Source organism: Xenia sp. Carnegie-2017, unplaced genomic scaffold (assembly GCF_021976095.1).
Source record: "Xenia sp. Carnegie-2017 unplaced genomic scaffold, XeniaSp_v1 HiC_scaffold_56, whole genome shotgun sequence".
NCBI lineage: Eukaryota > Metazoa > Cnidaria > Anthozoa > Malacalcyonacea > Xeniidae > Xenia > Xenia sp. Carnegie-2017.
The window spans coordinates 162,767-233,740 of record NW_025813522.1 but is presented as its reverse complement, the minus strand read 5'-3'; the positions used below and the strand labels follow the sequence as shown (position 1 = coordinate 233,740).

The 70,974-nt window shown below is 34.1% G+C and overlaps 2 protein-coding genes and 1 pseudogene across 2 annotated transcripts; 2 read left to right on the top strand and 1 right to left on the bottom strand.

The window, feature by feature from the left end:
* Positions 1–11,008: 11,008 nt before the first annotated feature.
* LOC124456568 lies at positions 11,009–11,710 on the top strand. Its single transcript, XM_047006985.1, has one exon. The coding sequence runs from the start codon at positions 11,009–11,011 to the stop codon at positions 11,708–11,710; it is 702 nt and encodes a 233-aa protein (XP_046862941.1).
* Positions 11,711–17,620: 5,910 nt separating this feature from the next.
* Positions 17,621–26,649, top strand: LOC124456566. The gene is made up of 5 exons (XM_047006984.1): positions 17,621–17,767; positions 17,870–17,970; positions 21,593–21,629; positions 26,204–26,367; positions 26,621–26,649. The coding sequence occupies exons 1-5, from the start codon at positions 17,724–17,726 to the stop codon at positions 26,647–26,649; spliced, it is 375 nt and encodes a 124-aa protein (XP_046862940.1). The 5' UTR covers positions 17,621–17,723.
* Positions 26,650–36,980: 10,331 nt separating this feature from the next.
* On the bottom strand, positions 36,981–40,546 carry LOC124456565 (annotated as a pseudogene).
* Between the last annotated feature and the right edge of the window lie 30,428 nt (positions 40,547–70,974).

Sequence of the window (70,974 nt, the reverse complement as noted above, 5' to 3'; positions counted from 1 at the left end):
TTTCAAGGCTCTGAAATTCAAACTTTCTCAGGGGAGAATGCCTCAGACCCCCCCAGGTGCGGAGCGCCTTCGACGTTTTATGACTGATGTTTGAAAAATCCTAGATCCGCCCCTGGATTGGCGTAAAATATTTGTTTCGGATAAAAAGAGCAAACTTGAAACACGAGTCAATAAGTTTTTGTAAATATATATTTATTGCAATCTGATATTGAAAATTAAACTATCACACATAATTCAACAAGAAATATAAAAACATATATGAATTTACTGCTTACATGTTAGCACTTGTATACATATATCTAAGCCAAGTAATATTACATAGAATGAAATTTTTTACGACAACTACGTTTGAATTAAATCCGTAATACTATAAGAATTAAAAAAGGTTAAATAACGTTAACTGTAATGAATTAATTTTGCCTTAAAAAAATATCTTTATAGATGTACATACCCACAAATGAGACATTAAAACTGAATGTCCGTCTAACTGAACATCTTCTTGATCGCATCAGTGAGATTTGTACATGGCCACATAATGTTTTTACCAGATAATCATCACAGTTATCACATTTTTCTTTAGGGTGTACGTATTAACTTTAGCAGAGACGCCAATAAAACCGACGTCTCTGTTAAATTCATACATTCACCCCAAGTGACAGAAAAAAGACAAACGGTACTTACTGAAGGTATTAAATGACGTTTGTTGCGAGACTATCCTTCTTCATTTGCAAGTTTGGATTTTTGCACAGTTATTATGATGTAAGCATCTCCACAAAGGCTCTCTGTTTCGTAAGTGGTTGAGATGCACTACACATGGGCTTGAGATGTGACCTTCCTTGCCATCTCGCAAATGTTAACTAAAAATTACGATTGAATAGTACGACCTTGAATAATGTGACGTGGGTAGTATTTGTGCAATATCCTACTGAGGGAAATGATGCAGTAAATGATAAGAACGCTCAGGAAAGATATCTAACAATGCAAATAAAGGAGCGGGATGAACATAAGTCAATATTAAATGGAAATGAAAAGAGCCTTTAGCATACCGACCCACATGATGCTGTAAATGATAAGAACCCCATGAAAGATGCCGGACAATGTGAATAAGTATCAGTTTGATGATGAGTCAATATTGAAGGGAAATTAAAAAGAAAAATCATGTTGTGAAGATAAGATCATGCGGTGCGGGCGGTATCATACAGTGGAAAGTGATGCAGTTAATGAATGATGATGCTCTCTGGAAAGATATAAAACAATGTACTCAAAGGGTTTACTGATCTCATCAAGCATGAGTCTTACACTTGAATGTGATTCTGTTTAATTCTTTACTCGCAGTATGAATGAGACCTATTCTTCTACAAAGAAAATCATGCGTTTGTAAATGATTATTCATGCGAAGGTCCACACTTTAAAAAAAGGGGGGAAATGTTCTTTTTCCACTTCAGCTGGAACAGTGCTTCATAAACGAGTTAAATCTGCGTTAAGAGAGCAAAAAATCTGAACATCGTGGTTTCTATTGAGAAATATCCGTGTTTCTGCTGTGCAGGTCTCGAGAGAATCGTATCTAAGAAGGATGAAGGTGCATGTGTTAAATGCAGAGTAACTTTACACGATAACCTGAAACTTTATTATGTAGAAATACAGACAGAGATGCATTACTAGGTAATGTCAAATAAAAGTGTGTTCCGCTCATCATTTTTCAAATTTTAAAATGAAAGAGATCAAGCACACAGTTGCGTTTCATACATTTATTCTGAAGCAGGTTCACAAGAATCAAATTTATTTGGGTAATCTGACCACTTTACAAGATATTGTACATTATCGCCTCTGCCCCGTTCTTAAGTATTTTTCAATATCATAAACATCATCTTTCTAAATGACTTTTTGAAGTTATTTTTCATTAAATGTTCCTTGAAGTTCTTCTCCATCATAATCCTTCAGCCTGTATACAGGAGGATTACGTGGTATTTTTTGAATTTCAGTGAAAATTTCCTTTCAAAAATTTGGTAAATACTACTTCTCAAACTTTCGTTTTATTTTACTTATTCGTACTTGATCGCCAATATCAAACTTACATTTTACATGTGTATGTTGATTTAGTTTGCTATTCCCGTATAGATTTTGCCATATTCTATTTTCATTTACACTTGTAACGTTGATCTGTTTTTCCTTGATGCTACGATGCATACTATGATTGTAAGAGTATATCAAATCGGGTAACATCTTAATGTATCTCATCGTTTTATTTGCGGTAAAATAACGCCACATTTTTGCTTTCAGTGTACGTATCAAACGTTCAACAATCGATGACTTTGTCTAGTTAAATGTGTTGAACAATGTAATGTTTCCTTTAGACAAAAGTTTCTTGAAGTCGCGATTGAAAAACTACAAGCCTTGATCTGTTTGAATGTGGGTCGGTTTACGTCCTGACGACCAAATCCTTTTAAAAGCTTCCACCAACTTGTTTGGGTTCACCAAACTTCATAAACTTGAAAGCCTCACAAATTGAATGCTGTACATGTTCTCTGTTAAAATCATTGAGTGTGCATTGTGCAAAACAAAACCATTTTTCTTCTTCTGTCATTACGGCGCCTGAATTACTCCATGGACTTTCTTTAGCTGCATCAAGTTCTTTTTGTTGCATTTTCATGTGAAGAAACTCGACCAAAATATAATTGATAAGATCACTGTGACTAACTTCTTCAAATTCCAAAACGTCTGCATACATCTGATTAGACAGTTGTGCTATAATGCCTTTTTCTTTTCCACCACAGCCAACAAATGTCCAAAAGATACACAGCAACGGTCAATAGGAATAACGTTTCCAAAATGACAGTTCGACTATATAGTTTGAAGAATGAATACACAATGATATAGATCTGGTTTATTAACCAATAAGACATGAGTCTGATCTAATGTTACTTTGTCAATAGCATGCAACTTCCAGCTTTGTCGTATTTCCGATTTTCAGGACATCCAATGGCATGCCTTGTTTATTTACTCCCTTTTTCGGATGACATGCGCTCACACTAGTTCACTTTCGAAGCCTGGAAACTAACTGGCACGGGTAAGAGCTCTGGGACAAAACTTTAACAAAGCTGCACGTTATCTGCTATTGTGCACTTATATTGCAAATATAGGAAAAACAAAACGAAGTGAAAAGAAGGGTAGAAGTATTAAAACTACAATTGAATTGTAAGCACCATTGGAAGCATTAGTATTTTGATGATTATTTGCATTTTGCCCAATTCATATATCAATACAACAAAATCAAAATGTGCTACCATTTTACAAGTATTTGATGCAGTTGCACTTCAGAACATCACAAAAAGGTTACATAAAGTAATTTCTATACAATATTGTTGTTTTCATTTACCAAACCTATGCAGACTTGAGTCTTTTAATTTTAATATGAAACTCAATAACAGAAAATCCATAAATATCCAAAGATATAATCTTTATTTCTTTAAAGAAACGAGTAAAAATCCTACATTTGTGGAGAAAAAACCCATTGTCCATTGCAAAAAAAGAAGCAAAATAGCAATGATAACAAATATTCTAACTTGTCTTTCGTGAAACGTGGAGATGAACTATGTTATACCTTTTTGTATAGAGTAAAGAGTTTAATCGATCAAACAAGTTTCACGCTAGTAAGAAAACGACGCTCATCTGCATTCATAGACATGTAGCCGACATATAGCTCAATTGCCGACAGTTATAAATTCATAATTGTAGGAGCAAATAACTGATAACCACAGTTGACTCGCTGTTATGAATTTAAAGTTTTAAATTTGATTTTCATCAAAAAATTGCTTGCCGAATCCAAATACACACATACATTTTCCTCACTATTTCTTCGGAGTGAGCGGAAAATCGTAAAATTTTTGGAAAAGCGGTCACTTTCGCTAAGTCTCTGCGTCTAAGGACGAAATCCGCCATTTTTTGGCGTCATCAGAGATCTAAGGCCGCGCTTGAGATAGCCGCGACAGTTATTATAGAACTCAAAGGCCTGAACCACTGAGTTCTAAAATGGCGGCCAATGGACCTATTTCCACTGAAATGATCGCTTTGCAGAAAAATTATATTCTCGACCTCCTCATAATGTCTTTAGCTAATTATACAGCATTTTTCAAAAACAAACACGATATCCCTTTTAGGCATTTCTTTAAAATGCCAAAACTTCAATCATTCAATTGTTGGATATCGTAGTGTCCACAAAAGGAAGATGTTGCTTTCACAAGTGAGATATTTATTTTGTTTTTCATCAAAACTTGAAAAGTAATTGAACTTGAAACATGAGCGATAAAATTCAACTGATTTTTTCCTGTTTTTCTTTTTGAATGTCAACCTACTTTTCCATTTATTTGTTAATAGGTGAACCTCAAATCTGCAAAATCTGCAATATAGTTTCCCTGACGCGAAAAAAATTCAACTTTTTTTTACTCAGTGGGCACATACTGTGAAGAAACGATCAGCCCCAAAGAGAACCCATGAAGTAGAGCAGAGTTTGTTCTGATGAATTTGCAGACAACATGAAGTGATGATCGAATATCAAAATGTTTCTGGAATGTGGCAGTACCAATATTTCATAGATCACTATAATAAGGAAATTGAAAGATGCCATTGACCAGACAGAGTCTAACTGCAAAATGCTAAGGCTGAGTACAAATAAAGGTAAATGATTTACAGACATCCCTGTCCAGCAGTTATTTGAACTTGGACTAATTCTATGGATGGAGAGAATGGATTTGATAAAGATGCCTTGAATGCTTTGAAAGTAAAGGTCAAGTAACAAATAAAGATGACAAGGTTTTGTGTATCTTCATGCTTCATGAAAGGTCATGTAAAAGGTCATAACGTTTGTGCTTATGTCAATATTGTTACTGAGATTGATGATGACTTACTGCAACTGTGCAGTTTGTTTTGTATAGCTAAATTGTAAAATCATGTCACATCTTTATTAAATTATCTTAGTAGAATGTTGTTTGAATGTTAATCATCTGTAATGCATGCCATAGTGAAGCATTAAAGATTCAGTAATAAAAACCTCAGTGCTATATATTTCTTCTTAATTTCAGTTTTAGCTGAAAAAACATTTTGACCTTATTTACCTAACTAAGTACAGAACGGACATTTGCCATTTGCTTTATTTTCTCCTTTCATGATGTATGGAAATGTTTTGACTTTTCCAAGTTTTTCTTTAATTTTTTGCTTCCTAATTCATTTCATAGTATGAATAAAATACAGGTAGTACAGTTTAATAATTGTATGATTACTGAAAAGCTGTTATACTTCTAGCATTAAAGAAGACAAAATGTGTTTAATTCATCTGGTTTTATTGCCTTATTTTTACATGTGTACATGCACTTCATCATTCTTGTATAAACCTCACCAGATGTTGTATACTTAGAGGGAAAAATCCCATAGCAACTGGTATTAAATATGGGTATAAAATTTATTATTGAGGTGAGAGCTGTATTAGTGAATCGAATTTAGAACTCACATAGCTAATAGGAAACACATTAAAAGAGAAAAAGAAGATAAGTATTAAATACACAATTGTGTATTCATGTATTCAAGTATTATAGACACTATTGTAATATAACTGTTTCAATGATATGCTTTTTGCCATTTCACAGTCATTACAACGAAATCAAATATGCTACAACTTGGCAAGTATTTGATGCAGTTCTTGTTCAGAAGACCACAAAAATCTCAAAGATTCTCGACTTCTTGTGATTTGTATACAATATTTTTTTCATTATTTATTTCACAAAGACTAATCCTACAATTCGAAAAAGGCCGTCACATGAAAGACAGCAATAAACTAATGAGAATAAATGAGCTAACATTTCTCTCATGATCCGTTATGAGAAAATATGATATATTTTGTATAATGCAGACAACAAACTTTGATCGAGCAAATCATTAAACGACAGTCACGACGCGCACATCTGCATTCATATGTGGCCAATAAATAGCTCGTTCGTCAATAGTTAAAAAAGGCATCCGTCGTACAGGCTGACAACAGGCAACCACACTAGACTCACTTTTATGAAATTTATGTTTTTACAGCAACTTTCATCATAAAATTGCTTGCCAAATATTTGAAAACACATATACTTTTCCTCACTCTTTTTAAAGGGGAGAGAGAAATTATGAGATTTTGGATAAGCAGTCAATTTCGGTAAATCTCAGCGATAATGGAACAATTCCTCCATTTTTGGCGTCAACCACTAATTAAAACCATGTTAGAGATAGCCGCTCCAGTTATTATAGAACTCAATGGCCTGGACCCACTTGTTCAATAACATGGCGGTAATGGCGGATTTTCGTTGTCAAAACTTACACTTTAAAATTTTTGTAAATATTCACTCCCTCCTGATTTATATGTTTTCTTTAAATTGGCAGTTGTTAGAAACATTTGTTACTCTTTTGGGGTAGACAAAACTTTCATACTTAAAATAAGGCACATTTGTTTAACATTCCCTTTTTTCTTGCACTAACGACACATCATTCCTGAAAAATATTAATATTTCCGATTTTTATATTAAAAACAAGAGTCTATACTACAAAAATGTGAACCTACTTGCTCAGCAATCGGTAAAACCTAAAAATAAACTGTAAAACCTAACATTAACTGTAAAAACATAACATTTCAAAATATAATAAGTATTTTACAGTTTGCAGTACAGAATAGGGTTGTCATGCTTATTTTTTTGTTGTTTATTTATATGTCATTTCCAATTTCGATATGATTGTAATGGTACTATTCGAAGTCTTTTTAGTGGTATGAGAATAGGTGGAGATACCATAGGATTACCAAACGAGTTTTTCTTTTTGCGGTCGTTTTGATGGTCTGTAGTAGCATCCTCACTTCTGCAAGTATATTAAGTGTAAGAATAACAAATACTTAAACAGAAAAATCTAACTCACAAAACATACCCATTACACTTTCGGCTTTATTTATTTCTTTCAGGATACCTTCGTTCTTGTTGATCGCCTGATCGTACTGTAATTGTCTTTTTGTCATTTTCTTGATATTTCTCGTCTTCTTCATCGTAATCAGAGTTTTGCTGTAGCTTTCGCTCACTGGTATTTTGTCACTGATTATTTTAAAGTGCGACGAATTTCTCTTTATTTTGTGATCCTGTCTTTTGGCCCTTAGCGTTGCTCCTTTTACCGCTATGACCTTGTACGGTAATGGATCAAATGGTGTCGTTAGGTTGTTTGTTTCCTTCTGCTTGACGAATACTTTACCCCCCACATTAATTTGTCTGGACTTTACCTGGTTTCTTTTGTCTGCATTCTCCTTCATTTGTCTTTTCCACTGTTATCTGTCTGTCTTACTTTGTCGTCAAATTTACCTGGAGTCAACGCACTATTGTAATTAGGTATTTTGATACGAAACTTCTTCCAAACAACACCTAAGGTGAAGAAACCTTTGTGGTTGCACGTTGTGTCGCCCTATAAATTTTAAAAATGTTGGTAATTCCTTTTTCCAATTTTCACCGTTAGCACTAGCTGTTTTAGTCGTTTTTTGTATTGTTTTCATAAAACGTTCAGCCTCTGCATTGGCTCTCGGCCAGTATGGTGTAATATTTTTATGTTTAAAGCCTAATTATTAGAGAGCTTGTAAAACCCTTCGCTATAAAAAAGGCAGCCATTACCTGATTTAAGTTCCTCTGGAATGCCAAACTTGGCAAAGATTTTGTCCAATTTGGGTATGATTTTTTTTGATGTTAGTGTTTTAACGATTTCTACTATTGGAGATACTTATCAATCAATACAAGCAAATATTTACTAGTAGGAATTCGGCCACAAAAGTCGATATTAACTTTTTTCCAAGCATTGTTTGGTAAAACAGACATGCACAATGGTTCTGTTTTGTTTTCATTTGTAGCTGCCAGGCAAGGCAAACATTCAGCTAACTGTTATTCAGTCAATTTATTAATCCTAAGAAACCACACCTTTTCCCTCAGTAATGCTTTAGTTTTACGCATACCTTGATGTCCCTCGTGAGTCAGTTTATTATTTTGCTTTGCAATGATGATAGAATTAATATCTTTGAACCTCGTAATAATAATCCGTTTAATGTGACTGATAGCTCAGTTTTACCTTCTCGAGAGATTTCAGGTCATCAACATTGTCTTCTTCATGCTCTTTATGTATTGTGTACCACTTTCCATTCTGAGTCAGCTATTTTTAGAGTTTTGTCCATCTCTGTTGCTTTTCTAATCTCCTCCATTTTCATAGCTTTGGGTACTGAATTATCTGCGATAAAATTGACATAATGTTCTGCAAGATCAGGTTTATTGGATTCAATATCATCAACGGGATGACTGGAAATATAAACTGCTGGGTTACTGATTCCTGGACGATAATTGACTTTGAAATTGTACTGTTGTAAGTTTCAGCGCTCTATCCTCTCTGGTGGTCTGAAATTTGGATTGTTGAAAATCAGTTCCAGAGTCTTAGGATCCGTTATCATGTCAAATGTTGACCCATAAATATACCTGTGGAAATTTTCGCATCCCCAGACTATTGCGAACGCTTCTTTCTCTGTTTGTGAATAGTGGGTTTCTACGTCAGACAAAGCATGAATAGCATAAGCAATTAATTTTATGTCGTTGGTCCTGGTTGTTTTTTGGGCCAGTATTCCACCCAGTCCTTCTGGACCTGCATCAACAACCAATTCCGTCTGTTTTTGAAGATCAAAGTAGGCCATCACTGAACTACCTACCAAAATAGGGAGTCTTTATCTCATCCAAGGCACGTTGATGTTTACTTTTTCATATCCATCAAGCGTTCTTTTTCATTAGTTCTCGTAGTGGTGCAATTATTGATGCATACTTTGGTATAAATTGAGGAACATAGTTTACAAGTCCAAGTAAGCTACGTGACTCTGTTGCACTTGTCGAGTTAGGAGCATTTTTGATACTTTCCATTTTCTTTGGGTCTGCTGTAATCCCGTTGCTTGAGAACGTATAGCCATAGAAGTTGATACTTTTCTTGTTACACTTACATTTCCCTTTATTCAGGGTTAAATTGAAATCTTTACAGAATCTTGTTGTAAAACTGCCGCAAAGCTATGTCGGTTATGCTTGATCCTTTCCATAAACAATGATATCATCTGATATATTTTTATATTTGGTATTCTATTCTGCACGGTTTGTATAGTGTGTTGAACTATGCGGCGCTTGATAACCCAAACAAGAAGCGCTTATATCAATATAGCCCTTTGTGCATGGAGAAGTTTGTAATATATCTACTTTTTGCATCTAACCACAGTTGGTGATAACCACTACGCAAATCAAGCATTAAAAAAACGTACGCGCCATTTAGATCGTGAATAATTTCATCTACTGTAGGAGTTATGTGTCTTCGTGTTGCACTGCCGCGTTCGCTTTCGCATGTCGTCACATATACATACTTCTTAAGGATTTTTTGGTTTTAAGAAATACGACTGTAGGACTTACCCATGGTGTTGGGCCTGTTACTTTCTCAATTATGTCTTTTTCTTCTAATTCCTTTATTTCGATATTGACTTTTTTCCGTATGTAAAATGGTATACGTCTGTGGCGTTAAGCAAATAGATGGAACTATCTCATCAAAATGGATTTTTACTTGGTCATCTTTAAGCTTACGAATCCCATAAAATCTGTCTTCAAATTTCTTTAACAGTTCTTGTTGTTTAGACTGACCCGTTGTTCGTTTTGTCTGGATTGTGTTAACGTCGATAATCTTAATTGAATTTAATTTTCGTGCTGTATCATAGCTAAGAAGTGACCAAATTCGCTTTGTCTACAACATAAAACATGATCAAATAGCTCTTATTCTTTCATTTAACAGTAGCTTCAAATTTTCTTGTGATCTCATGTGTCTTATTTGAGCCATACGATTTTAGCTCGATGTTTGTGTCTTCAAGTTTATTTGATGGCATTTCTTGTAACAAGGTTTGATACGCTGTTTTGTCTATGATTTTTACACTTGCACCAGAATCCATCAGCAATCTGACTTCAGTCGCTCCAATTATTGCGGTCGTTTTGGGCAATCCACTTTGGCTATCCTTGTTCATTGCATTGATTACTTGGGACTGAACATGAAACGCATATCTTTTATCACTTTTCAAGTTAAGTCTAATTGAACACATCTCATCTGATTGTTGTTTGATCACTTCATTCACTTGACGTTGTTTTATAGTAGTTTTACAAAACTTTGCAAGTGGTTTCGTTTGCCACACGCTCTAAATGTCTTTCCTTTTCCTGGGAATGGATTATCCTTAGGATGGGGAAATTATCCTCTACAATTAAAGCAAGTTGTAGTTTTTTATTCATTCGCCATTCACATCCTGTCTTAAGCACCGCCCTTCGCTTGATTTGCTGAATTCCTGTGTTGCCAGCCGGATCCTTTTGTTCCCTGGATTTGGACTTTATTGACTATTCTTTGATCTTGTTCCATTCCCAAAGCATGTGTTTCCGATGTCTCCAGAAACCTGCCAAAATCGAGAAGCTGCTTAAGTGCTAGTTTAGGATTTCGTAACGCCCTTGATGAGTTAATGTTTAGAATTATTTGTGATTTGATTTCTGCGGGGGTGTCGCCAAAGTTGCACGTAGCTGAAGCTGTTTTACTCGCGTGTAATACTGATCTAACGTTTCATTAGCGTTTGTTGATTACGACGAAATATATAGCGTTCGCATTTAACGTTTTTTTCTGTGGCTTGAAATGTTCTGTTAGTTTAGCTTGTGCCTTGTCGTACTCTTTTCTTCTCCCGTATTCTCAAGCGTGCGAAAGACTTAGACAACTCCCTTTTGTAGTATACTTATTATGTAAATTATTAGTATTTCGTACGTCATATTACGTATATTATAATTAAGTAAAGATCGGTATAAAAGTAATATGGCAAAGCAATAAAAGGTGAAATCTCACAATATTACATCTGGCGACAAAGATTACGAAGGGACGAAGAAATATGACTTGATCCTGAGAAAGATACTACATCTCGAACATGACAGCTTTGCCTAGCTTCCCTACGTTCAACTTAGAAGAACCAGACCTTAGAAAAGCTTGGGGAAAATACGTATCAAGATTGGAGAATTTGTTGTTGGCAATGAACATCACAAACGCCGCAAGAAAGAAGGCGATGCTCCTGCACTATGTCGGCGAAGAAGTTAATGAGATATTGGAAACTTTAGAAATTGACGAGCCAGATAGAGAAGAAGATGTATCTAGAAAAGCGGAGAAAGCGTTACGAAATTACTTCACTCCACAGAAGAATATAGAATTCGAAGTTTATCAGTTTCGTCAAGCGAAACAACTCCCAGGAGAAAACATATCCGCGTACTATACGAGATTGAGACAATTGGCCGAATCCTGCGAATTTCACGAAGAAAGCAGAGAGATAAAAGCTCAGATCATACAAAATGGTTCGTCTTCAAAATTGCGGAGAAAAGCGTTAGCAGACCCCGAAATAACGATGGAGCAATTAATACAAATGAGAAAAACAATGGAGATGTCAAAAACACAAGCAGAAGGCATCGAAAGCACGAATCGAATTTGGCATAAAAGAAAGCAGTTCAAGACGCCCACGAAAAATACCTCAAATGCTTCCGAATATTCACCGAAGATCAAACGCAAATTTTGTGCCGTGAACATCGTCCAGGGAAAACAAATTGCCCGGCATATGGAAAGAAATGTCGACAGTGTTTAAAGTGGAACCTTTTTCAAGTTTGTTGCCATGAGAAGCGAAGAGGCAAAGAGCGGATGCAAGACAATTATCAAAGTTCTCGCGCTGAATCAACAAAGCGAAACGGACAGATAAAACGTAATCAAGACCTCGTCAAGTGAGTACGGTGCAATAAATAACGTCCGAATCAAGTATGGAAGATGAATATGTATTTTCAACGTTGATGGCGCAACAAAAGCTGCCGAAATTTAAAGTTAAGATAAATGGTACTCCTGTGTCAGTCATGGCAGATACCGGTTCCAGCGTAAACCTCTTGGAAGCAGTGAATTTTAACAAATTGAAGAAAAAGCCAATATTGCAGGAAGCAAATGAGAAAATCTTTCCTTATGGGTCGAAAAACAACTATCAATTAAAGGAAAATGTCAGTGTGTGGTCGAAACCGATAAACTATATGGGTTGGAGACATTTTTTGTTGTTAATGGAATACGGGTTGCTTGATAAGGTGGAAAATTCTCAAAATTGGGCCTGGTACAAATAGTTGCAACCATAGAAGGAGCTACAAAGTCTAAACAGGAACCCGTTAAAGAAAAGGCACAAGAAAAAGTGAGAGAAGATACCAAAGTGGAAGAGCTAATTAACAAATATCAAGAAGTCTTTCAAGGACTGGGAAAATTTAAAGGGTTTTATCTTCATCTACACGTAGATAAGGACGTACAACCTATCGCACAACCTCATCATCGGGTGCCGTTTCATGTGAGAAAAGTCTTGGAGAAACAGTTAAAACGAGACGAAGAACGCGGAGTCATAGAGAAAACGGATGGACCAACACCTTGGGTCTCACCAGTCGTGGTCGTACCAAAACAAAAAGGGGAGATCCGAGTTTGTATAGATATGCGACAAGTAAACAAAGCAATAAAGAGAGAACGACACTTGACTCCCACGATTGGTGAAATCATAAGTGATCTAAATGGTGCTGTATGGTTTAGCAAATTGAACTTAAATCAAGGCTATAACCAGTTAGAGCTCGATGCAGAAAAAAGATATTTGACAACCTTCTCAACACACCTTGGTCTACAGAGATTTCGACGTTTGAATTTTGGAATAAACTGTGCTGCAAGGTATTCCAAAATGCCATCAGAGAAAAGTTGAATGGACTGAGAGGCGTGATTAATATCAGTGATGACATTATGGAGTTTGGCGTAGACGAGAAAGATCACGATACAAATTTGAATGCGGTATTACAACGAATTAAAGATCGAGGACTAACTCTTAAGAAGGAGAAATGTCTGTTTAAGAAAAGAAGTTTAATATTCCAAGGGTATGTGTTCTCAGAGAACGGTATTGTGCCGGATCCCAATAAAGTGAGAGCAATTAAGGAATGCACAAATCCTTAAGATGTAGGAGAAGTACGAAGTTTGTTAGGCATGACCAATTTTTGCTGTCGGTTTATTCCACATTATGCCACAATTACGGAGCCGTTACGTCGACTTATCAAGAAAGATGCCCCATTCGTGTGGACAAGAGAACAAAAAGACACAATGAAAGCCCTACGGAAAGCACTAACAGAGGGGACAGAAAGTGCGTATTTTGATCCGGATAGTGATACGGAGGTTTTCACAGATGCTAGTCCAGTTGGTATTGCAGCAGTCTTGGCGCAGAGGAAAAAGGGAGAAGAAAAAAGGAAAATAATTATTTACGCTAGTAAATCACTAACTACCACAGAGAAAAATTATTCTCACTTGGAAAGAGAAGCTTTAGACATAGTATGGGCATGCGAACATTTTCATTTATATTTGTTTGGAGGAAAATTCACTATCGTCACTGATCACAAGCCGCTGGTGAATATATACAAAAATCCATCATCAAAGCCATCTGCGAGATTAGAACGATCGGCTTTGCGATTGCAACCATATGATTTTAAAATCTGTTTTCAACCTGGAACTAAAAATCCTGCAGATTTTCTCTCACGCCATCCCTTATCTGATGAGAAACTAAACAACCGGCAAGAGAAAGTAGCAGAAGAATTTGTTAATTACGTTACACAGAACTCGGTTCCAAGAACAACTAGCAGGAAAGATCTGGAGGAAGCTACAAGAGAAGACATTACTCTTCGAGCAGTAATTCAAGCCATTGAAACGGGTAGATGGTTTCAGAGTTCAAAGATGGTAGGAATAAATCAAGCAGAATTTAGTTCATATGAGAAACTTAAAGATGAACTTTGCATATCTCCGGGTATAATTCTACGAAAACATCAAATAATCATACCAGAAAGTTTACGAGAGAAAGTAGTGAACATTGCTCATTAAGGTCATATTGGAATGTCAATAACGAAAGCGTTATTACGTGAAAAGGTCGGCTTTCCACGTATAGATGAGTTAGTTAATGGGAAAGTTGAATCGTGTTTAGCCTGTCAGATGTACAACTCCATTCAGTGAAAAGGAACCATTGAAAATGTCAGAGTTGCCAAGATCTCCTTGGAAAGAACTAAGTATGGACTTTGGTGTAGCTCCTACAAGCAAAGGTGAATATTTGTTGGCTTTGTATGATGATTTTTCCAGATATCCCATTGTAGAAGTAAGCCGATCAACTTCCGCAAAGACTGTTATACCCTGTTTGGATAAGATTCTTTCGGAGTTCGGGATACCAGATACGATACGTTCAGACAATGGACCGCCATTCAATAGCAAGGAATTTTACGAGTTTTCAAAGTATTTGGGATTTCAAAGTATTTGGGATTTACTCCTTATTGGCCACGAGCCAACGGGGAAGTGGAAAGATTTATGCGTACTATCAAAAAGACAATAAAGGCTGCGATAATGGAGGGAAAAATTTGGAAGCAAGAAATCCACAGGTTCTTGCGAAATTATAGTGCCACACCTCATAGTTCGACCAAAATCTCTCCATCTATGGCTTTATTCGGTTGACCAATGAAAGTACGTTTACCTGAAGAACTATTTCATGTAGATACAGAGGAAAGAATTCGAGTACAGGATGAAAGAGCAAAATTGAAGATGAAATTACATGCAGACAATAACAGGAACGTAAAGACAAGTGAGATTAAAGTAGGTGATATGGTGTTAGTAAAGAAAGATACGACCACTAATAAACAACAAACACCATATGATGGTAAGCCATGTGAAGTCGTGGAAAGTAAAGGTTCAATGGTAACAATGAAAAAAGATAGAATGTTGTTTACTAGTAATTCTTCATTTTTCAAGAAGATCGAAAATGGGAAAAGTCTAGAAGAACCCATTTAGGAAAGTATAAAGGAAAAAGGACGGCGGTATCCTTAGCGTACAAGAAAAGACCCTATTCCATACGGACAAGTTGAAAGTTAATTTAGAGATAAAAGCTATTTAGCTATAAAAGAAACAATTAATATTTTCATATACGAACTTATAGATGCAAAATACAAAAAAAATATTTAATTAGTTTGGGGAGATGTGTAGTATAGTTATTATGTAAATTATTAATATTTCGTACGTCATATTACGTATATTATAATTGAGTAAAGATCTGTATAGAAGTAATATGACAAAGCAATAAAAGGAGAAATCTCACAATATTACACCTTTCATTTTCAATTTCTTTGCTTTATATATTCTATTATCACACGATCTCATTTTATTCATTTTTGCTAATTATTATATTACTACTACAGAATGCTTTGTATTAAAGTTAAGTATCAAAGAAAGATAACAAGGTTGTGCGTGTTTTTATGCTTGAAGAAATTATTGAAATGTCAATTCACAAACATGTAAAATGGGATGGCCATAAAGTTTGTGTTTGTGTAAACATTGGTATTGAGATTGATGATAACTTACTGTGTAATTTATTGGGTTTTATATAACTTAATGGTTTAATCATGTCATATCTTTATCAAAATGCTTTAGTAGAGTGTTGTTTGAATGTTACTAATATTTAATGCATTATACTGAAGCATTTTTAGGATCCAACAAAATCGGATCCGACAAATCGGATGGAGTGAACGGGCCTTAATGAAACGTGCCATACCTTATTTGGAATACACGCAAACAAACGCACGCATTCAGAAAGTCGACGGTTGATTTCCGGCAAAAAGTAGCTCCCGTGCTTTACATCTTATTTCATTTCACGTTTCAAATAATTTTAAAGATAAATTTATTACCATTTCAAACGAAAACAATTTTTTGATTCTTTTAAATGTCTTGATTGTTTTTATTCTTTTGAGTCTTTAAAATGCTTTTTGATTAATAGTATGATACTTTGTTTACTCAACCGATCAATCGAACGCATGTTTACAAACGTAGAAACGGACAATATTATAAAATTGTTGTTTTGTTTCCATTATTTCCTTTATGATATTTTGATAGAACCTTACTTCCGATGACTCTGTGCAACTGCGATAAAATCATGTATAGTTATCGCAAAGTGCAAACGTTTCATCGTATTCATAATTCATATTTCATGGTTGAACTCGCATAATAGAAGCTCCAACGAAAACAAACACACGTTTACACAACATTTTTCTCGCCGTTTGAACCCCCTGGCTAAATACGGCACGGTGAACCATTTCATGTGTTTTTCGCCAAACGAGATATGTATAATTGATGTCAAATGAGATATGATCTTTAAGCAATTCAGACTGAATCAGATTTGAAGTCATGAGTGGTGAGCAGAAAGAGTTGTTTCAATGAATGTCATATGAATTTTTATGTGTGTTTGAAGTTAATGAGATCTTCATTAGCTGGATTTTTCAGACTGAAAATCAGGTGACTCCAACGGGATTCGAGCCCATGACATGATTCGAGAGCACTGCACCGGCACCGCAGAGGTCATGGGCTCGAATCCCGTTGAGTCACCTGATTTTTTCAGGTCCTGAGACGATTGCTTAAATTGTCCAGCTAAGTGCGAAGATCATATCTCATTTAACTTCAAACACCGCACTGCATAAAAACATTCATATGACATTCATTTCACGAGAGAAAACATCAGCCCAACAATATTGACCTGCTCACCACTGTGTGACTTCATAGCTCACTGGTCAGAGCACTGCACCGGCACCGCAGAGGTCATGGGCTCGAATCCCGTTGAGTCACCTGATTTTTTCAGGTCCAGAGACGATTGCTTAAATTGTCCAGCTAAGTGCGAAGATCATTTCTCATTTAACTTCAAACACCGCACTGCATAAAAACATTCATATAATTGATGTCGGTGATCACTCGATTTTATTATCTACTGTATTACTTTGTTTAGGTTTCATATCTATTCGGATTCCAGACATTTAAAATCAAATAGAAACTTACAGAAGTTCTGAAAGGTTCTAACTTATTGTGATTGTGCGCTCCCCTTATTCCGTAAACCCCTCTCCCCCCGGAATTGTTAAAAGACAGACAGACACAAATCGAGTTTCACCAGTATATAGGTCGCGTGGGGTAATGGGTCAAGTCATGTCAAGAATAGTGTCATAGATGTAGTATGTATTCAATATGATGTATTTCAACGTGGACGAACGAGTATGGGAGCTAAGGCAGACGAAACCGTTTATTTTGATGGACAAACGCCTCGGACAACCAAACGACAAATTTACACAAAACTTCGGAAGCGATATTTTCGCCCGTGATCCAATAATAACTGTCCAATATGGCTTCAAAACATTATTAATATCGCTTTGTTTCTAATAAAATTTGATTGGAAGAGTTTGAAGACACTGAAACGAAGTGAACTCCAAAAACAACAATTGCCTAATAGTAGCCCCAAGTTTTTTGCCCTGTTCCCGAGCCATCTTGAATTTATCATGAATGTCGCCCCGTTTTAATAAGTCTTAAATTACGTCACACTCGTCAGCAATCTAGTTCTATTATATCGATAAATAGTGTGCTGCGTGGCAGCAATTACTATAAATGTTGCATAAATTTTCCCCTTCGTCAAATCCAAATACCAATCCTAGCTAAGTTCATCACTGATTTTCAGACTCTGTAATCAAACTACGTATAAATTGTACAAAGTTTTTTAGAAATATTATATTCCTCGGGATAACTTAATCTTGTTACTGTTAATGGATCGTGGAATATCAGGTTCACTTGAAAATTTTATCGAAAGGTAAATAACGTGTATTTGCTTATTCTATTAGTATTAAGGACATGGAACATGAAAATTGATGTGTAATGATTCTGGTGATATAACTTCAGCTTATAATTTTAGATGCCGATGTCTTTCTTTTAAACACAAAAAGCTACGTAATTTCATCCTATGGATTATGGTGTTGGCCTTAACAAGCTTTACGTTGCAATGGCTCAATTCCGGTACGTTTATTTACATTACTTGAAATTATTGCTGAGATCATTAACTATACTCTATAAATAAATAAAATGAAAACCATGTCTGTATTTGAAAACATATATAAATCAAGGTAGCAGTGAATATTATCATTATTTTGAGCTTTGCTTTTGAGTTTTATGCGAGAATTGATTGGGCGAGTTGAACCCCTCTAGCTACATAAGGGTTGTGGCGCAATGTTAAAAATGACTCAAGATAGATAATCAATTTCAAAGCACTGATTGGCGTAAATCACATCATGAACATTCGTACATTTGATTTTAAACTATTTCTTAATTCTGCAGTGGCGCGATTGAAATGAGGAATGTAACGTAAACGACAACTTGTTTAAATTTTTTAATGCACACATGTTTTGGAAAACTTATGCAATATTTGGTGTAATATAATGAATGAATTATTTAAATAGAGTTAGTATATAAAGAAACATGTACTATAGACATTTGCAATATTGTTGTGACTACGTCTGTTTATCACCAATTTTCGTAGTATTCTGATTTTGTTGGAATATTACCATTAATTGATTGCTTTTTATAAATCTATAGTTTTTACAGCAGGTGATAATTTGCATATCATCAATAAATGGCTGGGCACACTTTGCAATTCATTGCATGTTTTTGGAAGTTTGTGAATGACAGAATCCTTGGACTTTATGGAGACTCAATAATGTTGAATCCACTGTAAATTCTATATGCTATAGATGTTCTTTTAAGTTTATATATTTTGCCAGTCACCAGGGGCTGATCCAAACTGATGCAACTGATGTGAGTGCATCAGTCATAAAAATGAACAGTCAATCAGTACAACGTACAATCAGTAAAAGCAAAATGCATGATATATAGCATATTGGAATGTTTGCAGTTTGTAAATGCTTTAATTACCTTAACACTGACAATATTTAGACAACAAATGTACATTGATAATTGAGATATTTAGTTTAAAGCCTTCGTAGATTTTTTACACGTGAGTACAGTGAACTATAATATCCACAGTTTATATTACAGTTCGCAGTGTGAGTATCATTTTGAGTATAGCCGCATTATTAAAAAATGCGTCTTAAATGGCGTTTTTTGTGTCGAAATATTTAGGGAAAATTTGTTTCATCATTCACTAAAACTGAGCTGCATTTATATTACAACGTCACAGTGGCTAGATAGTGCGTCGCTATGTCACGGTATGGAAAAGTGCATCAGTTGGTGCAACAGTCCCGAGTATCTTTGGCTGAGTGAACCACCTAAACGTCACGAATTTCATTGTTTTTTAGCCTATGTCACGTTAACAAATCGCTGATGGGTCTCAGTTATGCAATAAGTACTATAATTGAAAATTAAATTTACATGTTCGGGGTCATCGCAAGCGAGTTTTTAATTCTCGCAGGCGAGTTTTTAACTATCGCAGGCGAGTTTTTTAATTCTCACAAGCGAGTTTTTAATTCCGGAACGCAAGTTTTTAATTCTGGCACGCGAGTTTTTAATTTTCGTGGACGAGTTTTTAACACTCGCACGCGATGTTTTGATTCTCGAATGCGGGTTTTTTTCTTGAGGGCGAGTTTTAAATTTTGCAGTACTAGTATGCGAATTTCTGATATCAAGACCAATTAAGCATGGCGACGAGAGACGAGTTAGAAAATTATTTTAGAGATTTCAACGACTTGTTGAACACAGTAACTAACATCATGCTCACGGAATACATGGAAAGAATATATTTCATCGTAGTTCTTTTGGAATGATTAGCTCATGTGAAGTAATAAAATACACTGGAAAAACGATGTAGTTGTATTGTTAAAGCAATTGTTTGACTTTGCTTATAGCAAATGGAATGAAGTCAAAGAAAAAAATCTGGCCTGACCAGTCGTTGTTGCAAAGTTCGCAATATCTCACTCCTCAGGAGGTGAATGGAAGGACGCCTAAAATTTATAATCACTAAACAACAGTTGGAATACCTTTGCAAAACTTCAATGACTTGGAGTAAGATTGCAAAATTTATCAACGTTAGTAAAAGAACGTTGTGCAGGAGAGTAGAAGAATTTGATTTGTACGTACGATATTCTGACATTACTGACGTTGAACTTGACATATTATATAAGGATGTATTAGCTTTGACACGAAAAGCAGGTGAGAGCTACATTTGAGGTAGTTTGAGAGGTAGGGGTGTGCTGGTAAAGCGCTGGAGGGTGAGACAGCGGCTTCAAGTTGTGAACCCTAAAGGACGAGTTGTTCGGTGGGGGTGTATTGCTCAAAGAAGAGTGTACAATGTCAAATCAACTAATTGCTTATGCCACATAGATTCTAACCTTAAACTAATTCCTTGGCGGTTTGTGTTTCATGGATGTTTTAATGGTTATAGTAGAGCAATAATTTACTTGCATAGCATGACCATTAATTTGTCTTTCGAGACCCTTCGTTACTTCCAAGATGGAGTTATTCAATATGGACTACTTAAATAGTTCGTGGCGACCAAGGAATCGAAATTTACGATGCTGCACATTTTATGGTTTCTAAACGTGGCACCAACAGGGGGCAGTTTTATCGCAGGCAGGAGAGTCCACAATAACAGAATCAAAAAACTGTGGAGAGAAGTCAACAAGGTGGTCATCTGCTTGTATAGAGATATATCTTAGCACATGGAACAGCACGCGTTTCTTGACCGCAACAATGAATTAGACATATTGATACTGCACTACAGTTTCTTGCCTCGCATTCGTCAATCTACGGATGAGCTTATATTGCAGTGGAACAACCTTGGCATGAGAACAACACAACCCTCAGCGAGCGCTCGTTTTAAAATTCTTATTTATTACCAAAAACTCGATCTTTTACTTTTCTGCGATTCTATCACTTTTCTTCATTTTTTTCAAGCCTAACCTCGCGCTTATAGTCCTGCACAAGCGCTTAATCCACGTATTCGCACGCAATAACAGTGCGGCTAGGTAATTAGGCCTAGCTTTGATCGAGGTTATCATTTTTCCTACCTCACACTCACACACACCATTATATTACCTGTACGAAATGTTAAAATTTTGTTTTAAATGAACTACTGCAGAAGATTTTTTCACACTTTAGACACCATGGTATTAAGAGAATCACTTTTTTATTGAAGGAGTGAGTCCGAGTCGATTCAGCAGAACTATGACTTTAGCTGTGAATATAATTTGATGAACAGAACATAAAATATGGCATTAGAGACCAGTTACAATATAATAGCTGCAATATTCAATTTATTTGGGAGAAGCCTAAGAATTCTAAGTCATTGCATTCACAAGAAGATCGTTGTCAATACACTCAGTTACTATGTCATGAAAATAGTAACAGCAAAACTGAACAGCCCATCGGCTTAATATTGCCGTACAAATTTTTAAGAAATTCTAGTCTGTTAATTAAAATGTGTTGCATTTTTTGTCAATAGAATTTATTACATTCGGCTTTGTTATTTTTTTTATTAATTAAGCCAGATATTCTTCCACAAATTTTGGTTTAATAGTTAAATAGTGTTTTTTTTAATCTTCTCTAGTATGTTGCCTTCTAATCCTTTCGTACATAAATCGAAATTTTTACTTCGTACTTTGAAACGTAATTATTTTTTTATTTATAGAAAAGAGCACGATGCCAAGATCAGCAAATGTTGAAAGGTATGAGAAAATTGTATAGAACAAAAAAAGTTAACATCATTGACTTTTCCCTTTAATGCTACGCGAACATTGAGTAATTTTTTTCAATGGGATTACGTCAGTAACGTACAGTGGCGGATCAAGTGTAGGTATGTCGAAATAACTTACTGTAACACTTTTTTTGATTTTTTTACATACATCCAAACACCTCAAACGCAAGTTCATTAATCAAAGAATAATCTTAAAAAACTCAAAACAAAAAGTTTTATTCTGAATATATTTTGAAATTAGAACTAAGTAGCTATGTAATTTATTTTGACTAACGATGGATAAACTGCTGCTAATGCATAGGACCACTTGCTTTAAATGAGAATCCCAAAGAGAGTTCAATGTTATTTTTAATTATATAATAACCAGAAGAATTTGAGGAATTTCATTGATTGAAAGCTATGATCTTTAAGAGGAAATACGTGCGGAGTCGACGACACACAAAATTTCTTGTATTTAAATGCAAAGAACGGCGAATTCATTTAAATACTTGTCTGAATGTATCCCTTAATGGGCAAATAAAAAAAATTCAGAATGCCTACTTGAAGTAGTGGATGTATTTGAACAAAAAGAGAAGAAAAAACCCTGTTTTCTAACATTGATCTGTACTTCGTCTTTTATAACAAAATTTTAACAAAATTAATCAGCCATTGCTAGTTTGTTTTTGCTAGCCAATCACATTTTGTCACGTGATTAAGCTCGCCAATAGCATTTCTTTATTCCCATAGATTACGTAAGCGTAGTATTTGCAAAGTCAAGACTTTTCAATGTTCTAAGTGCCTGTTGAAGTTTGAGAACCTCCTCTGGAATCTATGAAGAAGATATTTTTAAAAACATTATTCAATAACAACGTAAACTATTATTAGTACTGCACAAAGTAATTTCCTCTTACTCTTTTAAATTTATAAACTGTCATCTATGTTCTATTTAATTGCATTAAAGGCAATACAAAATCATGTAACTTTTATGCTCGAGAAAGCAGGTAACAAGAATATAGTACACGAACAAAAGAAAGTTTATTCTGCTAACCGGAGTGAGATGATTATGTAGCTCCACTTCAAAAAATACACCAACATTTATAACATCAATAATAATTTCCACGAATTTTCTTGATATTTATCATCAATCATTAAGGGAAACAAATCTGTTCAGCTTGTAGAAAAAAGTAATGGTTTTGCGTTGATTTCAAATTCATCAGTTATTACAAGGAATTCAGACTGGATTATCGACTCCGGTGCAACGCAGCACATGACTTTCCACTTGAAAGGCTTATGTAACTACGTAGAATTTAAGCAACCGTGTGTAGTAAACCTTGGACGCAACAACTCTATTTTAGCGTATTGCCAAGGAGCTGATAAAGCAAAAGCTGTTCTTGGCGATAGAAATAATAACATCTCTTAGCAAGATGTACTGTATTCACCTCGCATAAATAGAAGTTTTCTTTTCTGTTCGGACAACGGTAAGACTTAGAGCTATTGTTACTTTCTAAAACGATATTTCGAAATGTTAGCAAGTGCAGAACTATACTGACTGAAAAAATATTCTCGACCTCCCACTGGTGTCTATATCTGGTCTCTTGACTAAGATAGTAGTGATCCATATCACAACTTCATTTAAAATTTCTTATCTGTCAAAAAAATAGTTCCCTTGTCGATAATTGTAAAAAGCCTACCTCGTAGTAGCCGGTACTGGCAAGCACAGTTTGACTCGCTGTAATGAATTTTACTTCTTACCATAATTTTCATTAAAAATTGCCAGCTGAATCACAAATACACAGCATACTTCTTTCTCACTCTTTTAATTTTCAAAGGTGTGAAAAATTGTGAAGTTTTCTGAAAAGCACTCAATTTGGGTAAATCTCATCGGCAAAGACGAATTTCTCCATTTTCATGACGTCGTCCGATATAAAGCCGTGATAGAGATAGCCGGTCAAGTTATTATAGAATTCAATGGCCTGTACATATTAAGTTATAAGTTTAATTCGAAATCGAAAATAATTCTACTAAAACTCCAGACGAATCACTCAATTTTAATGAATATATTAAGCAAAACTTCTTTGTATGTGGAAAAAGTCTTAATGTATTTCGAAAACATTGTATCTAAAATGTAACCAAACAAAACATTTTTTATATTGCAAACTAGATTCCCGTCTTACTTAAGCCTACCGTTGATTAGACCTTCATCATCCAATTTATCAGCAAACTACAAAAAATAGGCACAAAATAAAAACACCCAGTTCTCTTTGTCCACTTGACCAATTCTAAAATCATCTTTTTCAAAATATGTCCTAATTTAAAAACATATCTTATTAAAATAAAACACCCAGTTCTTCGTGTCCACTTGAAAAAAAATTATAAAACCATCTGTTTCAAATGATGTTCTTGCTAAAAAATATACCTTACCGAAATAATTTAAAAAATAAACAAAACGTACGTTTGAGTTGAGGTTTGACTGCAGTTCTGTAGATTCGATAGATTTCAACTGCATTAACAAAAATAGGCTGTTGCAATTAGATTATACACCAAGTAATGTTTAAGGCTGCACAAATGTAATGATGGGCTGGCTTCTCTTTAGTTTCTGTGTTTAATAACTCATAGAATTACAATCAAACTTTAAGTAACAGGTAAATCAGGGTTAGCTTTTAAATTCTATTCAGACATTGGACTACGCCATTAAAGAGTCTTGTGAGGTATTCAAAATGTTGCAATCACGAATTACAGGATGAAATCATATTTATGAATATGAGGTGAAAACTGTATTAATTTCAATTTTTGCACTTACATTGCTAATATATGAATGACAAAAGGAAAAGAAAAGGAACATTATAAGTATTAAAAACACAATTTAATTATAATCATCACCTCAAGCACAAGTGTTTTCATAATTACTTGCATTTTGCCTAATTCATATACCAATACAACAAAGTCAAAATAAGCTACAACCTTACAGGTATTTGATGCAGTTCCACTTCAGAACATTCCAGAAAGTTTACTTACTGATTTGTATACAATATTAATTGTTGGCATTATTCAAACTTATGCAAAATTGAGTCTTTTTGAAATTCATCATGAAATTCAATTAAAAAACAGAAAATCATATACTTAATTTCAAGAAAATCATATACTTAATGTCAAGCCGTGAATATCTAAAGACATATTATTCATCTTTTTAAAGAAACAAGTACAAATCCTACAATTGCAGAAAAAAAGGCCAATTTGCACTGCATGAACTTGGAGACAAGCAATGCTATATTTTTATATAGACTAAAGTGTTTAAAGAGCAAACAAGTTTGACGCTGGCATTAAAACGACGCACATCAGCATTCATACATAGCCGACAAACAGCTCCCTTCGTCGATAGTTATAAAAGGAATCCTAATAGGAGCCGATAACTGACAACCACAGTCGACTCGCTCTTATGAATTTTAGGTTGTTACATTGATTTTCACCAAAAAGTTGTTTGCCGAATCCCAAATACACACATACATTTTCCTAACTCTTTCCTCGGGAGGGAGTGGGAAATTGTGAAATTTTCGGAAAAGCGGTCAATTTCGGTAAATCTCAGCGGCAGAGTACGAAATCTGCCATGTTTTTTACAACATCAATTATTTAAAGCCGCGCATGAGATACCCGCTTACATAACCATTACGATATCCATTACAGAATTCAATGTGTTAAACGCTACGCCAAACGGCTTTCGCGCAATGCAAATTTAACCTCCGTTTAACTATCCTCCTGATAAGAAATTTATACGGTGTATGGGGACTAAGCGTCGTTTAGTTTAAACGCCTTTCTTACAACCGGCTGCAGAAGAAAATTTTTATAACAATTTTGTATGGTCAACATCTATTAAAACGTTGTGTTACTAGATCTGTTTGCCCATAAGAAGACTTAAAATATATCATTTATTCATGTTTTAAATATGCAATCCCTAAAATTTTTATGAAATTTAGCAAAATTGCCTTTTTTAGGCATACAACTCCCTTTTACACAAACACTCTTAAGCAATGTTTCACCTACGCATACATACTAATAAAACTTTTATAAAACGCGCAAAAACATAGCTATAATTTTCCAAAGAGTTCTGTTTTTAAATAAAAAAAAAATATCGCAAAAACATAAATCATTCTCTCCCAAAATTCACTTGCTTCCTATACCACTGGACACGTCTTCAACTTTCTATTAAACAATGAAATTTAAAAAATGTTGAACAATAAAAATTATGCTTGAGTATCACGTGTATTTTAAAAAAAAATATTATCGGGTTATTTTTTCTTTTTTAATTGAAATGAAACAAAAATTAATGAAATAAATAAACAAATTTAAGTGGAATGGTAGCTACTATAAACAATTTAAAGTAGTTTTCATTCAGAAATTCGATAAAATTCAATTAAATAAGGCATTTGCCAGATGAATTGGTTATGCAGGTGTCTTCATAAATTCTTCTGATAAAAGAATGAAAAATTTGAAGTACAAAGTTTTTTAGGAATTGGGGCATGTTTCAAAGACTATTTAGTAAGTGCTATATCTTTATACATGTTTTTTTAGGTCTGGCTTTCTTACAACGGCGTTAGATAAAATACCACCACAGAGCTGTGAGGTATTGCACCCACAATCTGTATTATATAACAGGATTCCCAAGACTGGAAGTTCCACAACTGTGAGATACGTTCTAAAAAACAAAAGAAAACTAAAATTTACATCTAAATCAGGTAAGATATAGCTATGTATTCATTTCTATCAACAAAAAGACGACATCTACTTTCGACAAAAAGTTTATTTCACTTCTATAAAGTTCATTGTTTAACTTTAGGTTTCGTTTTATTTCCAATTGTAAAAATAAAAAACAAATATATATACAAAAGTAGAAAGATCACATGAGACTTACAGCTCTGAAGCCTAAAGCGGTACCGCAGAATTCACGCAGAATAATTCTTTTATGCTTTCTTGCATCGTTCTTATTAGAACTTTTAACAGATAAATGGTACAACTAATGAAGTGAAACAAGATAACATAACATTGCTACAAACAACGAAACTCCATTTTTAACATAGTCATTATTTAGCAACATACCTAGCCATTAGTCAACAACAACAAAAACAGTCTTCTCAGGACTATACCAACCTGGACGATCTACATTTACAAACATGTAACTTATCTATATGTTATTTAAGCTTGTTGTATTGACGTAATCTACGTCTGAGAACAAACCGACGATATTTTTACTTTCAAAGTTAAGGCAATCGTTTAACGAGAATTTCCAGTGCTCATATAATATATCACTTCTTACAATTTACTACATTAGGTGTTACTTTCCAATGAATAAAATTTGGCGCTTAAAATGCAAAAATAAACTTTTACCCTAAGAGAGTATCGCAAATATGTAATTTATGATCGATGCATAAGACTGAAAAAGCGGTGTACAGAGAATAAAAAAAGCGAAAGCAAGCATTTGCTTATGCTTGTTTATACACGAATAATGTATTTTATATTTTTTTTACCTTAAACATCACAAGAAAATCATGAGAGCAATGGTACCCCACTTAAGGAAAATCCATCAAGAACCAAAAGCAATGTGCACTTTTTCAGTGCATATTATCATTACTGACACTAAATTTTAATGGTAATGAATGTGCGCTGGTTTTGTTATTAGCAAGTGTTACACTCCTTATATGTATAAAAACTATGATTGCGATGAATAATATCTATTAAAGCCCAATAAAATGAATGTACAAAAAAATGTTTTTATTCAATAGCGGAACGTTTCGTCGTAACTCTTAAGATATCATTAGAGTACTAAATTATAAGTAATCATGAATATATATATATATATATATATATATAGGAAGTTTATAATTTATGATTTTCCGTATAAAACAGTGCTCGATGCCCGAGAGCAGAGCGTAATATTGGTAAGGAGAAGAAAATACAAAACAATTTCATCCCGATGATTGCTCACTCTTCAGGGATTTAATGAATTCATTAAATCCCCAGAAGAGTGAGCAATCACGAAACAGGCTTGTCGGGATGAAATTGTAGTTTTGTGTATTTTTCTCCTTATATATATATATATATATATATATATATATATATATATATATATATAGAGGCTCGAAGCAACGAGTCGAAAGCTCAACAAAATCAATTAAAAATCCGGAGAAACTTTTATCTTTTATGTACTCAACGCTTGGATTACAAATTTTCAAACTTATATATACATACATAGAAGATAAAAGTTTCTTCGGATTTTAAGTAATTTTTTATTGAGCTTTCTACTCGTTGCTTCGAGCCTTCATCAGAATGAGGTATTTATTTACACGTGCTTTTTCGTCACATTACCATACATAAACGGAACATCAGAAATGACTGCCAGACTTCTTCGACCATTTAATATTAACGTCGCCCACAAACCTACACAAAAACTCAAATCATGTTTCACCAAACATAAAGACAAAACAACAATTCATGATACAACTGTTGCGATTTACATGATACCATGTAAAGACTATTCAAAGCAATACATAGGACAAACATCTAAAAAAATTGAAACAAGACTCGCAGAACACAAAAACGCAATAAAACGACGAGATCCGAACTCACTATCGGCAGAACATACCCACGGGAACAAACACACACTTGACTGGACAGAAACTAAAGTACTCGGACGCGCACAGACCAAACATGCACGCAAATTTAAAGAAGCTTGGTACAGTAAAGACAACGACACAATAATCAGACGTGTCGACATGCCCATCATATGCTCACAACTGAAGAAGGGGGACAGGGAACTACAAACAACACCAAAACTAAAACACTACACTCTAATATTATTAACACCAATCATATTAACAATACACCAAAACCCATGGCAACGCATTTCACCCCATCCAATCACATTAATCTACCCACTTATCCAACTAGACGCTCTAAACGTCTCCAAGCTAAAAGCACGTGTAAATAAATATCCTCATTCTGATGAAGGCTCGAAGCAACGAGTCGAAAGCTCAATAAAAGTCAATTAAAATCCGGTACTGTTACTCGTATGTACTCGTATGTACTCGTGTGGTGTTTTAGTCACGATCGTCAGAAAGTGTGTTAAAGATAGACGTTTGTCGGTATCTTGAAGAAAACTAGCCCCTGCCTGATGAGGATCTGGAGAGAATACACAAGCTGTATCGATTAGTCGCATATCAAATATGTTCTAGGGGGATTTTTCAAATTTTATTGAATAAACATCGAAGACAATTTTCGGCTTGTGTTTATGCTAGCATACGAAAACACTTCGCGTCACCAGACGGACTTTATACACATTTTAAAAACGCATGTTATCACGAAAGACCGTAAATTTAAAGCCTTAGACAGACGCTCTTTGATGTTCTTTGTTATAAAGTAAATGGTTTGAACCCGGGAGTATCGTTATATGTTTGTAAATGATGATCGTCCAGGTTAATAAAGTCCTGAGAAGGACTGTTTTTGTTGTTGTTGACTGACGTTTCAACAACCTTAGCGGTAGTCATCTTCAGAGTCAATTCTTTGTTATTATCTGCAATTGCGATGCCATATCATTGTCGAAGGTTTGTCACAAACTGCACAAAAGCAAAATGCATGAGTGATCCACCCAAAAACTTGTATTCATTCATAAGTTATAAAGTTAATCGAAAAGTGTACTTGTACATTGTGCACGCAAACACGCACGTAAAACATTACGGATAAACAAAACTCTACAGTCAAGAACAAAACATAGCGGCTTAGAGCTTATCACCTATATAAAACTACATAATCTTTCAAAGACTCTTATGTATACAAATAATAAATTAAACGTATAACTCTTTTGTTGGTCACAGGTTTGTAATATGGGAAAATGAAATATTTCTATTGCACGAAATGTACAGTGTATAAAACACGCTTGTTTGTTGTTGTCTGGGCTTACACTTGGTATGTCGGCTAAGCCTAGTTGTAAGATCTGCTAAAATAATTGTTTCTACGTCTTATAACGACTAAATATTGGAAAAGTATATAAGCGTGATAAACTACACAACTTTTGTTAATCTTAACAATCGCCGACTGTTGTTTTTGTTTTAAAATTCCAGTGAACAAATGTGCTATATATTATTATAATACTATTATTTTATATTGTGTAATTCAGTGGATACCAGCCAATGACGTCAGTAATGTAGTCCGGCATAATTTAGCATAAAGCTTTTTTTCCAAATTGGCGAATAAAGATTCAACTTTATGTCAAATTTTCTCAACAGCAAAATTCAAAAGAGACACGAAAACAGGAAATTAAGTATTCCATGTCTCTATGATAAACGTATGAAAAAAAAACTTTCGTTGCCAATGTCCTTTAAGCAAAACTCATTTACGAGCTGTGGAGATTGTACCAAGAATTTATAAGGACTAATCACAGACAAGGAGATAATAATGTAGAACTAAAAGCATGATAGTCATACTTGGTGCATTTAAGCTTGTGATGCAATTGGGTGAGCAATTAAGCTTGGAATATTTGGAGTAATTATCCAAATGAGATAACAAAACTGCATTCCTTGACAATCTGAAATTCGTGTTTAAGCTGGTTAATATCTGCACCTCTACTTAGTTTTCAATGATGCATTGTTGCTGCCCCGTGCATCTTTATGAATTTGTGGTAGGCCAGTTGTAGTTCTTGTAAATAGCAGGGTAGATCCAGGGAGTGTAAAAAGTGTCTAATGACATAAATGTTATAAATTATGCACTATCGCATTACAGAGATCAGATACATCAAAAAAATTATATAATATGAGAATGACTCTAACATTTTATTAAATCGTAGATAAATTTATATTTTCTTACTTTACGAAGCAATATTTCAACACAAGAAAGCACTAATAAATTTCGTTGTAAACAACCAAATAATTATGCCTATAAGACGCGCTATGAGCGCTACTTGATACAATATCAATAACAAATTATGACGTATGAAATTTTGAATGATGTGTGGATTTAGCTGCATGTCTCCGGAGTTGAACCATTGCGTTTTATAAGAGAATATGTCAACGAATTTACTATAAAGCCACGTTTACACGACAACTATTTTTGGCAGAAAAAGACAAAATTTTAGCCCGCGGGCCACAAATACTGGCCCGGCAGTCTTAAATTTTGTCGTAAACGGTTTCAGACGGTCCGCATGCCAAAAATTTTGGCGTACAGAGACCATCTTCAGAGGTTGTCTCGGCACGCCAAAAACATGGCACACGGACCCAAATTTTTTTAACGCAAGCGCATTAAAAAGAAATATGTCGGCTAAAACAAGAGGAAAGCTGTGGTCGGACGAAGCAACGCATTTTCAATATCATTGTAGGCAGAAGAAACAATCCGAGCATCATTGAATGCATTCAACAGTGCGCGAGCAACGTCTAACGTGTATAAAATATTTCTGGTGAGTCATTGAAGTTGAAGATATGATTTATACATTCATTAATATTGTTTTTCTAATTATTAATATATAAAGCGTGTGATTATGTAAACAAATATGATGCACAAATCCACAAACCATGCGGAAAAATGGTGTTTTTAAACCGGATATACAGGCATTCAGCTTTATCAATTGGATATCGTGATTCAATCCATTCAGATTTACCATGTAATTTACATATGCCAATGGATGCCATGAACAAATGAATTTTCAAACTAGCAGAAGTTTAACTGCCTATCTACTGTTTTCACTTGGACTAAAGTTTGTACAAAGTATATTATTTATATGCCAGTTATTTAAAGAAAATTATTATGCTGTGTTATTTTACAGTCTCAGTTTGACGAAAAGGGATACAAATGGTTTACCTTAAAGGAATTGATAAATAAAATAAAGAAATTACGTCTGAGATATAGAAAAGGAAAGATAAGTCACGGCAAACAGGAACGGGTATTTCGAAAAGTGGAAGTTTTTCAATGAAACTGATGCTTTTCTAATTGTGCGACAGAACGTTAATTCTTTGAAAATTATTTACACAATTGGAGAAGGCGATGAGCAAATTGTGCGCAAATTTAATCATGCAAAACTTGGAAAGTTAGAGGATAGCAGTTTAGACCTAGGCATATATAAAGACATTTTCAAGATAAGAATAATTTTGATGTTACATCGACATATGTGTTTTGTAATGCCTGTGTTTTGCTATCACCTGTCATTAACAACCAATTCTTATGGCACGGATACAATCTCTTGAAAAGTACCTGTAATGAGCAACTTCGTGATTATTGCAACCAGTAACGGACTTTTATGCCATAAGCATTTAATCAGCTACTTTCACTTATAAGGAGTGACCATTCACTTCCGTAAAAACTATCATATTTGCTAGTATTTAATGCCATTTTACGTGCCTCAACAATCAACACTGTTATTTTTTAAGTTTCAAGCAAAAACCTAAAGCCTAAACTGTTCACGCTTTTATAATCATTGAAAGCTTGATAGGGGAAATAATTATATGGCTTGAAAGTTATGGCTTTACTTTTATGTATGATTTTATCTTATCAAATTTCATATTAAATTTCAAAGACTCAAGTTATCACAAGAGACGATGGGTATGTGTCATTGTAATTGAAAACAAATAGTATTGTGTACAAATCACAACTTTTTTGTCCTGTTCTGAAGTGGATTAAGTTATTTAAGTGGATTAAGTTATTTAAGTGGATTAATTTATTTTAAGTGGAGTTAGTTATTTAACACTCAAAGCATTTTATTGTTCGAATTTATACATCTACAGCGAGTCATTATCAACCTAATTACCAGTTTTGACATAAACGCAAACTTTATGGCCATCCTATTTTACATGTTTGTTAATTGACATTTCAGCAAGCATCAATACACACACAACCTTCTTGCCATCTTTCTGTCGTACTTAAATTTTACTTTCAAAGTATTCCAGCCATCTTTAGTGAATCCATTGTCTGCAACCAAAGAATTATGCCTTGATCACATAACTCTTAGATAGGGAAGGCAATAAATCATTCTCGTATTAATAACATTTTCCAATTGCCTTTAAGGTTATGTATGAATAAATGTTGTTTCTGAACCATGTTCCATATAAGCTTTGCAACCTGACTTTCTTACCATGTTGTCAGCAAATACGTCAGAAAAAACTCTACCCAAAACTTTGTGTGCTGTTTGAAGTAATCGTTTCTTTATCTTACATGCCCAACGAGTAAAAAGAGCAGGCTAGTTTTTGCGTAAAGGAAAGTATTTTGCAAATTGATTCAAAAAGTTACAATTTCATATAATAGCAAATAAGTAAAAAAGTGTGTGGAGTTTTCCTAACAAAACCAGATAAAACATCACTTTATTTCAGTATGAACATAATAGCCCCATATAAAATTTCTAAGAAAGCCATTACAATAGTAAAATAAGGAAAGATAAAAGGTTCTTTAATAGTTACGTTTCATCCTTAAATTAAAACATGTTCAGACTATTTAAGATAAATTATATACATGAGGTTTTAAATACAAGCATATTATTACAGGGTGTTAAATTACATGTGAGGAAAGTAGGAAGTTTAGATGACGGAATGAAATGGGAATGGCGGTATACTAAAGAAGGTGAAGGGGGATGGAGTTGCCTTGGTTGTTAAGAGAGGGTTTAAGTTTGGATATGGGAAGGCTTTTATGAATCATAGTGTCATAATTGTCGGAGGAAGAAGAGAGAACTGAGAAGCCATTAAAATTGGCAGAGCAGTATCAACATTTAAATGAGTATATAAAACTTGATGTCAGGAACTTGGGAACCCCTATCCTTAAAAGGAGAGAAAGAGAAGAAAAGCTTGGAAGAACAAAAAACGAAGCAAACGTTGATATGAGGAAGATAGCATTACAGAGTCGAGTGATTTGAGTGCAAATCTTGAAGACAGTGTACGCCAGTGAAAGGAAGACAGAAGTACATGATTCCCTTAGGAGTAGTATGAATAAGATCTTTGGGTTCAAACGTATTGTTGAGAAAGCGGTGAACATTATTGTCAAATATGTATGAAGGGAAGATGCTTAAGATGAAAAATTTCTAACAACTTCTAGTTCTGTATTAAAGTGTTCATAGCTAGAAAATAGATTGAAAATTCTGTGAAGTAAAGAGGAGATTAAGCAGCGTTTGAATTGAATGGGAATGATACTATAGAAATTAGTGAAGAGACTAGTGAAAGTGTGCTTCCGATAAGCGGTATACTCATTTAATTGTCAATGCTGCTCCGCAGCGTATGTGAGTAAACCACGCGTCATTTACACACCAGAATATCAGAACACTTCGTAATCTCTCCCTTAACAGGGAAACCTTCCTATGTCCACCACCATCTGCTACTGTCGATTCTCTCTTCTTCCTTTAACAATTATGAGCTTATGATTCATAAAACACTTTTCTCACATAGAAATTAACACCCTGTAAAAAATGCTTGTATTTGAAACCTCATTTATATAATTTATCTTAAATAGTTTGAACATGTCTTAAGTTAAAGACAAAACGTAATTATAAGAAAACCTTTTCTCTTATATTTTTATTGTGATTGCTTTCTTAAAAGTCTTATGTTGAGCTAATATGTTTATACTGAAAATTCACTTTTCGCCTAACAAATGTCTGGCCACGATTAAACATCAGTTTATATGATATTAAAGTCCTTTTCGATAATGTGTTATACACCGGAGTTTATGGCACTTCAAGTGTACTTGTTTTTTAATCTGGTGAACAAGCAAAAGATGCAAATATCTTACCTGTGAAAGCGAGATGTTTTTTTTTTTGTGGAAACTACGATAGGCAACGAAAGAAATGCCGAAAAAGATATCGCATTTGTTTCTGTAAAATTCTATATAATTGAATATAGACATCAGGGGAGGTCAAGAATATTTTCTTTTGCAAAGCAGTCATTTTAGCGAAGATTTTTTGCATCATTGCCCAATCAACTTAACCGCTGTACTTATTATAGAACTAAACGGCCCTGACCCATGTTTCCTCCAGGTCATATAGAACTCCATGTGTTAACCTCGTCAAAACTCGTAAACGAGCCGCGATTTTGTGATAGAGCATTATTTACATAATCAGCGATTGGAATGCTGCATTATTTGCCATCATCTGACATAGTGTAAAAAGTGTCAAGCTAATCACAATACAAGCATTCTGTCTGAGTGGTACCATGAGACCTGATTTGACACCCTAACCATATTTTTTTTGCGCAATGACTGTCACATCACTGTTGATAGGGAAAAGTATAAAAAAGAGCTTGCTAAACCAACGATATTATTAGTATGATTATAACACACTATATAAATAATGGCCTCTTTACAGTGAGTTTTGATATTCTTTACCAATTAAGTCATGGTTTCAATTGTTTTGATATTCAAGAAGGCATTTCCATCGAGATTTCAAAGATGAAAAAACATGTGAATGCTTTTTGGTTCAAGAGAGAGCTTGAAAGAGCAAATTGCAATTTCCGCAGAGTCAGAATATATTCGCTTTGTGTAACAGTAAGGTCAGATTCTGGCATATTTACTTGCTGTAGATGATAAAAATCACTCGATTATGCTTATGACCCTTATGACTCGATTATACTTTCTTATTCTTAATGATGTATGTGTCAAATAGAATGGATATGGTATTCAGTCCTTCAAATTCATTAAAATGACCTCGTATTTTCAGTGAAAATACTCCATCTATTTAATTATTAAAGGTTGCTATAACACTGCAACTGTGTCCTTGACTTGTTTGCTTTGTACCCTACTGATAGATATGTATATAAATAAATTACAGTTAACGTTTTGGATACTCTTACTTTCTAGGCAAACATGTGCATGTTCATGGATTACATTCTTTAAAAAAATGCAGTGCAAGTTGGGCATTTCACCTCTTTATTCCTTTCATTGTCCAGCAGAGTATCTGGTTTAGGGAAAAAGGGTGTAGTTGGTGAGATCTTTTCAGCATTACTTGACACCTCTGATTGCCTGAAATCACGAATTGGCATTTCCATAGAACGACGTACGTTTTGCAACTGACAATTCGCCGACGTCCCGAGTCGATTCGCCAACGTCTAAGGCTCGTTCTCCAACGTTCACTTGGTTTGTTTTTCAAGGATGTAAAATCTGTAATATTAACGTAAGGACATTCTGTACAAGTCTTTTTTTTAGCAAGCCCTCTAACTTACCACGTTTAAGGGATTACTCAAACCATACCAGGGTTAGGGGTACTTCTATATGTTTCCTCACAAATAAAATCATAAAGCTAATGCTGTATTTTTTGTTAAAATTCAAAATTATTCCAAAATTTTGTAAAGGTTTAAAAGGCACAAGTACATTTACTTCAGAGATATATAATCTAATTTTCTGTGCGTATGTCAAGCTCTCAAGAGAAATTTACAGCACTTTCGTAAGGAAATCGTTTGTTCTTAACTTGCTATGCAAGTGAAAACTAAATTAGGCCAGCACAATGAATTTCCAGTGATAAGTCAGAACCAACAGTTATAAATAACGATAATGTGTTCACTGGATGTAGTCTGTGATGAAAAAATGGAAACAAATTGTTTCAAAATATAACACCTCATAAGTTATTAAAATCAGTCTTACATTTTTTATTAACACTTCCTCACAAAATATAGATTATAATACAATTTACCTCATATAGTTTTACCTAATATTGTTCTGTTTAATAAAAATACTTACTTTATGAATAGAGTAAACTAATTATTTAGTTTAATCGAGTAAATCAATGGATAAACAATTAAGAAATCAGTTACTGTCCCGTTAACGTTATCAATGGTATTTTGTATTTTTTGCATTTCATTCTTCAAAAAGATCATATTAACAGTCTATTAAACACGTGACGATTTATTGTTTCTTTCTAGTTAGTTTTGGATTTAGTGGGGAGCACAGCGGTGCTCACCCTGTAGACAATGATTACAGGGGCTTAGAGGGTGCAGATTGCAAAAGTTTAAAAAATCGCCTTATTTATAATGGCAAAGGCCTTTATTGACTATTTAAGTTTATCGACTGTCAATGATATTTATTTTGTTGACAGAAAATAATATCCATTTTAACAATAAGTACGTTGTATAGTAATTAGTTTCTGACCGATAAACTTTAAGTGATCCCTTAGGCCAGAACACCTAAAATATACTTATTGAATTAACATTTATTGCTATCTTCAAACGGCAAAATTATATATTAAACAACTCAGAAGAGTATAAAACGGTTATAGTAATTGACGATATAAGAAATATTAGCGAACCTCACTAAAATAACCTGCGATCAGAAACAACCAATTAAATTCTTGTACTTTAATACGATCTCATTGTTTTATAATATATACTGTTTGAATGTTGATGCATTATGATTGAAATGTCATGCCTTTTATCTCATTTATCCACATGCTGGTCCATTGAGATTGGAGCAGTTTTTCTGTTGGCAGTTTTTCTTGTAGATTCCTGTACATTTCTCTATGTAATCTTTTCAGTTTCTTTTCAGATATCAGTCTCATATTGATGTAAGTAACTTGGGCTTCGATATTCATTGACTAAATTAAGAGAAACATAGGAGCATTTGCGTGTCTTTTACCACATCTGTTTAATGTATTATGCCATCGCTCTATATCAGTGTTTGTGCTGATGGCTTTCTCATACACACTCCACTTTTTATTGGGAAAGATCTTACTTTCAATCCATTGGTACTTGATATAATCCACAAGTTTGCTTAAAGTTAAATCTTGACTGACATGTTTTTTCAACACATACAACATTGCTTCAATTCGACTTGATGAAATAAATGAGAGGGCCATCAATTATCTTAAGTACTTGTAGATTACAGCAGCATTGCTATATGCAGCCTGCAGGCTAAGTTCTTGGATCTAGGAAAAAATATCTTTATGAGGATTTAAACTGATTTCTATCTATTGTGTAAGTCTCTGGCCATGAAAAGATAGAAGTGCGTTAGGTAGAGTATAGCAACAAAGCATGATGCATCAAAAATTACCTTCCTCCGAATAGACTGAGTCTAGGTGAAGAGACAATGTTAAAGTCTTGCCTGTGGAAGTCTGCTCTTCAAAACTTTCCACAACGCAATTTCAAAATGAAATGTAACTCTTTTCATGTTAGGTTTCATTGGTAGTAGGTCATCTTTTTTAGACAATACCTAGAAGTTTAAAAAAACAGAACAAAAAGTTTCCATACGAAAGTGTACAGAAAATCTTTATTTACTTGTAGGAGAAATATCAGATTTTCCACAGTTTGACAACAAACACTAAAAGATTTAGAACGTGTATGATCGTTTGGGAAGGGACTCTAGACATTGCGAATATACAGACTCTTTGGCAAATCTACCGGTCACCTTTCCAAACTAATGTCCCAATTAGTTTCGTATTCCTCACTTGTGTTGTCATTCATGCCCCTTTGTTAGGGCAAACTGACATAACAATCCAATGCTTGAGCTAAAGCTACGACATTGAGCAAGAATGCAAGTCTGTTTGGTTTCCAGAAGCCTAGTTTTTACCTGCAGAATTGCACAAGGGCCTAAATTTTTCCTTTAAAAGTGCGTAAGAGCATGGATGATCCCTTACGAAAATTATCAATAGGAATTCCTATTAAAACTTTCTACAGGATCCTATTGGAAATTGGCCCATGAGCCTATAGGAATAATCTATAGGATGCTGTGAGAACCTGTAGGAATTCATACAAGAATTCCTATAAGAATTCTTATAAGAATTCTTACAAAGGAATCCTATTGGAAATACTACAAGTTTTCCTATACAAATTATTGCTATAAAAATTTTTACCAGATCTCCGAATTCCTATTAAAACTTCCTATAGGATCCAATTAGAAATTGGCCCATGAGCCTATAGGAGCAACGTATAGAATGCTGTACGAACCTATAGGAATTTATATAAGAATTCCTACAAGAATTTCTAAAAGAATTCTTACAAAGGAATCCTATTAGAATTCCTAAAAGCATTCCTATACAAATTCCTACAACAACTGAAATAAGACATGCAAGAATTCCTATAACAATTCCTACCAGATCTCCTACGAAAATTCCAGCAAAACTCTTAAATGAATTTGTAAAGAGGCTAAAGTATTGCATACAGATTACAACGGAATCTAATCGGATTTTTTATAAAATCGCACGTGAATTGCTACATGATCTAGTTGTCTAGGGGAGATCTTAAAACATACATAGTGACTTCTACATAATTTTATATGACCTAAATTTTACCCACAAGTTTCTATAAGACTCTCTAAAAGACTATAAATTGTTACAGGATCATAGGATTGACAAGTCATAAAAAACAGACACATTACTTTAGCTGCCCGTTAAATATAATACAGAAATCAAATAATTTAATAGAACTTAAAAAACTTTAAAATTGTATACGTTAATAAAATTGCAAAAATACCAATAATACAAATAACGTTTATGTATGTATAACTAGAAAAACTTGAAAAATTAGCTATCAAAAAAAATTATAAAAAGAATCAGTTATCTGGTACGTTGTCACTTATTTTGAATTTTTTACACCTTTATGAATCCTTTCACCATTTTTTTGTGATGTAAGCGAAATTTTTTACAACCACATCTATAATGGACAGAAATCTGCTTTAAAAAATTAGAAATCATAGGGTATACCTGGTGGAAAGTTAAATTAAAATTATAGCTACTGAGCGGGACCGTATAGCACTGTTTTCAGCGCTCATGTGGTAGCTACTTGGTACCTGGGGTTTTCTAAATGAAAGTTACTACTTTAGTGACCTTTATTGAACTGTCAAGTCTGTAAGCAGACGCGTTCATCTTTTCCGCGCCCAAACTTAGTTTTTTGTTGTTTTGAAACTGTCGGGTAATATCATGTACATAGTCTCTAATTTTTTGACTACACTATGAAACAATTTAAAGTTTCATATAGTTTTATTGTTTATTTGGTACATGTCTTAAAGCATGCTGCAATTCATCTAATATTTACTTGTAACTACATCAAATATTCTATTAAATGTAGTAGTTTTCTGGAGGACCTGTATTAATTTCCGTATTTATTTCCAATTTGCATAAAGCCATCCCACAAAAAAATCCTCACGGCTGACCGTGCTAACAAACTGTATTAGACATCTTGCAATGATAGAATAAAGGTTTAAAGCTTTATTTACCACACAGTGCAACAACTATTGAAGCATCCAATGATCGCTTTTGTGTTTTATCTTTGTGAGCATTGGACGTTTTTCCTGTTAGGAAATGTGTTGCCAACTCATCTCTGGACCAAATCATGTCCATTAACGCATACGTGTAGTTCTTTGGATTTACTTGTAAAGTAAAAAGATCCCTCTGCGAAGGCAAAATCTTAATACCAGGAGCAAGTGCTACCTAATAAAAAATTTAGAAGGCAGAAATACGGAAATGATTATTCGAAATATTTATACGTTTTAAATTTATAATTTCGAATTAGCAACAATTTTAAAAAACACTTGAGAAAAACGACGATTTTATTTGAAACGCAAGGCTGAACTTGACTTAACACTAACCATTCTGCACTGAAGATGGCATTCTGATAATGTCGAAACATGTTTGCTTTCAAAAAAATCGTCGTTTTTCTCAAGTGTTTTAAATTATATTTTGCGGTGGCATTTCAAAAATCAAACTCAAACGCCAACCTCCAAATTTTACAATTCTTGCTGGATATCTTTCGCTTTCCGTTTTGATTGTATTTACATCAGTTCGTTTCGCTGCATTGAAGTCTATGGGCCACTTGACAATTATTTCGTGGGTAAAGAGCCAAGATTCGTTCTCAAATGTTGTAGAATTTTCATCTTGTATTCATGGTGGCATTTCAATAATTAAAGTCAGCTCGTAAAGCTGTTGTTTAAATTCTGGTAAAAAATTCAAACATCAGCAGCCTTTGATTCAAGAGATGGCATTATCATTGTCTCTTACACAACAACTAACTCCATAGCACAATGCTTCGTTTATTTCATGTATTAGATATCTAAAGAATCTACCATAGTTGTAAATTTGGAGAAAAAATAAATTACATTTCCTATATATTTCGATTGCTACATAGGTTTTTCCATTAACATTTCCAGAAGATTTCCTATAGGAATTTTGTTATTCATATAGGTTTTTAATTTCACTATCTTCTTAAAGGATTTCTTGTTGGAATTGCCAAACAAATACTATTAATATTCCTATAGGATTTCTTAGAGGAATTTATATATTCCTATAGGCTTTAAAATTGCCGCCATTTTCTTAATATATTTCCTATCAGAATCGGAATTAAAATGAATTCACTCTCCCTTCCTATAGGATTTCCTACAGGAATTTAAATATTCATATAGGCTTTAAAATTGCCGCCATTTTCTTAATATATTTCCTATCGGAATCGGAATAAAAATGAATTCACTCTCCCTTCCTATAGGATTTACTACAGGAATCTTATATTCCTATTGGAATTCTAATAAGATCCTATTGATAAATTTCGTAAGGGATATCTGGAAAAAAGCAGCAGTTAAGATTTTAAAGATGGCAGTGAGGATGGCCTTTCAGTTATTTATAGAGTTTACTGTTTATGTTTAAGGTATCCATGTATTATCTTATAAAAATCTCGAGCTTGTCATAAAATTTTAAATAGAAAAACGTGGAAAAGTATAGCAAAAACACTAAATGTCTTTACTTTGTTAACTCAATTTAAAACTACACAAAAACATATTTTCTCTATACAAAATATGACGACGTATGAATGAGACAACAAATACGGCAAACCAAAACTTTTACGCAATACTTGACTCTGAAGCTGACTACCACTAAGGTTCTTGAAACTTCCGTAAATATTAACCCGATTAGTCTATGTCAAGACCCTACCATTATAGACAATATACGTATAGAAATGTGTAATTTATAATTTGCTTCAAGTTGATCTCTGAAGAAATAAATCTTATTTACAACAAAATTTCCTTAGGATGAGACAAAAACTAATCAATCAAAAATATGATTTGCCATTAATTGAATTGCATAAATATCAATACATATCCTTTACACAGTAGAGTCGCAACTCATTTGAGAAAGCATTTGCAGTATAAAGCTTAAGGGATTTGATAGTCACAAATATATGATATGCCTTGGTAAGAGCCTTTGCGTTGCGCAATTTTGTACAGATTATGAATAATAGATATCGATCGCCATACGGTGAGGATCACAACATGTAATATGCATTCTCTTTTAAAGAAACTCAAAATTGTTTTGCCATCATTTTGTGAAGTAATTTTTGGGGGTGGGGGGGGTGGTAGGGTAGCAGGCGTCAAATATGCAGGAATATTGTTTTACTGAAAAATTGTATCATTCTAACATTCACTCCATGTGGTGCTTTCTAACGCATCCATCATTATTCAATTTCTTTAAACGAGACACATCTTGTTGCAAATCATTTGTAGTAATTTAGAAAATTAAAGTAGCTTGTTGCGTTAAATGTATAGTTAAAAAAAACTGTTGGAGAAGCTCTACCGTCACTAAGATCTATTTTACTACTATATTACTAATTTCTAAGGGCATTACAAACCCATATAGACTGTTTTAAAAAACGGCAAAAATTAAAAAAAAGAAGCTAAGTAAACACTTACAGTGCACATGTTGACCCAAATATTTTATAGCAGTCTGCACACGTTTTCTCTGCCATTTGCTTGAATAAGAAATACTTGTTGAAGTTAATAAGGCACATATTACCATTTAGATTTAATTCATGTAGAATAGATAGCAAATGAGAAAACAAATTTTTATTTTTCTAGTACCCATGGAAGAATTGGACAATGTAACTATCAATCATCCAATAATTGACCGACTTAAGTCTTACATAAGTTTCACACAAAAAAAAAGCAAACGACTTTTTGCCATTGCTCATGTGCTTTTTCGAGATGATATCAATGCAACTTATATTAATATGTTACGAGAACCAGTTTCACGTTTTGTGTCGTATTTTTACTTTTCGAAAACTCCTCTTTTCCAAAGTGATTACGCTAAATATCGACTGTATCATGTTAATTCAAGCATGGAAGAATGTTTGGAAAACCAGTACCTTGGTTGCATTTGGAATGAAATGACCCTTTTTCTGTGGTCCATATTCTTACTGTAATGAAGGAAGTCCAAAAGCCATAGCGCAGGCAAAACAGAATATGTTGCGTCGGTTTGTCACTGTTGGTATTACAGAGCATTTAAGAGATTTCTTGACTGTATTAAGCAAACGACTACCAGATTTCGTGTTACCTCCTCCACCCGAAGAGCTTACTAACTACTATGTTGCTAACAAAACAATGCGAAAACCGCTTTCAAAAAAGATCTTAAAACGAATAAGAGAAGTCAATCAAGCAGACATTGAGCTGTACAGATTTGCTAAAGAGTTATTCTATAGGCAAGCAGCGAGCTGTGGTGTCAAAATTCAAAGCCATGGTTACAAGAAAGTGAATAATTTGACAAATACAACGGCTGCCCACACTACATGAAATGAATAAAATTTTGGCTTTCCAATTTCTTACGTAGGATTATAATTACTTTTACATTACTTATGTCCAATCTGTATTTACACAATTTACTATAATTTTCATATTGTAATCAATCTATGGTCCGCATCTGTAAGTAATAAGTCTTGAAAACTTATTTAACAGTACTATTGTCCTGAAAAAATTAGAATGGTTAATTGAACATGCACACCGTTTTGCTCATTCTAAATGGGTATTACTCAGAGTTCTAAACTTTAGAATGCGAAAGATAGCCAATTTAGATTGCTTTTTGTGCTATGTAAATGCTATGTTTGTCTCTCCTGACCTCAACATCTCTTGACACTGTTAGTGTGAGACAGGGGAAAAGATGGCGCTTAGTAGGAGCGGCAATCGCAGGGTAAAACTATACTCTTTGACTGTAAAGACAAACTCTGCGGCTGGGAAACTTAGTAGGAAAAATATTTCTCCTCTCCTAATGTTGTTCTTCCAATTTGTACGATCAATACATTTGAAGGCTTTCAAGAAAACCTTAACGAAGGTACAAATAATTTACGTGGAACTGGATCTCGATATGAAAGGAGAAGAGTGAATGAAAGTGAATCCTGGAAGTGTTTGCAAGATAATTTAGTAAAGTCATATATCGAAAATTGTGCCATGTTACCAGGACAACTCTGCGTAAAATGCGTAGAAGATGGGATACCAGCAAAAAAAAGCAGAAATTAGATGTCGTGATCGCGGTCACGGACAGTTCTACTGTTTTGAGTGTACGCAATCCCTTCATTGAACGAGGAATGTTTTCTACTTGATTTAAGTTTGGAAGGTAAGTTTAAATCTTTCTGGTGGCACAGATGAATCCCTATAAAATTTGCCTGCCAGCAAAAGATAAACAAGTTAAGTCGTCTATTAGAAGGCAATTCTAGGCGATTATTTCCAAAAGTCAATTCTTCAGATGAAATATTTTTGCTTTTTACATTTGGAATTTGGCTTGTTAAGCTCTAGTATTCATCAAATGCTGGCAATTTTTTAAACCACGTCTTAACTCTAAAGTAACTTAATCTGTAGTATTTTGTTAAAACTATCAATTATTTTCAAGAACAACATGCTGCTATATGCTGTGCATGGTGCCTCATGTAATGTATACATGTTCTGATGCTTAAATAACTACTCTTTAGACTGATTGTGAAATTTTGTTCCATTACTTTATGGTTGTATATTACGTGACAGTCAGCATGCTAACTGCTCTTCAATAGAATCACATACTACAATATGTGTGGATGGAAAAGGTAAAGTATTACAACAATGACAGTATTTTGGCTTTCACTACATGTAAATGTGTATATGTTAGTCATACTGTTAGGTATTAGCTTAAATTTCTATGTTAATTATTTGCATCCATTACTCCAATTTTTAATCTCATACAAAATTTAGGTCGGCAGCATTTAAAATTGTCGAATTCTGTCAGTGTATTAAGGATGATGCTAATAAAACTCCTGCTGTGGCCAGGCTCATCTTATCAACCCAAAATTACATTTCACTTTGACTTTATGGATTTCATTGAAAAATTCCTGTTGAAGAACCATGTATTCTTGCACATATTTTGCAGCACTGTTAAAGTTGAATATCCTGAAATGCTACCTAGACTGGTATGTATTTCTAATAAACCTAAATTGTGTATCCATGTGATATTCTACTCATCAAATGGTGGAAATAGATGGGTTGTACTTTGCAAGAAATTTTATTGAATCACTGTTATTTACAAGCAACATAAATAATGCGCATTTGCCTCAAATAAGGTAAGAGCACATTGAAACTGTACATGAAGATTCCTTTGCTGTTATGACATTGTGTATTTAACCTTATTTCATTTTTGAAACAAATGTGCAAGTTTACTAGGTGTTCATTTTATTCTTGTTAAAGTCAAAACATATATAATGTGTTAAACAATGGATCATTCGATGAATACAGGTATGTTATATGTTATAGAACAAAAGTCTATTCACAGATCTTGTAGACCTAATAGTTAGATTATATTTGTAGAGTAGTACAGTCTAACCTGTTTTAAGTACACACCATTGGATAACAGGCTAGTGTCAGCTTAATGAAAGTGTCAGCTTTATTGAGGTTTCATTATTATACATTAATTATTATTATCTATATGAGATCAAGTTTTGGATATTACACAGTATCTGCTCAGTAAAGGGTCATTTGATACAAGAGGTTTGACTGTATGTATTATATCATTTAAGAATTTGATTTTTAGTCAGATATTTCAAACACCAAGTCAGATCATCAAAGTTCATACAGAAAAACCTGATTGATTATAGAATTTGCCCTCTTTGCCCACAAGTCAGTATTTGATTTCTTTTTTCCACTGTTTACTTTTTGAACTATTTTAAATTATATATTTTTTGTGACATATATCATCAGAACATTTAAAGATGTTGTGAAATATGATGCCCCGATACATACGTAAATAGCTACGTGGATTTAGAATCAAAATTACAAACAGCCAATTTTTCTTTTCCTCTAATTTATCAAGTTTATGCATGGTCTATGTGTTGATTGTGTAAACTGTCATGTTTATTTTAAAGTAATAAAACAATTGTTATTTATGCGCTAATCTATAATGTGCTCCAACTTCTATTAGAGTTGTCATATATTTAAAGCAGAAGAAGTTACAGAAGCAATTTACTCCACAAAAATCAACTATTTGATGAAAAAGGAGTGTTTGGTAGTTGTTGCAGTCGGCATTCAGACCCTGGACGATTTTTCAACACTAAATATTGGGAAAGGTTAGTGTCTTAGCCTTGGTTTGCACGTAATTACCAATATTCTTGATCTTTGATGAGGTAGTATGGAGAAAAAATCGTCGGGTTATAATTTCTTTTCCTGTGTCAATTTTGAAATAAAGGGACAAAGGACAAAACGATTCTGTGCTAACGAGATCTATTATTACCGTTAAATAATATTTAGTGTCTTATTACCAATATTCAGAATCTCGTATTCGCTGTTCCTAATCCAAAGCATTTTAAAAGATGCTGACCAAAGTCCTGTTGTTTGTTTAAAAATAATTTATGATATTGGATGTGTTTTATCATCACATTTAAAGGTATTTTAATGTTGGCATAAATGATGTGGGACAAGTACATACACCAACTAAACTTTGAATAAATTGGTACCGCTCTAGACAAACAAGAGGCCTGACATTTTGTCAAAAGTGTCATTTTCGGTGACGATATTTTATTGTTATGGACACAAGGCTTCATGCCAGGTAATGAATAAAGCTTTGTACCTGGTAATGATAGGGATGGATTAAGAGGCCGGATAACAGAGGAATGTGGTCTCCTCCAACCTTGATTAGTGGAGATGGATGATGAGTGGCAGTTTCCCAAAGAAATTATGTATACCAAACCATCAAGCGATCGTAATTGGGGTTTATGGAGCTCAATTTCGAAAATCTCCAATCATTGTATATAAGAAACAAAATTAAGCGAAAAATGTCTTGCATGGTACGGCAACAAGCAGCCACTAAAATCTTATCCAAACTAGAGCACCCCCTCTCTCCAGAAAAATACATCCCATAAACTGGATGTTTCTATATAATACATGCCTATAGACGTTTTAATATTTCTTTTGATCCCAATTGGTGAATTATTCTTAGTGCTATATCATTCGGATGTTTTGAAGAAAACCAGGAGATAATCACTGAAGATTACTCAATTCATCAGATGTCGAAAAAACTATACCAGTATGTATAAATGTGTCAAAGAAATATTCGAAAGATTTTAAAAGATATTGAACAAAAGCATTCTGTAAAAGAAAGATGGAAACCTGGTCATCCTGATTTTGATGTCGTTGCATTGCAAGTCATACAAAGAAAACGAAAAGATATTGTCCGAACTTTACATGGACGCTCCATTGAAAGGCATTTCTTAATAACATTGAGAAAGAAGTATGCAGGTACTGTAATGCACTGCAAATTTCGCATACCTGTAACCTAAGTTACGTTACCATATCTGTCTTTCGTTGTTCTTGTAAATGTTAATTTTTTATTCCTTTTACTCGTTTAGATGGTCAGAAAATTGCCAAACGCTTGTCCAGGCAAATCACCAAGATCACAAAAAAGATGAAATTAACAATTGAGAAACACAATGCCTCCATTGATTCTCTTCGTGATTTTATCAACAGTTTACCCGATCGTCCTACATTTGACAAAACGAAAGATCCTACATCAGACCTTTATGAGGGATTTGGGTCTGGTGAGGATGACATTCTATGGGAAGCCTGGGTCCCAGAATACACAAAGAGGAAGGCTATTGATATATACTTGATTCTAAAACGATGTGACGAGGAAGAGAAACTTTTAAACTTGGAAAGAGAAAGGTTTTTGTTGTATTACACCAATCTTACCTCAAAAATTGAGGAAGCACTTGCTGTTCTTGGTGATTTGAGCAGCGATGAATTCTTGCTTGGTTCGAAGCATGAACTGATGAGATTTAAAACCAAATTGCGGGATGAGTTTTTCAGCTTAAAGAAAAGTTTTGAACTTCCACTTGGAGAAACTTTTCTTCTCCATGCTGAGATTGTCAACTTAACCAATGATGTCAACATTCCCAAAGAATCTGAAAGCTCAACGTATAAGGAATCCGATCCTGAAGATGAAAACATCGAAGAGCTCTCGGAAGTGGACAGTGACATTGAATAGACGACATAGCTACTATTCGTAAACTAATAGCTACTTTTTATGTACTTATTGTGTAATTTAGTTGTTCACGTATATAGAATAATAACTGATATCACGTAAACATTTGGTTTTGTGACGTCATGTTAGTGCACAGTTATTTTCTCTTCTTCTGTACAACACCAGAAGTTTTGACCCGTAGTTAAATTGTGAGAGAAATATGTTCTTTGTCATTTATCAATGTCTCACAAGTAAGAGTTTGTATGCAACATATATCCCAACCAATTAGCTCTGTCTGCCAACGCAATTCATTTAAAGTTGTGAGCATTCATATCATCTATAAAATAGCCGAGACGTATCCAAAGCTTGGTCAGTTGATCAACGGGGTCTGAGGCGAGTTTTTGAAAACACCGACTTTCATGATTTGTCCGTCTAAATTATCCAATTTGTTTTTTAACGCTATAAGCCTTCTCATGTTCCATATTTTGCTCGAGATTAACTCCAAACAGATGACTAACTTTACCGATGTTCAAGCTAACGAAACGATGCTGACGAGAGAGTGCGCTCTGGTTCGGCACCCTTGATGGCACTGCCGCTGTAAGAGGTGAATGAGAAATGAAACCGAATACGTGTTTGGATTGAAATAATATGAAACTCAAAATTATTAATCTACGTTACTGAGCACTGTCGCCATTTCACAGAACACGTAAGCCATTTTTAAATCGAACACTCTTGTCATGTTTCACGCCTACCGTAATCATTGCACGTATTACGTATCACGCATTCTTGCCGTGAGCTTCAAATACTCTCTACGCAATACCAACCTCCCCACAATCACATGCTGAAGTAACATTCTGTTGTTAAGAAAAGAACGTGAGTGTTTTTTTTGGGTTTTTTTTTATAGGATGCTACATACTCTGCTACTAATAAGGTCTATGCTACAAGGGTCCATGCACTAACTAAAAAATAATCAATATTTTATTTAAAACATAATTTGTTAGAAAAAATTTAAAGCCACAACTGTCAACTGTTTTCTGTAAGAAAACTTTGCAACTGGCTACTGTATGCTTTTGTGTAACAATCACATACGCTTGAGAATATTGGATTATGCGGTGCTGTTTATTTCACAAAAAAAACACCGTAAAGTGAAATTGTCGACGAAGCAGAATTCGAATTTCGAAATGTTAAAAGTGGAATTCATTTATAATATATATGTTGTTTTACTTTGAGTGTTTGTTGGTACCGTAAATGAATTTATCAACGGCCAGGGTGTTTAATCAATTCTAGATGTTATGGTGCAGCGAAATGTAAAGAGAGACGTGTATCTTAGTTGTTTGTGTGAACAAATAAAACAAAACTAAGACAATTTAAACTTCTTATACGCCAAATTGTGAACCACTATTCTTAATATATCATAATGGTAATTTTGTTAAGGTGGTGGGTGTCTATTGAGGACGGGACTTTATTAGTAAGTGGCGTTGCAAGCAGGGGGGGGGGGTTTAATATGTATAAGGTGTTAATTTAATATAGGGCATTTATTAGATCTTTACGTCACATATGCCCATATATCATCTGAGAAATACAATTTGGCTTATGCAAACCAATGAGACCTTTGGAAAAACTTGAGAAAAGATCAGTGCAAGCAGGAGACAGAATGTCTTGTGTTGCACAATTGCATCTGCTCGAGTTCTCACAAACGGCTTCAAGGTTTGCATAAGCAAGTGCAATGCTGCAAATACGAAAAACAGTTTTTACCTCTTGTATACAAAGATACGAAACAATAATTCAAAACAGACAAATTTACATCAATATGCAAATTCTTTTTTGTTGATAGATTGATTTGATTGGTTGAGTTGAAATCGGTTCGCACAGGCTAATGCAAACACGACTATAGACCAATCACCACACGCGTTTTATTATTGTTTTTATTTTACAAATGAACAATGGAGATTACATATGTTGCATACTCTTATGTACTGTACTTCCCGTCCATATTAAAGCCCATTTATGTCATTTGATTTGAAGCAATGCCGAAAAAAGATGCATCAAAAAGAAAACTTAAGCCGTCTCACTTTCGAGAAGCTCGTGCAAAATGGTGAGAATGTCTTCACTTGTGGTGTCTCATTTCATAGATTGCTCAACTGAAAATAAAATGCTATGTGGATTACCTGATTGCATGAGTATCAGTCAGTCGGAATCGCTACGTTCCTCATCAAAGAAGCCTACATATTCATTCCCAAATGGTAATTTTGATAGCATGGAATTTTGTTGATTTTGAGGAATGGCAGTTGCAGTGAGGGAATCTGAGGTTGATGTCATCGAGGAAGCAAGAACTATTTTTAGCTTTTCATCTCATCCACGTTTTCTAATCTTAATTGGTATTTGTCGGGATGAAAAGCCATTCATTGTAATAACAAAATTTTATGGTCATGTAGAAACTGGAGTGTACATGTTCTTGGATGGATTGTGCTATACTTATTAGAATCACTTTTGCCGATTGGGTATCTTTGTTAATTAAGATATGGGAAGGCATAGAGCTGTTGCATTCTTGTGGATTTGCTCATGAAGGTCTTAGAGTTGAAAACATTATTTTCGTAAAACAGAAAGAAAAGAAAAAAGTTTGGGTGCCAGTATTTCTGAATCTTAATGAAGTCAAAGCTTTATGTGGAAGTATTGACAACAACTTAAGTCAGCAAGACTGCTTAGACTTTAGCATCTTGCTACATAAAGTAACTACTTTCCCTGCAATAAAAGAAACATGTGCATTACGCAAGCAAGAGAAATTAACTCAATTGACAAAGCTATTTCTTCTGGTTGCAATGCATTATCATAAGCAAGACGTTTAAAACATATTGCACATACATAAATATTTTTTACTAATTCATAAGTATCTCAATTATTACAGTTAATTTAACAAATATGATATCTTATTTGCCTATCCAGTGAATTGTGCATGTGTTTTTTAAGTGAAAGGTAGAACCCCCACCTCAAAAAAAATTATTTTTCTATAAACGTAGTTTTTACTTTTGTTCTTTAATCTTCGAAAATCTAATTATAGAATTAGACATTCTGCATGGCTTATATGTGAATAGAAAAATATTACCTTATAAAAAACCGTGTTCAATCAAACTAAAACTAAAAACTGGGTTGATTACAATGCACATATTGCAGTGCTGCCTGTTACCATTGTAAACAATGAATTTTTTTTTCATTGGTGTGAAATTAAAAACTATATATATCCCTGTTGTGATAAAATTTAAGTAACTTTCTTTTCAAAGGACTTGTTCAATATGAAGGTTTGGGTATAATCAGTTAACCTATGTGTCTCAAATCTTACATTGACATTGTCCTTAATAATATTTTTTCCAAAGATTGTTTCCTTTTTTTTAATTAGATGGAAGGTATTGCCTGACTCATGATTTAGCCAACATCCTGTCAATTTACCTCTCGCGCTTATCTGCTTCAGAGTTTGTAGAGATCCCGTAAATGAAAAAAGCCAGAACTGACTTTCCTCATCATCACTGTACACAGGCAAAACAAAATGATTTGCCTGAGACCCATATGCATTCACATTGATAATTTAAAGTCACATTTTCCAAATACATTAAAAAGCAATTCCTTGCAGTCTTCACCAAAATCTTGCAAAGGTGCACGTTCTGACGTTTCAAGAATGAAGAAAATACTGTCCTAGCTGTCCATGATTTTCTGTATTTCCTTTGAGCCATACTGTCGTGGCTTCTTTATGCGAATGTCATCTGGTGGTCCTTCAACTTGAAAACATATCAGAAAGATATGGAACGCGAGAAGCAGTCACACCTTTAGCTTCACTTTTAAGAAAAATGCTCACTGACAAGAACTAACAATCATAATGACTTAACAACATTACTGTAAAAAGAGTAATTTTTACAAAATTACTCACAGCAAAAAATTTTGTATCTTCCATAAACTTTTTATTAAAAAACAGAGAAGATTTCTTTATGCAGTTGTATCAAAAGGTACTATTACACTATCACTGTAAGGTAAGCACTACCATTCAGGAATATACAGGCAACCTTTGTACATAACTGTTATTAACAACAATACACTTTTTTCAAAATATTTAATGAAAAATTTATTCAAAATATATTTTTAAGATTTGCAGTCTTAGAGTGAAATACTTTATCCATGCCTGTAGAGGTTAAAATTACACCTGTATGGTCACGTCACACTCAATGGTGAAGACCTGCGTACAAGAATAAATAAAAAATTAACTTACTATACTTCTTCTTAAAGAGCATTCTTACATCCTCAAGAGTCCATTTCAGTTTTTTTCGGTCTACATCTACCAAATATAGCATACAAAATTTTTGTTAGGTCTACAAACCACAAATTTATCTCAAAAAGCTTGCTTCGTGATTTTCACTCTTTTTAGAGAATTTAATGAACAGGGAGAAATCACGAAGCAGGCTTGTCAATATAAAATTATAGTTTTTGAATTTTTGTTATAAAAGCGTGCTAAATATCTTTATAGATTGAGCAAAATATAAATTCATAAAAGTAAAATAAAGCATCAACTAAACTGTCATTCACCTGATGATTGCCAAAAGGCGTGAAACACAGTGTAGCAAATGGTTTCACGATATTATATACATATACCACTTCATCGGATACCAAAAAATACCTTAATATTTACCATTAGAAATATGCTATTTTGAGATGGGATGAACATTTTGCAACCTTTGCAAATTTTTTACTCTTTACCAAAAATTGCTTGAAACTTGCACAAAACTGTTGGTTCATTGTGAACAAATCTTTTTCATCCTGATGAACCAAGGACATGAACTTCTTTTTTTCTATTCACCAGTAAGCAGCTGGCCTGCAACTAAGATACTGCAAGTGACTGAACTAAAAGAAATGTAAAATAATTGATAAAGGTCACATTAGGCATAAGTAGTGCAAAAAGCTATGTATAGTTTGCAACAATATGGACTTTAACAAATGGCATGAGATGATGTTTATTTTCATTATTATTGCTATATTTTGTATTTACTACACAGAGTTTCTGTTTTGTTGGTATTGCTATGATAATTATTATTTCTATCAATGTAATACTACACCATCAATGCTATTGTAATGATTATAATTACTGATGGAGAATTAAAAGAATCTTTTGTTGTCCAAACACTATTCTACATATCCCAAATTATATGACATATATGTCTGCATTACATCTGTGATTAAGGCAGTGAAGTATAAATATTGTCATAAAATATCAACAGCAACAACAGCAGCAACAATCATCTCTTCTGTAATTAATCTTCCTGGAACCAAAAGAATTTTACAATCACTTTTCACAGCATTTAGTAACTGTTAAAATTTTCAATTTCACACAAACTTTAAACTTCATACTACCATTAAATATAGTTTATTATTATTAAATCATTTCTTCATTAATCTTTCCATTACGTTATGAAACAGTTCAACTGATACATTCCACACAACTAGAATACAAAAAGATTTTCATGCCAGATATCGTTCAAGTCAAATTTCATGCCAAAAGAAAAAATGTTTGCATTAAGAAATAACTTTCTATCTGGTAATCACTGCAACCATGTTTGCACAAAAATACATGCTAAAACAAAGAGTTTTACTCAACATAACACTATTAGAAATGCATCCAATGTTAAAGAAATATAAACTTCCTTTATTAGAATACCATGAATTATGTACATTTCAAAGGACTAAGGTCTCACCAATCAAAGGACTATTCTAATCTATTATAATTACTTAATGCTACCTCTATTATTCCATGCAAAATTTATTTATCAAAACGACTGTTACCTCCTCTGCTAAAATTTTCATATGCTGATCAACCAATTTTGTTCTTTGAGCATCATCTAATGTCACTGCGTTGTTTTTCATGTCATTAGCTTTCTGTATGTATTTATTTTGCTCAGATTCTCCAAGACCAATCCATTTGACAGAGTCCAATTTATTTTTTTCGCTCGGGTGAGACAACCCCTTTACTTCATCTGCAATAATGGATAAATTTGTCAAGGCTTTCATCATAGCAAATTTTTGATGGGTAACATTCCTTAAACCCTTATTGATAATACTAAAGTGATTTTAATAATTCATTCACCTGATTTAAAAAATTCTGAACAAAATAGATTATATTCGCTTGACCCGCGTAATCTGGGGGGTGATTTGGGGCTTTTGGGGGATTACATGAGGGTAGGGGTGACTCTGAATTATTAGATTGACATTTTCTTTTGACATAAGCAACTTTGTTGCCAATCCATTTCTTAAAAAAGCATAATGTCAGTTGTGAAGAAGCTGTTTAATTTTTTTTTAAACATTTAGTATCAAACAAATTTTGTGAAATTTTTACTGACATTATAACATCAAGTGTTACAATAAAGCCACACCAGTTACTGTGTTTCACAGCCTATAACTCTGTACATAAAAGATGTCAATTGTATATCACAATACATTATAAGAATGTGCTTTTTGAAAAAGGAAAGTTTAAAGTAGAACTTCATACAAATTACTGTGGAGTAGAAATACAAATTTAGGGGTGTGATTGAGATACGTATGGCTTTGATTTCATGGCGCTGGTTTCGTAGTTAGTTTACTGCATACAGAAAAATTTTTAAAAGGCGGCGAACGACTAAAGAAGAGGTCGTTCTCAACTTGATCTTGTCCACAGACAACGACGTTCTTCTGCGGCTGTTTTTATCAGCTCAAAGCACAGAGGAGATTTCATGCCATTCTCAAAATAGTAATTAAGAGCATCAATTTGCTCTCTTGAAAGTTTGTTCTATTTTTCAGGTCTGTTTTTCATTGTACTTAAATAATCCTTGGTATAGATTATTAGTGTATGTTTCGAAACAAAAATGGTGATGATCTCAGATATTATTATGCTTATGTGTAGAATAGTGGACAACAACATCATACCGCATCTATTATTATATAGCACAGAAAGCAATCTAATTTGGTTATCTTCCGCATTCTAAAGTTTGAACTCTGAGTAATAGCCATTTAGAATGAGCGAAACAGGTGAGGCGGTGGATAAGCTCTAATGGGCTATTATAATAGTGCACCGCATTTCCTGTTCGTGCTGTTTTAAAGAGTTGTTTGGGGCGACTTCTTCTTTTTTCATTTAGAACATTGTAATGAACTTGTTAATGAACGATTTGTTTTAAAAAATAATAATACTTGTCGGTTTTCAGTCCTCAAATTGACCTACCACTACTAGTTTGGTGAGAGGGAGTTGTGGTAACATGCTATACATATATTTGCATTTTGTTAATAAACAAAGGGATAACAAGGTATTATTTAAAAGACATGGAAAAATGGTACATCATTTAACGTTGTTTTCCTGGGGGGAAGGGAAAGTTCCATATTAAAGTGATGAGGTGCTCATGGGAAATGCTCAGAAAGCTCCCTCAAGGGTAACTGTTGGCAGTACTTGTTTTTATTTTATCCCCAAAAAGACATCCATTGTAAAACCTTTGTCAAAACTTCTTTTAACTTCTGTTCTCTCAAACATGATAAACGAATTCTCGCAATGATCTAATTTGACACCCTATGTACACCCAGTATATAACTGAAACAAAATGTCATCATAGAAGCACAAGTACGAAGGAATGAAGCCTAAAATTTTGAAGTCTTTCAGCCTAGCATTGGTGTTTTGCACATAAATCCGTGCTTTAGCTATAGCTTTTGCTTTCTTGACCTTCCTCTCTGTGAAAGTTCCATTATTCAGAAAAGGTGGGATATTGACACAGAAAGCATGTAGTACAACATCCTAGATAAAGAAACCCTTGTCCGCCAGAATCATATCTCCAGCTGTCAAGTGATTAATGAGTCTAGATTGTTGCACAATGGCCTTGTCTAAAATAGAACCTGGATACTGCCGACTGACATTAGTAATGACTTTATTTGGTGCAACACCAACTATAACCTTAAAGGAATTCATTTCTCTGTATGACGAATAGGTCGCATTTTGCTGACTCATCAATCCCGGTGCAGCACTCTCAATATCTGTGCAGTCTATAACAATCCGACAGTTTTAAAATTGCCTGAAAGAGGAGGGTGCAGAGATCTTGTTTTTTCCCCGGGATGGAATCGACGTCATTAGGTCGTCAAACATAATTTAAAGCAAAACACGAGTGAATGTTATAACAATGCTAGAAATTGTGGCCACACTAAAACGAAACAATTGGGTTAGGTGAAGCTGTGTGTAGTTCTGTCGTACTTTCATTAAAGTGATAAAAATTTGATCCTCGAAATTGATGGATTCTACCTTCCAAAAAACGATGAAGCACTCAGATTTAAGGTTTTGGCTACGGAAAATACAAAGCAACCGTCAAAAGACTATTAGCTTAAGCTTATATAATTTAGTATTCGATGATTCTCCCTCATGCCCTTTTGTCAACTCTTCACCTGAATAGAGTCCGTAAATCTCACTTAAAATCACGTAATTCATCAAATTCTCGCCGAATTCTTAAGGAATTCTTAAGGAATTCTTTTTGAATATCAGTTCATACCTTATGAGTCGAATCCATTTCTTGTACTGGTCGTTTTGCTTTGTAGCGCGTGGAAAAGCGAAGAACTTGCAGGTGTTGCCCTCCGACGAATGGCCACATGTAGGAGCAAAACAGTAAACCATTCTGCCCGTTTGACCCGCGTCCTTTACACTTCTTAAACAAAAGTTGATCCCTTGGATGACCTTTATTTTTTAAACCAGATATTCTTCCACAAATTTTGGTTTAATAGCAAAGTAGTGTATTTTTAATCTTTTTTAATATGTTACCTTATAGATTTTCATACATGTATAAAAAATTTTACCTTGTATTTTGAAACGTAATTATTTTTTGTTTATAGAAAAGAGCACGATACGAAGATCAGCAATTGTTGAAAGGTATGAGAAAATTGTATAGAACAAAAAAAAGTTAGCATCATCGACTTTTCCCTTTAATAATACGCAAACTTTGAGTAACTTTTTTCAATGGGATCAAGTCAGTAACGTATACATTTTTTCAACGTACAGTGACGGTTCAAGTGTAGCTATGTCGAAATAAATTACTGTAACACTTTTTTTGCATTTATTTACATACATCCAAACACCTCGACTCGAACGCAAGTTCATTAATCAAAGGGTAATCTTTAAAAACTGGAAACCAAAGGTATTATTCTGAATATATTTTGCAATTAAAACTAAGGAGCTATGTCATTTATTTTGACTAACGATGGATAAACTACTGCCAATGCGTACGACCACTTTCTTTAAATGAAAATCTCAAAGAAAGTTTAAAGTTATTTTAACTATATAATAACCAGAAGATTTTGAGCAATTTCATTGGTTGTGAGCTACGATCTTTATGAGGAAATACATATGGATTTGACGTAACACAATATTTCTTGTATTTAAATGCAAACGAACGGCGAATTCATCTGAACGTATCCCTGAATGGGCAAATAAAAAAGTTAGAATGAATAGTTGAAGCAGTGGATGTATTTAAGCAAAAAGAAAAGAAAAAAACCGGTTTTCAAACATTGATTTGTACTTCCTCTTTTATAACAAAACATTTACAAAAGTAATTAGCCATTACTATTTTATTTTTGCTAGCCAATCACATTTTATACGTGATTAAGCTCGCCAATAGCATTTCTTTAATCCGATAGATCACGTAAGCGTAATATTTGCAAAATGAAGACCTTTCTATCTTCCAAGTGCTGGGAGAGAAAGAAAACAAACTGTTTGACCGGTTAAGTTGGGATTTTTTTTATTTTTTGTTTATAAAACAAATAAATGACATTTAGCCGTTGTCTATGCAGTTATAGACACATGGGTAAGACGTCATTTGTGATAAAAACTGAACCTCGCCCCGTCGTCTCGTTGATACATTTTTAGTTTTTATCACAAGTGATGTTATACCCGCGTATCTATAACTGTATAGACAACGGTTAATTGCTATCTATTTTTTTATTCTACAATCTAATAAACATTATATAAAAAAGTTAAGTTAGAGTTTCACAATTAAATAAATCTTACTTGAAATATTTTTTGTTGTTTTGAAAATAACATGTCATTGTTGTTGTATGAGTCGAAGACAACACTTGTTATTTGTTTAAATTTTAAATAGGTATATTTAACGGTGCAAAAAAATTTCCTCAAGTGTTGAAAACAACGCTCTTGTTATGCATCATTACTATTTTGTGAAGAATGATCAGTGCTTTACGATTTTGAAGAAGCTGATTCTCATTTACATTCTCATTCTCATGAAGGAGCTGATTCTCATTTTGAGTTCTTACCTTGATTTTCATTAAAAATTGCTTGCCGAACATCAAATACAACAACATACCTCTTTCTCACTCTTTTAATTGTCAAAGGAGTGAAAATTTTGAACTTTTCTAAAAGCATTCAGTTTGGGTAAATCTCAGCGTTAAAGGACGAATTCCTCCATTTTTATGGCGTCGTCCCATATTTAAAGCCATGATAGAGATAGCCGGTGAAGTTATTGTAGAAGTAAATGGTCTGTACATATTACGTTATAAGTTTAATTAAACATCGTAAATCATTCTACTAAAACTCGAGACGAATCACTCAACCATAATGAATACATTAAGCAAAATTTCTGGGGATGTGCAAAAAGTCTTTATATATTTCGAAAACATTGTATCTAAAGTGTAACCAAACAAACATTTTATATTGCAAACTACATTCCTGTGTTACTTAAGCCTACCGTTGATTTGATCTTCATGCTCCAATTTATCAGCAAATCACAATAATTAGGCGTAAAATAAAAACACCCGGTTCTCTTTGTCCACTTGACAAAATCTAAAACATCTGTTTCAAAAAATGTTCTTATTTAATAACATATCTTACTAAAATAAAACACACGCTCCTTCGTGTCCACTTGAAAAATTCTAAAACGATCTGTTTCAAACGATGTTCTTACTTAAAACATACCTTACCGAAAAAATTAAAAAATTAAAGTTAACTTACGTGTTAGTTGACTTTTGACTGCAGTTCGGTGAGTTCTTGGAAAGGAAACTAAGAAGTTATGTATGATATGCGCAGGCAGATGGAACAATCAGTTTGTAACACATCGATAGACTTCAATCGCATTAACAAAAATAGCGCTGGTGCAATTAGAATATACACAAAGAACTGTTTAAGGTTGCACAAATGTAATGATGGGTTGGTTTCTCTTTTGTTTCTTTGTTTAATAACTCATAGCATTGCAATGAAACTTTAACTTACCGGTAAATTAGGACTAGCTTTTAAATTCTACTCAGACATTGGACTACGCCATTAAGGAGTCATGTGAGGTATTCAAAGTGCTGCAAAAACGAATTACAGGATGAATCCATATTTATGAATATGAGGTGAAAACTGTATTATTATCAAATTTTGAACTTACATTGCTAATATATGAAAGACAAAAGGAAGAGAAAACGAAGGGTAGAAGTATTAAAAACACAATTTGATTGTAAACATCACTTCAAGCACAAGTATTTTCATAATTACTTGCAATTTGCCTTATTCATATACCAATACAAGAAAGTCAAAATAACGCACAACTTTACAGTTATTTGATGCAGTTCCACTTCAGAACAACGCAAAAATGTACTTAGTGATTTAAATACAATATTACTTGTTTTTATTAATCAAACTTATGCAAACTTGAGTATTTTTGAAATTCATCATGAAATTCAATTACAAAAAAGAAAATCATAAACTTAATGTGAAGAAAATCATCAGGGGCGGATCCAGCTTCTGGGCTGACTGTTGCCCTGTGACGCAGCGAGCGCCTTTGGCACGAAGCTACGCTAGGGGGATCTGGGGAATGCTCCCACTGAAAAGTTTGAAATCTAGACTCTCGAAAAAGCGAATTCGGCATTTTTAATGTAGAATATAACTATAATGTGGTTATAATGTCATCTAAAAAAAATTCTAATATCCCATTTTTTAATTCTGTTCGGATAGAAGAATAAAAATTTTACTTACCTTGTGGTGTCTGATGTAAAATCAACGCAGTTTCCGTACCTTTCTGTAATCACAGGAGTGTTGCAACAGGAGCGATAGAAAGATGAAGCATGTTATTTTTGCAGTGAATAACCAAAGGACAGTTCACTACAAAAAATAATTCCCCATCTTGGTTGCCCCATCAAATGGTCTTTTCCGAAAAGCAGCGAGGATGCCTTTTGTAACAGCCATAAAGATGGCAAGACTAATAAAAGCAATATTCAAAGGTGGTCTTCTTCCAACAACAGCAAAGATGTTTATCCAAAAATGGTAAAGATTGCAAGATTAATAAAGCAATGTTCAAAGGTGGTCCTCTAAAAACAAAGTAGCAAAATGATTTTTGGTGGATGGGATTTTTTGATCTACCAAATTAAGAAGGTGACATCGCAGCACAACGAAAGATATGGACATAGGCAATTGCACTCCCATCAACAAAATCTCTTGGATATATTGTACAATTGAACATTTTGCCAACGAATCGTAATTTCTTTTCACTTCAGCATCATTAGAAATAATGAGTATGACTGAACAGCACACCGGATTACTGTGGACAAAGCAAACATACACATCAAGGGTGAAAAGGTGTAATTATTTGCTCTTTCCACTGCTTCTTGTAAAACTGCTGCAATTTCATTCGCATTTTCTAACGAGGTTAGAGCTGCGTCGGACATACACATGGCAAAAGCATTTTTCAGTGATGAGAACGCCCCATTTTTATGCTGGGAGTCGATGAGAGGATGGGTAGAATAGTATTTTGCATTTTCAAACATTTCAACACTAGTTAGGAATCTCAAGTAAATAGAGAGTCTCATTCCAACTAATGCAATAGAACATGCATTGAACAGAAATTCCCATTGGCTAAAGTACTAAAAGAAAAATTAGTATTTAAGTATTAATGGCTGCTTTGTTATACCAAGTTATACCTGGAAACAAATCTGCTAGACTGACTCTGACATTAGAATAAATAAAGGTAACCAATACTGTTAAAGATAGACTAATAATATTGAAATTGAGAAAGTTATTTTCTGTTTGTGTTAATTTGGTAACATCATGATAAAGTCAAAGTCACAGGCAGGTAGTCTAAGATTTGGAACTAGTCTAGGCAAGTCGAACAGGATTCAGACGACTTATTTATTCCATCTACTATAGCATCAATATTCTATATAAATCGCGAAAGAAAGTAACAGTTATTTAAAATGATATGTTAGTTTCTTTAATCAGGGTATAACATAAAATGCCATGTATACAAGGAATTTTAATACATTATTGATTAGGTTAAATTTTAAAAAGGACTAGCTTTGACTAATATTGAAGTAAAACATTTTTTTTAACAGACAGTAACAATTAAAATTATTTAGGCCGTACATTATACAGACTGAGTATGCAAAATAATGACAGCCTTAGACATATATTTTACATGATACACTAAATATGAATAGCTGAAAATTACCGGATTGATCATATATTTCAGGCCAAGATGTCAAACGTAAATAAAAATATAAATTAATACCGCAATACATGTAAATTCTTACCTAACAGGGACATCATTGGGTCCTGATCTTTCAATTTGGCTTTCAGGGAACAGCAGTTTTGAAAATGAACAAGTTCGTAGCATAGTATCGCCAGTAGAATTTATACGACGAAGCCTTTCATTGTTGATTATTTTACCACAGTGTTGTCTCTAGTTAGACAATTCACCAGAAATAATTTCGCAAGTGTTCTCTTGCTGAATATATTTGGACGAGCTTTTCAAGAACATCGATCTTTTTAGAAGTTTCCATTGATCCTAATCGCTGAGTAGAACTAGAAGTAACGTTTTTTCAAGTCGACAAGAATCGAGGTATTGCATATGACTTGTGTTTATTGCGCAATCAAAATACATTCACTGTGGCTCACCGTGGCGCACATGACAAAAACGTTCCCTGTGATTGGCTTGCAACACTGCACCGTGGCTAAATGTTACTATATTTAGCAACTATTGCGAAATTTTTTGAACGCTGACCGTGGCATTTCATTCTGAGATTGCAGGTTGGAATTTACGAAAATATTCCGAGCAAATTCATGGCGTATTCGGCAAGATTCGAGACGCTTTCGGTGATTTTAGAGTTCAGTGTTTAACTGGATGAAATACTATTTTAACAACGTTTAATTTGAAGTTTTTGTTCTGTTAACACAAATTTTTGACAAAAAATTAGAATATTCATTCAATTTTTGCTTTCGATCGAATTTTGCTGTATTTGAGCAAAATTTTTAAACATTCTGGTCAACCCTGGAAAAACTTAAGTGGCAGAATTCTGGAATTCTGGTCAACCCTGGAAAAACTTAAGTGGCAGAATTCTGGCTAAAGCCACATTCGCTATGGCCTAGATCCGCCCCTTATCATATACTTAATGCCAAGCCCTAAATATCCAAAGGTTTATTATTCATCCTTACAAAGAAAAAGTACAAATCCTAAAATTGCAGAAAAAAGCCAATGCCCACTGCATGAACTTGGAGATATGCAATGATACCCTTTCTATATAGACTAAAGTATTTATTGAGCAAACAAGTTTGACGCTGGCAATAAAGCGACGTACATCAGCATTTATATATAGCCGACAACAGCTCCCTTCGTCGATAGTTATAAAAGGAGTCCTCATAGGAGCCAATAACTGACAACCACAGTCGTCTAAATCTTATGAATTTTATGTTTTTACTTTGATTTTCATTTAAAAATTGATAGCCTGATGCCAAATACACACATAGTTTTCTTCGCTCTTTTTTTTTACGCGGAGTAAAATATTGTGAAATTTTCGGAAAAGCAGTCAATTTCGGTAAATCTCAGCGGCAGAGGACAAAATCTGCCATGTTTTTTTTACAACATACGATATCTAAATCCGTGCATAAGATAGCCGCTTAATATATTATTGAACTAAATGAGTTAAACGCTACACTAAACGGCTTTCGTGCAATGCAAATTTAACCTCTGTTTAACTATCCTCCTAATAAGGAATTTATACCGTGTATGGTGGCTAAACGTCGTTTAGTTTAAACACCTTTTTATAACCGGCCCGAGAGGTAAATTTTTATAATAATTTTTACGTGGTCAGTATCTATTTAAACGTTGTGTTAATAGGTCTGTTTGCCCATAAGAAAACTTAAAATGTTTCATTTATTCATGTTTTAAATATGCAATTCCCAAAATTTTTGTGAATTTGGAAAAAAATGCCTTTTTTAGACATATAAGCTCCTTTTTCCCAAACACTCTTAGGCAATGTTGCGCCTACGCATACGTGCTAATAAACTTTTATAAAACGCGCGAAAACATAGCTATAACTTTTAAAAGAGTTCTGTTTTTATATAAAAAAAAAAGCATCGCAAAAACATAAACTATTCTCTTCCCAAAATTTACTTGCTTCCTTCACCACTGGACACGTCTTCAACTCTCTATTAAATAAAAAAAATTAAAAATTTCGAACAATAAAAAGTATGTTTGAGTAGCACCTGTATATGAAAAAAAACATTATTGCGTTACTTTTTCCTTTTTTGATTGAAATGAATCAAAAATTAATGGAATGGTAGCTACTATAAACAATTTAAATAGCTTATATTAAGAAACTCGATAAAATTCAATTGAAATAAAGCATTTGCCAGATGAATTGGTTATGCCGGTTTCTTCATAAATTCTTTTGATAGAAGAATGGAAAATATGAAGTTTGACGTTTTTTAAGAATTGGGACATGTTTCAAAGACTATTTAGTAAGTGCTATATCTTTATACTTGTTTTTTAGTTCCGGCTTTCTTACAACGGCGTTAGATGAATTACCACCACAGAGCTGTCAGGTATTACACCCACAAACTGTATTTTATAACAGGATTCCCAAGGCTGGAGGTACCACAACTGTGTCATATGTTCTAAAAAATAAAAGAAAACTGAAATTTGCATTTAAATCAGGTAAAATATAGCTATGTATTCATTTCTATCAATAAAGAGAACGACATCTACTTTCTATTAAGAGTGTATCTTACTTCTATAAAGTTCATAATCACACGAGCTTACAGCTCTGAAGCCTAAAGTGGTACTGTAAAATTCCCACAGAATTATTCTTTTATGCTTTTTTGCATCGTTCTTATAAAAACTTTTAACATAAGAATGCTAAAACTAATGAAGTGAAACAAGATAACATAACATTGCTAGAAACAACGAAACTCCATTTTTAACCTAGTCATTATTTAACAACTTATCTTTATGTTATTTACGCTTGTTGTATTAACGTAATCTACGTCTGAGAACAAGCCGACGCTATTTTTGTTTTCAAAGTTAAGGCGGTCGTTTAACTAGAAATTCCAATGCTCCTATAATACATCGCTTCTTATAATTTAGTACATCAGGCGTCACTTTCCAATAAATAAAAATTGCCGCTTCAAGTGCAAAAATACACTTTTACCCTAAGAGAGTATTGCAATTATGTAATTTATGATCGATGCATAAGACTGAAAAAGCGGTGTACAAAGAATAAGAAAAAAGCAAAAGCAAGGATTTGCTCATGCTGGTTTATACACCAAGAATGTAATTTATATTTTTTTCACCTTAAACATCACAAGAACGTCGTAAGAGCAATGGTACCCCACTTAGGAAAATGCATCAAGAACCAAAAGCAGGATGTACTTTTTCAGTGCATATTATCATTACTGGCAATAAATTTTAATAGTACTGAATGCGTGCTGGTTTTGTTAGTGGCGAGTGTTACTCTCCTTGTATATATAAAAGAAACCCAGTAATCATCCATGAAATAACCCAGTAAAGACAGATAATAAATATCATTTAACTGACACTGAATGCGCCTTAACTATGATTGCGATAAATAATATGTATTAGAGCCCAGAAAAATAATGTATAAAAAAAGAAATATTGATGCAATAGCGTAACGTTTCGCCTTAACTCTCAAGATATCATTAGAGTACTAAATTGCAAGTAATCATGAATATATATATATGATAGTTATTTACATAATAATAAATAACATAGTGGGATGTAAAACATAATAGTAAATATGGGAGAAGATAGTATCAAGTGGAATAAATGCAAATCATGAAAGATACAAAAATACACACTCACAAGTTATACAGGCATAAAGACAGACGAAGTAAGATTACAGCAACTGAGGGACTGTGGAGATTCCTTGGACATTGCAAGATGGTTCATTTTGTTTATTCAGATGGCTTCCATGAATACGATGCTCTTGCTTGTCTGTAGCATGAAGAAAGTATTTTAAAATACTCGAAGATAGAGTTGTCTCTAGTGGATTAAATGTAGGAAAGTAAGAAAGGATGATTAAGATGTTTAGAAGGTTTACCAGTCAAAAGAGTAATGTGCAAATGCTCTGAAGTTTGCACATCAGTGGCGGAAGTAGTGTACGTTAAACCGGTCGCTTGAACGTAGAAAGAATTGCTAAAAGTCTCTTTTAACTGTATTGCGCAATAACTATTCTCTCAATTGAAATTCTTTACAACATCCATTTTTCAATTGCTTATTTCATGCAGAATTGTGCAGAAGCGAGTCGTTAGAGTTTCCACTTTGATGCAGCTCACTTTTATAAATCTGACGGATCTGCTGGCAAATTTAAGGGTTATTGCCCATAGGGTTTTGAAGGTTTTCTTAATAGAGCTATTTCATTGGCTGATTATCGAGTTGACCCGGTCACTGCTATGGTTAAAGCACTTTTTGTGGAAACACTGATTCCATGTTTTGAACGGCATGAATTTCGACGATTTTAAATGATTTCATTCCAAAGCTATCATCAGAGAATACATAAAATATATTAATCCTAACACGGTTTTTAATATGCACATGAAAAACATAAGACTTCGACGAGATTTGAACTCGCACCTTCGGGATACTAGTCCGCCGTTCTACCTGTTGAGCTACCAAGCCCACAGGGAATGGAGACGAGTCTAATCTCTTAAAACTGCGTATGGACGAGAGATTCTCGCCACTATAGTAACTACTATAATCCTACAAACGAAGGACTTTAAGTGAGGGACAATTTTTTAACCATGTTTCTTCATGAGGTTAAAGAATATGTTAGCCAAAAAAAAGGTCAATGATTTCATCAACGGGGATGTTTGTAAAAAGTGAAGAAATCTCAAAACTGGCAATTACAACATTATAAGCGTTAATGTTTTAGCGGATAAAAGTTCTTGGATAAAAGAGGGAGTCTTTGATCATGAAAGAATTGGACGAGTTTTGGGTGAGAACGGGGATAAAACTTTAGCTATCTTAACGAGTAATGATTTATGCATGACAGGATTACCTTTATGGTATTTTAGCTTTATGTACTTTGGTTAGTCCGTAAATAATACTTATCCGTAAACTTGTTAGGTAGAGTTTGTCGTATGTTATTTGACAAATTGATTCGGATGCTATCAAGTTTTCCAGGAGAGTCTTTACCTTGTTTTCACGCTGCAGTGTGACAACCCTGACAATCCGGACGGCTTGTACATGGGTTCTTGTTTAATTTGGGAATATAACCTTTCGATAAGCTTGAGCAAATGGCAGAAATTTAGTCTGGATGGTGGTAAGGCAAAGTTCAGACCTTTTGAAAGAACTTCTTTTCTTTGTCTATGATTGAGCAAGAACCCATTTACGAGCTCTCCGGATTGTGCCCAAAATTCATAAGGACTAATCACAGACAAGGAGATCATATTGTAGAGCCAACAGCATGATAGTCATACTTGGTGCATTCAAGGGTGATCAATTAAGCCTATGAATAATTGGAGTAACATTGTTATTATCACCATTCACCATGGTAATTGCTATTTTGAAAACCATCTTTAAGTTTGTCACCACGACAAAGTCTTTGTTTCATATTATAAATTATGCACTTTAGTATTACAGAGATCAAATACATCAAGAAAATTAAACAATATGAGAAGGACTCTAACATTTTATTAAAACGTAGATAAATTTATATTTTCTTACTTTACGAAGCAATATTTCAACACAAGAAAGCACTAATAAATTTTGTCGTAAACAACCAAATTTCGTGGTGTATTTGACCACGAAACCAACAGTGACCTTTTACAACGCTTGCTTTTACAACTCGGCGTCTTTGCTTAATCTTAAGGCGTCCCACATCTAAGGTGGAATTTTTCACAAAAAAGTTTAAAGTAAGTATTTGACATTTTACTTCACCTGTACAATTGTTTGTGGAAACTGGTATGTGATTGATGTGTTGATATTTATCTGTGAGTAAAATATTTTTCCATTTTTGCATTTAGCAAGGCAAGAAAAAGGCAGAACAGTTTTCATCAGCATCAAGTGATTGCTCATTAACTACACTACGAAATTCACCGTGAGTGAAATTAATTGTTTAGCTGAATTAACATCCAGTGGCTTTGAAAACTGTTTTACTTTGTAATAACTGTTTGTGCTCCCCTTTTATGTTTGCATGAAAATACTATGCAACGTGTACTGATATATACATTTTGGCTACTATATATTTCTAAATTGTTTTAGAATCAGTTTTGTTATGAATTGGAGAGCAAAGCATGATGTCGAACTGTGTAAAGAAGTTGTTGAGTCAAGACTTTTTCAAACAAGAAAAATATCACTTGAAAGAGGAAAGGTGTAGGAAGCCGTTGCTAAGAAGTTAGAGCAACATGACTATCTTTGCTTTCTTGTTGACCAGCGTGCAGTAAGAGACAGAGTGCGAAAATTGCTTGCAAACTATTGCAAGAAAGAAAGAGAGGAAATAAATGCAAGTGGCATCTATCCTGAAGCAACTGAGCTAAATGATTTACTCGAAGAAATTCATGCTAGAGAAAAAGCTAGTGATGTTGTTGTTGCTGAGGCTACAGCTGCAGAAAGAAGAAAAAATAATGCAGACAAAGAAGCAACAGACGAGATAAGAAGAAGGGCTATGGAAAACCTATCCGAAACCAGGAAGCGAAAGAAAAGCGAACAAGGTGATGCTAGAAAAAAGTTATGAAAGGAGGAGAATCTACTTAGAGTTTCTAACAGAAAAGGGGAAGAAAGAAAGAAAATTAAGTGAGGAAAGCTTAAAATTGGAAAAAGAGAAAATAGAAATGCAAAGGCTGCAATTACAGAATGAGAAAGAAAGTCAACAGCAATTCATGGAGAAACAACATCAGTTGCTGCAAAACATTTTGAATTGCAAAGGCAACAAAACCAGCAAATTCAAGCAAATCAAATGTTACTGGTTCAACAGCAGCAACAACAATCACAAGCCTTAATAGCTCTTTTATCAAAAATTGCTGACAAATAAACTAATCATGTGTTTTTTTAACAAAATTGCAGACAAATAAAACAATTTGTAATTACAATGTAAGAGAAACAAGAAATATTCACAAAAAAATCATGAAAAATATGTTTGAGGCGAGTGTGGCTCCAACTGAAAAAATCCCTTGTCATATTTCATTGAAAACAAGTTAGAGCATTTCTAAGCAGTGATGCAACTATATACATTTTGCCCACAGGACTTAAGCTAATTTTTAGATTCTTCTTAAAATCAAGGAATTTAAAGTAGTTTGTAATGTCACCAAAAATGCACTCCACTGACATTCTCCCAGCACTCATTGACTTATATAATTCTTGCATTGGCATGGTTAGTTGTAGGTGTCAGTATGGTGCTTGCAAATGAATGAGCAGAGGATATGCAGGATCTCCATATGGGCACGCGGGTTTTCCATCCCAATGAGCAAACTCTTCAAGTTTATTCTGAAGTCCTGACTCAGCCAGCATGGCAGAATTATGCCTTCTTCTTCTAAAAGAAGAATAACTCAGTTTGTTTTTCAACAGAATTTACCCTTGACATTGCATTTACCTATTGGTTCAAACATGTTTGCAATTATTCCATTTGGAAGTGGAAGTGATTGTAACTTAAGAGCATGGACCTTTTTGTGACCATTGTACACTATTCGTTGCATTTCACCTGGTCTACAAATCTGCCTTACTGTCCCATCAATAAAACCAAAGCAATTATCAAGAGCTGCTCCTTTTTGGAAGATGGTTTCAGCATAAATCTTTAGATTTTCTTGGCTGAGCAACTGGTGATTCCAACTTGTTATTTTCTCCCCATACCTCTCAAAAGTGGTGTCAACAACGGTATTCATGATCATGCCGAGGTCTAGAAGAGACCTTACAAACTGCGGTACTAGATCACTGTATCTACATGGATAAGCAAATCGACGTAGGACAAGGCAGAGAGCGTCCAGTTCATCACAAACTGTTCTTTGTTTACACGAAAGCGAAGGTGGTCATGTTGCTCTAACTTCCTAGCAACGGCTTCCCACACCTTTCCTCTTTCAAGGGATTTTTTCTTGTTTCAAAAATTCTTGACACAACAACTTCTTTGTACAGTTCGACATCGAGTTTTGCTGTCCACTACATAACAAAACTGATTCTAAAACAATTTAGAAATATATAGTGGCCAAAATTGATATCAGCTGCATAGTATTTTCATGCAAACATAAAAGGGGAGCACAAACCGTTATTACAAAGTAAGACAAATTTCAAAGCCACTGGATGTTAATTCAGCTAAACAGTTGATTTAACTCACGGTGAATTTCGTGGTGTACTTGATGAGCAATCACTTGATGCTGATGAAAGCTGTTCTGCCATTTTCCTGCCTTGCTATAGTAAAAACGTAAAAATATTTTACTCACAGACAAATATCAACACATCAATCACATACCAGACTCCAAAGACAATGGTAAAAACTTTTTTGTGAAAAGTTCCACCTTCGAAGTAAAGCCCGCCGCACACTGGTGAACTTGCCGCGCGTACTTGTTATTCGTGACAAGTGTGATCGACAAAAGTTCCTACGACTTCTCAGAGGACGAAGAAACGCTGCTACTGCTTTTATTGCTACGAAGACGTCGTAGAAGGTTAAGGGCAGCAAATCGTAAAATATGGACGAAACAGTGGCTCTTAAGCCCGCCGCACACTGGTGAACTTGCCGCGCGTACTTGTTATTCGTGAAAAGTGTGATGGACAAAAGTTCCTAGTGTGCGCGGAAGTTTTGAACAACATTTGTCATTCGTAACAGATGAGACAAATATCAAACCCGCTTTATATTTTTTGTCACGAGTGACAAAAAATCCTAGTGTGCGGAGAGCAAGCAGCAAGTGCGCTGTAAATGACAAGAATGCGCACGCGCGAGATTAAGAAAACAAAATGGCAGACCAAACCTTGGAACATGTGGCGGACGTTATATTAGAGGACCAGCTTGTTGATATTTGGCCTGAATATCCATGTCTTTACGATGTAAGATCGTTGGAATTTAAAAATCGAGACGCAAGAGATAAAGCTCTGCAGGAGATTGCAGAAAATCGTGGGCAAACAGGTTGTTATTTGTTAATAATAAATATCGACTTTATAAGTATTTGTTATATAGTCATTCTCCAATGTTTTAGATCTCTTATTCAGTCCACGCTGTTGAGAAGAGATTTATTTGCTGGAAAATATAATTAATTGTCGTAATTGAACTCACACGTCAATTTCTTACTTAGTTGATTGGGTCAAGGCTAAAATAAAAGCATCGAGAAATGCTTACACACGAGTCAAAAAACCTCCTCCAAGTGGTAGCGCTCGCAAAAATCTTACGAAGCGAAGTAGCTGGTTGCTGGATAAACTGAAGTTCCTCTCTCTTTTCGTGGCAACAAGAGTTCCCATTTCAAATATTGATACTGTAAGTGAAATTCTTGTTTTATTTTGATTTTCCAAACAATTAATATTTAGCATAACATATATATATATATACGTATATATAACTACAGATATTCTCGTGCCAGACGGGTAGTAGAAAATGCTTTTGGGATTCTTGCCAGCAGATGGCGTGTGTTCCTAACTACAATAAGATTGTGTCCTGACAAGGTTACCTATCTAATTCTAGTTGCTTGTTGCTTGCATAACTATATGATGGAAAAGAATAAATTAGGTTATACAGCACCAGCAGATGTAGAGGATGACAATCATCTTGTCACACCTGGCTCATGGAGAAGAGATGCATGCATGACAAATTTGAATCCATTCAACACAGACAGAAATCCTTCTAATAGTGCCAAAATGCAACGTGAAATTCTGACGACATATTTTAACACTTGCGGAGCTGTATCATGGCAGGATAACATTATCTAGCAGTAGCAATTACTCTTAATTAT

Coding starts and splice junctions, on each gene's coding strand:
- LOC124456568 (XM_047006985.1), top strand. CDS start 11,009: ATGACAGCTTTGCCTAGCTTCCCTACGTTCAACTTAGAAGAACCAGAC.
- LOC124456566 (XM_047006984.1), top strand. CDS start 17,724: ATGGATCGTGGAATATCAGGTTCACTTGAAAATTTTATCGAAAG. Junction 21,630..26,203: donor AGATCAGCAAATGTTGAAAG/GTATGAGAAAAT, acceptor ATGTTTTTTTAG/GTCTGGCTTTCTTACAACGG. Junction 26,368..26,620: donor AAAATTTACATCTAAATCAG/GTAAGATATAGC, acceptor CGTTCTTATTAG/AACTTTTAACAGATAAATGG.